The sequence below is a fragment of the Saccoglossus kowalevskii genome, chromosome 11, assembly GCF_978046115.1.
Source record: "Saccoglossus kowalevskii chromosome 11, keSacKowa6.1, whole genome shotgun sequence".
Lineage (NCBI taxonomy): Eukaryota > Metazoa > Hemichordata > Enteropneusta > Harrimaniidae > Saccoglossus > Saccoglossus kowalevskii.
The window spans coordinates 4,365,467-4,426,414 of record NC_140651.1 but is presented as its reverse complement, the minus strand read 5'-3'; the positions used below and the strand labels follow the sequence as shown (position 1 = coordinate 4,426,414).

At 33.3% G+C, this 60,948-nt stretch overlaps 1 protein-coding gene and 1 long non-coding RNA gene across 3 annotated transcripts; one reads left to right on the top strand and one right to left on the bottom strand.

Annotated features, from left to right (window-relative positions):
* Nucleotides 1–19,636: 19,636 nt before the first annotated feature.
* Nucleotides 19,637–21,352, top strand: LOC146735878 (uncharacterized). 2 transcript variants are annotated; one of them, XM_085505642.1, is made up of 3 exons: nucleotides 19,637–19,825; nucleotides 20,541–20,805; nucleotides 20,934–21,352. In XM_085505642.1, exons 2-3 carry the CDS (start codon nucleotides 20,706–20,708, stop codon nucleotides 21,260–21,262), a joined length of 429 nt encoding a protein of 142 aa, XP_085361768.1. In that variant the 5' UTR covers nucleotides 19,637–19,825; nucleotides 20,541–20,705; the 3' UTR covers nucleotides 21,263–21,352. The 2 variants fall into 2 exon arrangements, 1 of the variants encoding a protein (XP_085361768.1); XR_014930996.1 differs by having other exon boundaries at nucleotides 19,638–19,825; nucleotides 20,541–20,714.
* A 5,349-nt stretch (nucleotides 21,353–26,701) lies between these two features.
* LOC102802696 (uncharacterized) lies at nucleotides 26,702–38,778 on the bottom strand. Its single transcript, XR_438134.3, has 3 exons — nucleotides 38,648–38,778; nucleotides 27,558–27,625; nucleotides 26,702–26,954 (listed from the first exon to the last, which is right to left on the bottom strand). It is a non-coding gene; the product is annotated as an uncharacterized LOC102802696 (long non-coding RNA).
* Nucleotides 38,779–60,948: the final 22,170 nt, after the last annotated feature.

Sequence of the window (60,948 nt, the reverse complement as noted above, 5' to 3'; positions counted from 1 at the left end):
ATGTCGCCGGTCAAAGTAAATAAATGACGGTGTCCAATGTCGCAATTGAAAATAAATACATGGAAAGGTTAAATGTTATTTTTCAAAGTAAATAAATGACAGCCCTCAATATCGCTGAGTAAATAAGTGAAAGCGTTCAATTTCATTGTTCAAAATGAATAAGTCACAGTGTTCAATGCCATTGTGCAGAGTAAATGAATGACAGCGTGCAATGTCACAATTCAAAATGAATAAATAGCAGCGTTCAATGTCGTTGTGCAGAGTAAATAAATGACTGCGTTCAATGTCATTGCTCAGAGTAAATAAATGACTGTGTTCAATGTCGTTGTTCAGAGTAAATTAATGACTGCGTTCAATGTCACAATTCAAAATGAATAAATAGCAGCGTTCAATGTCGTTGTGCAGAGTAAATAAATGACAGCGTGCAATGTCACAATTCAAAATGAATAAATAGCAGCGTTCAATGTCGTTGTGCAGAGTAAATAAATGACTGCGTTTATTGTCATTGCTCAGAGTAAATAAATGACTGTGTTCAATGTCGTTGTTCAGAGTAAATTAATGACTGCGTTCAATGTCACAATTCAAAATGAATAAATAGCAGCGTTCAATGCCGTTGTGCAGAGTAAATAAATGACTGCGTTCAATGTCATTGCTCAGAGTAAATAAATGACTGTGTTCAATGTCGTTGTGCAGAGTAAATAAATGACTGCGTTCAATGTCATTGCTCAGAGTAAATAAATGACTGTGTTCAATGTCGTTGTTCAGAGTAAATTAATGACTGCGTTCAATGTCACAATTCAAAATGATAAATGACTGCGTTCAGTGTCGTTGTGCAGAGTAAATAAATGACTGCGTTTAATGCCACTGTTCAGAGTAAATAAATGACTGTGTTCAATGTCACAATTCAAAATGAATAAATGACTGCGTTCAATGTCGTTGTGCAGAGTAAATAAATGACTGCCTTAAATGTCACAATTCAAAATGAATAAATAGCAGCGTTCAATGTCGCTGTGCAGAGTAAATAAATGACTGCGTTCAATGTCGTTGTTCAGAGTAAATAAATGACTGCGCTCAATGTCGTTGTTCAGAGTAAAGGAATGACTGCGTTCAATGTCGTTGTTCAGCGTAAATAAATGACTGTGTTCAATGTCGTTGTTCAGAGTAAATAAATGACTGTGTTCAATGTCGTTGTTCAGAGTAAATAAATGACTGCGTTCAATGTCGTTGTTCAGCGTAAATAAATGACTGTGTTCAATGTCGTTGTTCAGAGTAAATAAATGACTGTGTTCAATGTCGTTGTTCAGAGTAAATAAATGACTGCGTTCAATGTCGTTGTTCAGAGTAAATGAATGACTGCGTTCATGTCGTTGTTCAGAGTAAATAAATGACTGCGTTCAATGTCGTTGTTCAGAGTAAATAAATGACTGCGTTCAATGTCGTTGTTCAGAGTAAATAAATGACTGCGTTCAATGTCGTTGTGCAGAGTAAATAAATGACTGCATTCAATGTCGTTGTTCAGAGTAAATAAATGACTGCGTTCAATGCAGTTGTTCAGAGTAAATAAATGACTGCGTTCATAATCATTGTTCAGAGTAAATAACAGACAGCGTTCCGTGCAAGACGCTTAATTAGGTATATAGGAAAGGGACAATATATGCTTATCCCATGCATTTAATTATTGTTATCTTGCACAGTTTTAATTGTTCAATTTAAATTTAATAGCAATTATAGTCATATATATATATTGCTTGGCCAATTGATTGAACAAGCGAATTAAATCGTTCTATTTTCCTATTCTCATCGTGCTATATTGGCTACCTTTCATTACTCATTTTGTATCAGAATATTACAAAGGGATAATTACAGTGTCCTGAGGAGACAAAGTTCTTTTTATCCAAGGTTCCAATTCCACTATCGATTGGTACATTGAAAGCGGAAGTGATCAATGTAGTCGCCATTTGTAATAACACCAGTCATAATTAAAGGTTTATTATGATAACGAACACGTGCAATATGAATTACCAATGACGTTCGTGATCTGACCAACACATTTTACCGTATCGGGCACGCACGTACGAAGTATTCTCGGGTTGGCACTGATATAATGGTTAACCTGGAAGCTGATACGTGCATCAAGCGACAAAGCATTGTTCAAAAATTATAATATTTTCCCGACAATTTGTTTTCTCTATGCTATGAAGTGCCAATGGATAACTGCCCGATTGTTATTGTACATGTGAGAAAGACAATCTGTAGCATCAATTGAACTGAAGATGAGGGTTGCCATTGAATGACAAACTTAGAAAAAAAAAGGAATTTTGAAGTTGCAGAACTGACATTGAATTTAACTGTAATTGTACTTGGCCTGAACTATTGATTGATCGACACACATGCCACTCACTGTGGTGAACTTGCAAGGGTCAATACACTGAATGGACAAAGTGTTGAGTGTCTAGTTCAAATAGTGATTTTACAAGTAAAATGGTCACATATGTTACTATAACTAGACCAACCATTTTCTTGTTAACAACTTTATACTTTTTAATAGGTGAGAATATATATCAACAGTGTTGGCAGTTGTTTGCTGTATGACAAGTCAATACTTCTTATCCACACGCTTTGCAACTGTACAAACATTTCAAAACCAATACATAAATAGGCAGGCAGTGCGTGCTCGCCCATGCTTATTAGCAGCTTTCAAGGAGGCCTATCCCCTACAAACTACAAATTGTCATTTTGATTTTTTTTTGTTCTCGCAACAAATTTCGAAGTGTCTGCCTACAATGGGGACGGATGTTGGTTTGTCACGTGTCACACACGACTGAAAGATGTTACAACTTAAACATTGTGATCGTTGTTGGCATCAATTCAAGGCCGGTAACCTTTGACCCCAAATGTTCTGAAATGGTTCCCGTGAATTATGTCGAAAGATAACAGTTCTGCACCTCACTGCATTTGTCAATGAAGGGGTTAAACACATGATTTAAGTGTATCAAGTTCACTTCCAACAATACGTAGGAACGTATGACGAAGAAATGTTCTAGCCAGGTTGTTTCCCCTCTGAAGTCGTTATGCTGTAATATTTATTCAACCCATAGTTTGCTGCTTAGCAATACCATATGATGACTATCAGCTTTGTTTGCGAACACTCAGGTGAGTAAACACACCTGCTAGAATCGCTAATTTACATATAACCATTGCCCTCTCATACGCCACCAAGTGTCAACACAAGGTGTGTGGGGGAAATAGTTACCGACAGAGTGCGATGTAGTACATAACTGCGCTATAATGCAATGCAGCTTGAAAAAGTATCTTTCACAAAACACGCCATATAATATCCGCTGTGTATAGAACAATTATTCATAAATATACTAAAATATTGTATTGTATATAAAACTGGATATTTACAACAAACTCTACAAAATATTTAAAAATCACAACAAATACAAAATGTACTATGTTACTATGTAGTTATACTATGTGACTATGTAATTATACTACGTGACTATGTAATTATACTATGTTACTATGTAGTTATACTATGTTACTATGTAATTATGCTATGTGACTATGTAGTTATACTATGTGACTATGTAATTATACTACGTGACTATGTAATTATACTATGTGACTATGTAATTATACTATGTTACTATGTAGTTATACTATGTTACTATGTAATTATGCTATGTGACTATGTAGTTATACTATGTGACTATGTAATTATACTACGTGACTATGTAATTATACTATGTGACTATGTAATTATACTATGTTACTATGCAGTTATACTATGTGACTATGTAATTATACTACGTGACTATGTAATTATACTATGTTACTATGTAGTTATACTATGTTACTATGTAATTATGCTATGTGACTATGTAGTTATACTATGTGACTATGTAATTATACTACGTGACTATGTAATTATACTATGTGACTATGTAATTATACTATGTTACTATGTAGTTATACTATGTTACTATGTAATTATGCTATGTGACTATGTAGTTATACTATGTGACTATGTAATTATACTATGTTACTATGCAGTTATACTATGTGACTATGTAGTTATACTATGTTACTATGTAATTATGCTATGTGACTATGTAGTTATACTATGTGACTATGTAATTATACTACGTGACTATGTAATTATACTATGTGACTATGTAATTATACTACGTGACTATGTAATTATACTATGTGACTATGTAATTATACTATGTTACTATGCAGTTATACTATGTGACTATGTAGTTATACTATGTGACTATGTAATTATACTATGTGACTATGTAATTATACTACGTGACTATGTAATTATACTATGTGACTATGTAATTATACTATGTGACTATGTAATTATACTATGTTACTATGTAGTTATACTATGTTACTATGTAATTATGCTATGTGACTATGTAGTTATACTATGTGACTATGTAATTATACTACGTGACTATGTAATTATACTATGTGACTATGTAATTATACTATGTTACTATGTAGTTATACTATGTGACTATGTAATTATACTATGTTACTATGCAGTTATACTATGTGACTATGTAATTATACTACGTGACTATGTAATTATACTATGTTACTATGTAGTTATACTATGTTACTATGTAATTATGCTATGTGACTATGTAGTTATACTATGTGACTATGTAATTATACTACGTGACTATGTAATTATACTATGTGACTATGTAATTATACTATGTTACTATGTAGTTATACTATGTTACTATGTAATTATGCTATGTGACTATGTAGTTATACTATGTGACTATGTAATTATACTATGTTACTATGCAGTTATACTATGTGACTATGTAGTTATACTATGTTACTATGTAATTATGCTATGTGACTATGTAGTTATACTATGTGACTATGTAATTATACTACGTGACTATGTAATTATACTATGTGACTATGTAATTATACTACGTGACTATGTAATTATACTATGTGACTATGTAATTATACTATGTTACTATGCAGTTATACTATGTGACTATGTAGTTATACTATGTGACTATGTAATTATACTATGTGACTATGTAATTATACTACGTGACTATGTAATTATACTATGTGACTATGTAATTATACTATGTGACTATGTAATTATACTATGTTACTATGTAGTTATACTATGTTACTATGTAATTATGCTATGTGACTATGTAGTTATACTATGTGACTATGTAATTATACTACGTGACTATGTAATTATACTATGTGACTATGTAATTATACTATGTTACTATGTAGTTATACTATGTTACTATGTAATTATGCTATGTGACTATGTAGTTATACTATGTGACTATGTAATTATACTATGTTACTATGCAGTTATACTATGTGACTATGTAGTTATACTATGTTACTATGTAATTATGCTATGTGACTATGTAGTTATACTATGTGACTATGTAATTATACTACGTGACTATGTAATTATACTATGTGACTATGTAATTATACTACGTGACTATGTAATTATACTATGTGACTATGTAATTATACTATGTTACTATGCAGTTATACTATGTGACTATGTAGTTATACTATGTGACTATGTAATTATACTATGTGACTATGTAATTATACTACGTGACTATGTAATTATACTATGTGACTATGTAATTATACTATGTTACTATGTAGTTATACTATGTTACTATGTAATTATACTATGTGACTATGTAATTATACTATGTTACTATGTAGTTATACTATGTTACTATGTAATTATGCTATGTTACTATGTAGTTATACTATGTTACTATGTAATTATACTATGTGACTATGTAATTATACTATGTTACTATGTAGTTATACTATGTTACTATGTAATTATGCTATGTGACTATGTAGTTATACTATGTGACTATGTAGTTATACTACGTGACTATGTAATTATACTATGTGACTATGTAATTATACTATGTTACTATGCAGTTATACTATGTGACTATGTAATTATACTACGTGACTATGTAATTATACTATGTGACTATGTAATTATACTACGTGACTATGTAATTATACTATGTGACTATGTAATTATACTATGTTACTATGCAGTTATACTATGTGACTATGTAATTATGCTATGTGACTATGTAGTTATACTATGTGACTATGTAATTATACTACGTGACTATGTAATTATACTATGTGACTATGTAATTATACTATATTACTATGCAGTTATACTATGTGACTATGTAATTATGCTATGTGACTATGTAGTTATACTATGTGACTATGTAACTATACTATGTGACTATGTAATTATACTATGTGACTATGTAATTATACTATGTTACTATGCAGTTATACTATGTTACTATGTAATTATGCTATGTGACTATGTAGTTATACTATGTGACTATGTAATTATACTACGTGACTATGTAATTATACTATGTGACTATGTAATTATACTACGTGACTATGTAATTATACTATGTGACTATGTAATTATACTATGTTACTATGCAGTTATACTATGTGACTATGTAGTTATACTATGTGACTATGTAATTATACTATGTGACTATGTAATTATACTACGTGACTATGTAATTATACTATGTGACTATGTAATTATACTATGTTACTATGTAGTTATACTATGTTACTATGTAATTATACTATGTGACTATGTAATTATACTAAGTTACTATGTAGTTATACTATGTTACTATGTAATTATGCTATGTTACTATGTAGTTATACTATGTTACTATGTAATTATACTATGTGACTATGTAATTATACTATGTTACTATGTAGTTATACTATGTTACTATGTAATTATGCTATGTGACTATGTAGTTATACTATGTTACTATGCAGTTATACTATGTGACTATGTAATTATACTACGTGACTATGTAATTATACTATGTGACTATGTAATTATACTACGTGACTATGTAATTATACTATGTGACTATGTAATTATACTACGTGACTATGTAATTATACTATGTGACTATGTAATTATACTACGTGACTATGTAATTATACTATGTGACTATATTAATTATACTATGTTACTATGCAGTTATACTATGTGACTATGTAATTATGCTATGTGACTATGTAGTTATACTATGTGACTATGTAATTATACTACGTGACTATGTAATTATACTATGTGACTATGTAATTATACTATGCTACTATGCAGTTATACTATGTGACTATGTAATTATGCTATGTGACTATGTAGTTATACTATGTGACTATGTAATTATACTATGTGACTATGTAATTATACTATGTGACTATGTAATTATACTATGTGACTATGTAATTATACTATGTGACTATGCAGTTATACTAAGTGACTATGTAATTATGCTATGTGACTATGTAGTTATACTATGTGACTATGTAATTATACTACGTGACTATGTAATTATACTATGTGACTATGTAATTATACTATGTTACTATGCAGTTATACTATGTGACTATGTAATTATGCTATGTGACTATGTAGTTATACTATGTGACTATGTAATTATACTATGTGACTATGTAATTATACTATGTGAATATGTAGTTATACTATGTGACTATGTAATTATACTATGTTACTATGCAGTTATACCATGTGACTATGTAATTATACTATGTGACTATATAGTTATACTATGTGCCTATTTGGTTATACTATATGACTATGTAATTATACTATGTGACTATGTAATTACACTATGTGACTATGTAGTTATACTATGTTACTATGTAATTATACTATGTGACTATGTAGTTATACTATGTTACTATGCAGTTATACTATGTGACTATGTAGTTATACTATGTTACTATGCAGTTATACTATGTGACTATGTAATTATACTATGTGACTATGTAATTATACTATGTGACTATGTAGTTATACTATGTGACTATGCAGTTATACTATGTGACTATGTAATTATACTATGTGACTATGTAATTATACTATGTGACTATGTAGTTATACTATGTGACTATGTAATTATACTATGTGACTATGTAGTTATACTATGTGACTATGCAGTTATACTATATGACTATGTAATTATACTATGTGACTATGTAGTTATACTATGTGACTATGCAGTTATACTATATGACTATGTAATTATACTATGTGACTATGTAATTACACTATGTGACTATGTAGTTATACTATGTGAATATGTAGTTATACTACGTTACTATGTAATTATACTATGTGACTATGTAATTATACTATGTGACTATGTAGTTATACTATGTGACTATGTAATTATACTATGTGACTATGTAGTTATACTATGTGACTATGCAGTTATACTATATGACTATGTAATTATACTATGTGACTATGTAGTTATACTATGTGACTATGCAGTTATACTATATGACTATGTAATTATACTATGTGACTATGTAATTACACTATGTGACTATGTAGTTATACTATGTGAATATGTAGTTATACTACGTTACTATGTAATTATACTATGTGACTATGTAGTTATACTATGTTACTATGCAGTTATACTATGTGACTATGCAGTTATAGTCTGAAGACGAAGTTATACTATGTGAATATGTAGTTATACTATGTGACTATGTAATTATACTATGTGACTATGTAGTTATACTATGTGACTATGTAATTATACTATGTGAATATGTAGTTATACTATGTGACTGTAGTTATACTATGTTACTATGCGGTTATACTATGTGACTATGTAATTATACTATGTGACTGTGCAGTTATACTATGTGACTATGTAATTATACTATGTGACTATGTAGTCATACTATGTGACTATGTAATTATACCATGTGACTATGTAGTTATACTATGTGACTATGTAATTATACTATGTGACTATGTAGTTATACTATGTGACTATGTAATTACACTATGTGCCTATGTAGTTATAATATGTGACTATGTAATTATACCATATGACTATGTAAATTTACTATGCGACTATGCAGTTATACTATGTGACTATGTAATTATACTATGTGACTATGCAGTTATACTATGTGACTATGTAATTATACTATGTGACTTTGCAGTTATACTATGTGACTATGTAATTATACTATGTGACTATGTAGTTATACTATGTGACTATGAAATTGTACTATGTGACTATGTAGTTATACTATGTGACTATATAGTTATACTATGTGCCTATTTAGTTATTCTATGTGACTATGTAATTATACTATGTGACTATGTAATTATACTATGTGACTATATAGTTATACTATGTGACTATGTAATTATACTATGTGACTATGTAATTATACTATGTGCCTATGTAATTATACTATGTGTCTATGTAATTATACTATGTTACTATGTAGTTATACTATGTGACTATGTAATTATGCTATGTGACTATGTAGTTATACTATGTGACTATGTAATTATACTATGTGACTATGTAATTATACTATGTGAATATGTAGTTATACTATGTGACTATGTAATTATACTGTTACTATGCAGTTATACTATGTGACTATGTAATTATACTATGTGACTATGTAGTTATACTATGTGACTATGCAGTTATACTATATGACTATGTAATTATACTATGTGACTATGTAGTTATACTATGTGCCTATTTGGTTATACTATATGACTATGTAATTATACTATGTGACTATGTAATTACACTCTGTGACTATGTAGTTATACTATGTTACTATGTAATTATACTATGTGACTATGTAATTATACTATGTGACTATGTAATTATACTATGTGACTATGTAGTTATACTATGTGACTATGTAATTATACTATGTGACTATGTAGTTATACTATGTGACTATGTAGTTATACTACGTTACTATGTAATTATACTATGAGACTATGTAGTTATACTATGTTACTATGCAGTTATACTATGTGACTATGCAGTTATAGTCTGAAGACGAAGTTATACTATGTGAATATGTAGTTATACTATGTGACTATGTAATTATACTATGTAACTATGTAGTTATACTATGTGACTATGTAATTATACTAAATGAATATGTAGTTATACTATGTGACTATGTAGTTATACTATGTTACTATGCGGTTATACTATGTGACTATGTAATTATACTATGTGACTATGCAGTTATACTATGTGACTATGTAATTATACTATGTGACTATGTAGTCATACTATGTGACTATGTAATTATACTATGTGACTATGTAGTTATACTATGTGACTATGTAATTATGCTATGTGACTATGTGGTTATACTATGTGACTATGTAATTACACTATGTGCCTATGTAGTTATAATATGTGACTATGTAATTATACCATATGACTATGTAAATTTACTATGCGACTATGCAGTTATACTATGCGACTATGTAATTATACTATGTGACTATGCAGTTATACTATGTGACTATGTAATTATACCATGTGACTTTGCAGTTATACTATGTGACTATGTAATTATACTATGTGACTATGTAGTTATACTATGTGACTATGAAATTGTACTATGTGACTATGTAGTTATACTATGTGACTATATAGTTATACTATGTGCCTGTTTAGTTATTCTATGTGACTATGTAATTATACTATGTGACTATGTAATTATACTATGTGACTATATAGTTATACTATGTGACTATGTAATTATACTATGTGACTATGTAATTATACTATGTGCCTATGTAGTTATACTATGTGACTATGTAATTATACTATATGACTATGTAATTTTACTATAAGCCTATGTAGTTATACTATGTGACAATGAAATTATACTATGTGACTATGTAGTTATACTATGTGACTATGTAATTATGCTATGTGACTATGTAGTTATACTATGTGACTATGTAATTATACTACGTGACTATGTAATTATACTATGTGACTATGTAATTATACTATGCTACTATGCAGTTATACTATGTGACTATGTAATTATGCTATGTGACTATGTAGTTATACTATGTAACTATGTAATTATACTATGTGACTATGTAATTATACTATGTGACTATGTAATTATACTATGTGACTATGCAGTTATACTAAGTGACTATGTAATTATGCTATGTGACTATGTAGTTATACTATGTGACTATGTAATTATACTACGTGACTATGTAATTATACTATGTGACTATGTAATTATACTATGTTACTATGCAGTTATACTATGTGACTATGTAATTATGCTATGTGACTATGTAGTTATACTATGTGACTATGTAATTATACTATGTGGCTATGTAATTATACTATGTGAATATGTAGTTATACTATGTGACTATGTAATTATACTATGTTACTATGCAGTTATACCATGTGACTATGTAATTATACTATGTGACTATATAGTTATACTATGTGACTATGTAATTACACTATGTGACTATGTAGTTATACTATGTGAATATGTAGTTATACTACGTTACTATGTAATTATACTATGTGACTATGTAGTTATACTATGTTACTATGCAGTTATACTATGTGACTATGCAGTTATAGTCTGAAGACGAAGTTATACTATGTGAATATGTAGTTTTACTATGTGACTATGTAATTATACTATGTGACTATGTAGTTATACTATGTGACTATGTAATTATACTATGTGAATATGTAGTTATACTATGTGACTGTAGTTATACTATGTTACTATGCGGTTATACTATGTGACTATGTAATTATACTATGTGACTGTGCAGTTATACTATGTGACTATGTAATTATACTATGTGACTATGTAGTCATACTATGTGACTATGTAATTATACCATGTGACTATGTAGTTATACTATGTGACTATGTAATTATACTATGTGACTATGTAGTTATACTATGTGACTATGTAATTACACTATGTGCCTATGTAGTTATAATATGTGACTATGTAATTATACCATATGACTATGTAAATTTACTATGCGACTATGCAGTTATACTATGTGACTATGTAATTATACTATGTGACTATGCAGTTATACTATGTGACTATGTAATTATACTATGTGACTTTGCAGTTATACTATGTGACTATGTAATTATACTATGTGACTATGTAGTTATACTATGTGACTATGAAATTGTACTATGTGACTATGTAGTTATACTATGTGACTATATAGTTATACTATGTGCCTATTTAGTTATTCTATGTGACTATGTAATTATACTATGTGACTATGTAATTATACTATGTGACTATATAGTTATACTATGTGACTATGTAATTATACTATGTGACTATGTAATTATACTATGTGCCTATGTAATTATACTATGTGACTATGTAATTATACTATGTTACTATGTAGTTATACTATGTGACTATGTAATTATGCTATGTGACTATGTAGTTATACTATGTGACTATGTAATTATACTATGTGACTATGTAATTATACTATGTGAATATGTAGTTATACTATGTGACTATGTAATTATACTGTTACTATGCAGTTATACTATGTGACTATGTAATTATACTATGTGACTATGTAGTTATACTATGTGACTATGCAGTTATACTATATGACTATGTAATTATACTATGTGACTATGTAGTTATACTATGTGCCTATTTGGTTATACTATATGACTATGTAATTATACTATGTGACTATGTAATTACACTCTGTGACTATGTAGTTATACTATGTTACTATGTAATTATACTATGTGACTATGTAATTATACTATGTGACTATGTAATTATACTATGTGACTATGTAGTTATACTATGTGACTATGTAATTATACTATGTGACTATGTAGTTATACTATGTGACTATGTAATTATACCATGTGACTATGTAGTTATACTATGTGACTATGCAGTTATACTATATGACTATGTAATTATACTATGTGACTATGTAGTTATACTATGTGACTATGCAGTTATACTATATGACTATGTAGTTATACTACGTTACTATGTAATTATACTATGAGACTATGTAGTTATACTATGTTACTATGCAGTTATACTATGTGACTATGCAGTTATAGTCTGAAGACGAAGTTATACTATGTGAATATGTAGTTATACTATGTGACTATGTAATTATACTATGTAACTATGTAGTTATACTATGTGACTATGTAATTATACTAAATGAATATGTAGTTATACTATGTGACTATGTAGTTATACTATGTTACTATGCGGTTATACTATGTGACTATGTAATTATACTATGTGACTATGCAGTTATACTATGTGACTATGTAATTATACTATGTGACTATGTAGTCATACTATGTGACTATGTAATTATACTATGTGACTATGTAGTTATACTATGTGACTATGTAATTATGCTATGTGACTATGTGGTTATACTATGTGACTATGTAATTACACTATGTGCCTATGTAGTTATAATATGTGACTATGTAATTATACCATATGACTATGTAAATTTACTATGCGACTATGCAGTTATACTATGCGACTATGTAATTATACTATGTGACTATGCAGTTATACTATGTGACTATGTAATTATACCATGTGACTTTGCAGTTATACTATGTGGCTATGTAATTATACTATGTGACTATGTAGTTATACTATGTGACTATGAAATTGTACTATGTGACTATGTAGTTATACTATGTGACTATATAGTTATACTATGTGCCTGTTTAGTTATTCTATGTGACTATGTAATTATACTATGTGACTATGTAATTATACTATGTGACTATATAGTTATACTATGTGACTATGTAATTATACTATGTGACTATGTAATTATACTATGTGCCTATGTAGTTATACTATGTGACTATGTAATTATACTATATGACTATGTAATTTTACTATGTGCCTATGTAGTTATACTATGTGACTATGAAATTATACTATGTGACTATGTAGTTATACTATGTGACTATTTAGTTATACTATGTGCCTATTTAGTTATTCTATGTGACTATGTAATTATACTATGTGACTATGTAATTATACTATGTGACTATATAGTTATACTATGTGACTATGTAATTATACTATGTGACTATGTAATTATACTATGTGCCTATGTAGTTATACTATGTGCCTATGTAGTTATACTATGTGACTATGTGATTATACTATGTGACTATGCAGTTATAGTCTGAAGATTAAGTTATACTATGTGAATATGTAGTTATACTATGTGACTATGTAATTATACTATGTGACTATGTAGTTATACTATGTGACTATGTAATTATACTATATGACTATGTAATTTTTACTATGTGCCTATGTAGTTATACTATGTGACTATGTAATTATACTATGTGACTATGCAGTTATAGTCTGAAGACGAAGTTATACTATGTGAATATGTAGTTATACTATGTGACTATGTAATTATACTATGTGACTATGTAGTTATACTATGTGACTATGTAATTATACTATTTGACTATGTAGTTATAGTCTGAAGATGAATTTATACTATGTGAATATGTAGTTATACTATGTGACTATGTAATTATACTATGTGACTATGTAGTTATACTATGTGACTATGTAATTATACTATGTGACTATGTAGTTATACTATGTGACTATGCAGTTATACTCTGAAGATGAAGTTATAGCATGTGATGATGATGTTATTTACTGTGTGACGATGTACAGTATAAGGAGGAGGAAGTTATACTATGTATCGCTGCAGTTATACTATGTTACTATACAGATGTACTCCGAAGTTATACTGTGTGAGTATGAAATCATTTTTTTGGAGAAGGATGTAACGCTGCATTTGTAGCATGTGAGGATACTATTATACCATATGTGAAAATGCTGTTATACTGTGCGAGGATGCAGTTATACTATTTAATAATGCAGTTATTAAATGACTATGTCAGTCATACTAAGAATCGACAATAGTTAAATAATACAAAACACCTCCTAGTTATACACTATAATATATCGCACTTTTCAATTGATCACTGGTATACAATACACCTCCCAATAGAACACTATAAGACAAAACACCTCTCAATTAAACACCATAATATAACACCCCTCCCAATTGGACACTATAGTATAACCCACCTACCAATTAAACATTATAGTATATTGCACTCCCCAATTGAACACTATAGTATAAAAACACTCCGCAATAAAATACTATAGTATATCGCATCTCCCAATTGAACACTATAGTTGCAATAATACAAAACACCACCTAATTAACACTACAGTATATTGCACTTCCCAATTGAACACTATAGTATATTGCACTTCCCAATTGAACACTATATTATATAACACCACCTGATTGAACACTTTAGGTTCAATAATACAAAACACCTCTCAATTAAACACTATAGTGTATCGCACTTCCCAATTGAACACGACAGTATAAAACACCTTCCAATTGAACACTATAGTATATCGCATCTTCCAATTGAACACTATAGGTGCAATATTAAAAAAACACCACTCAATTAACATTATAGTATATCGCACTTTCTAATAGAACACTGTTGTATAAAATACCCCCTAATTGAACACTATAATACAAAACACCTCCCTATTAAACACCATAGTATATCGCACCCCCCAATTGAACACTATATTACACAACACCTCCATATTAAACACCATAGTATATCGCACCCCCAATTGAACACTATATTACACAACACCTCCCTATTAAACACCATAGTATATCGCACCCCCCAATTGAACACTATAGTATAAAACACCTCCCTATTAAACACCATAGTATATCGCACCCCCAATTGAACACTATAGTATAAAACACCATAGTATATCGCACCCCCAATTGAATACTATAGTATAAAACACCTCCCTATTAAACACCATAGTATATCGCACCCCCCAATTGAACACTATAGTATAAAACACCTCCCTATTAAACACCATAGTATATCGCACCCCCAATTGAACACTATAGTATAAAACACCTCCCTATTAAACACCATAGTATATCGCACCCCCAATTGAACACTATAGTATAAAACACCTCCCTATTAAACACCATAGTATATCGCACCCCCAATTGAACACTATAGTATAAAACACCTCCCTATTAAACACCATAGTATATCGCACCCCCAAATTGAACACTATAGTATAAAACACTTCCCTATTAAACACCATAGTATATCGCACCCCCAATTGAACACTATAGTATAAAACACCTCCCTATTAAACACCATAGTATATCACACTTCCCAATTGAGCACTATAGTATAAAACACCTTCCAATTAAACAATATAGTATATCGCACTTTCCAATAAAATACTGTAGTATAAAATACCCCCTAATTGAACACTATAATATAAAACACCTCCCAGTTAAACACCAGTCGCACTTCTAAATTGAACACTGTATTACACAACACCTCCCTATTAAACGCCATAGTATATCGCACTACCCAATCGAACACTATGGCATAAAACACTTTCCAATTAAACAATATAGTATATCGCATCTCTCAATTGAACACAATAGTATATCACATCTCGAAAATGAACACTACAGTATATTGCACTTCCCAATTGAACACTATAGATTCAATAATACAAAACACCACCCAATTTAAACACCATAGTATATCGCACTTTCTAATAGAACACTATAGAACACAATAATTCCCAATTGAACACTATAGGCTATCGCACCTCCCAATTAAACACTATAGGGTATCGGGTTACTCCTAATTGGGAAATATAGTATATGAACGCAAACTAAAGTTAAGTGACCATAAGTTGATTAAAATAACAGTTTATATGACCCATTTTGTGTCCGTATCGGAATAGAAGTAATAAATATTGCATTAACATTATTGGTATGTTTTTTGGTTTATATTTTTCTACAAATATTCCAATTAATTTGATGAGTTGATTTGTCCCACCTAACTATACAACGTTAATTATACATGTATATATCCAAAACAAAATATGAAAATCTGCATTTGACGCTGAGAACTGTAATGCGTTTAATGTAAAGACACAGCAAAAATGGTTATTATGCAAATCACCTAAATCACGGATTGGTATCAACATTTATTCTGGTATGGTGTTCATAATATAGTAGCTATGCACCGCATTTTTGTCACTCAAGCCCGTGGCTCTAAAGATGTCGTTAAGACAAGATTTGACACATACACATACGTACGAACCGACGGCAGACAGGCGCAACAATACCTCCAGTCACGTTTGTCATTTCAGTGTCGGCGGCACAGGGGGGGGGGGACGTAAAAATTTTTTTGGTAGGGGCGTCGCCCCTACAATCAAGTTGAAACCCTTTATTTCAGCAACATTTCCCCCTCAAAATGCAGGGAATAGAGTTTCAGAGGGTCTAGACAGTTTATATTTCAAAATGTTTAAGGTGAGCATGCCCGGACCCCCTAGTCAGGTCGTGCCTTCGGCGCGAGGAATGGTGAGCAGATCGCACCCCTCCATGCAAAATTTCGTGCCGCCGCCTCTTTATTTGCGTACATGATCACATAAAAGATGATAATTATGATTGCAGAGGCCAATTGCGCCCGCAAACAAGTAAACCGTAATATCTTTGTCAAAAAAAACACGATAGTGCGCCCTCACAGTGCTATTCTTAAAACCTTGAATACAATGCCTTTGTTGCATTTGGTAGTGCCATGTGACTTTCTAGCTTCCAGGTAGACACATTTTGTGTTCTCCACTGAAATCACACACAGTGCACGATATTTTGCGCAGAACGACAAACGAAAATATAGCAAAAAGTAAGTAAAGCTATAATAGAAGTAATAATTAAAGCGGCGGAGTAGTCACCTGCGCATGTGTCAAAAGGCCATAGCGTGTCAATTCTTATAAATACGCGTCTACCCATGAGCCTTTGCGTTTTTAGCGTGTGTTGTTATCATCACTTGGGACTCAATTCCCGCGCGTGCGCAGGTGACAAGCCTCCCGCTTTAAGATTTGTAAAATCAGACATCTCAAATAGTGCCGTGAAAGCTTGGCAGTAGACGGATAACTGCGGATACTTCAGTGACGTCAATTCAAATAATAAGTATAGTGTGGCATGAAATGCACTCCAGCGTCTAAGTAAAGGTCTATTTGTTCACAAAGTTTATGTTTCGAGGTGTTCTAGTCTTTTTATCATCACTATAATCTATAAATAATACTGTGACATAAATTGTAAATGAAAAGTACAGAGACCTGTGTGAATGAAAAGCACACATGTTGGATACTTTGCAACAACCCATTGCACATGTTTATTGTTAAGACTGCTGATACAGTCACTGAATTGTGTTGCCAGCAGAATTTGAGATACAAATGTACATTCATCCTGTCTCTCCCTGTGACATAATGGTATATGTATCAGACAGTGGTGCTGTGATTGTGAAATACATGGAATGAGCTGAGCCCAGCGTTGTTGGCAATGGAAATAGACATGACATGATTGACCCGAGTCTTCTACTTTAAATTGGTAGAGCTTGGATAAAAGTGGTTATTCCACTACCAAAATTGACATCCTTTTTACAATGATTTGTCTGCTATTTCGAGATAACCAATCATTTCGTTGGATATATTTTATTGTTTGCATGGCCATAATTTAGTAGTAGTATTTAAGTTGAGACAAGTGTGAAAATCTTTAGTCAGGAAGTTGACCTGACTTGATCCTGCAACATTCTGTGATGCTGATTCTTGACTCCAGTGAGCTGTACCCAATACTGAGGTACATATACAGACGTGCTGTGCAGTAATCCCTGCTGATCAACTGGAAGCACTGACACTCACTGCCCGAATGGCTCCCGTTCAGGTTGTACTGGTGCTACTAGTAGCAGCAGATAGCAGTGCAGTTACCGATACTCCCGGGACACAGAGCACGAGTTTAAATTGTGGTGCAGCTGCTTTGACAGCGTGCCAGATACGAAGGAACGCAACATTGTACATTGCTGTTCACCGGAGAGTGAAGTGTTCCCAGCAGCATCGATCAAGCCCCTAATTTTATTTGTTTACTGTGTATCCTGCTCCTTGCTGCTTCCAGTGACCAGTACCCCTATTATTTATTTTATTAAAATGAAGGAAACCTTATATATTGTGTTGTTTTAATTTATTGTATTCGTAACTGGTATATTTCCATCCCTGCACTGCCTCAGTTGTGGTGATATACATTCACCAAACGATCCCCACCCCGTGGAAGCTGGCGAACCCCCGGGGGTCCATCGTCCGCCTGCACGGTGATGCTCCGTTCGGACATTCCTCCCTCTACAACACCGTGCGGTAATTCTATTCATAACCGTGTATGTCACGTGGTTGCGCGATAGAAAGTTTACCGACCAATATAAAGCTTTGTTACAATGACTACCAGTAAGCCCTTGAAGCTTTGCGTACCCGATGTCTTTGGCTTCATTTCTGCCAATATATGTTGCAGTGACATCATGGGCTTTGAGATATAACACCTAGTCTTCTATAATACTCAGCAGTGGCGACAACACTATTACCACGCTCGATGGTCGAAAGACCGGTAAACCATAATAACATAAGGATCACAGTCCCTCTATCACCGGTCTCGAAACGCCTATTGTTATAGGGGGGGATTAGCAATAAACATCCAGTGAGTGCGTGTAGCGGTTGTTGGCGTCGCATAGTCACGTGACAGTATAGCGTCGCTTTCCATTTTGGACAACGTATGATCGAGGGCTCCGTATTTTATTCCTTGCTCTTAGCTGTAAAATTTCATATATTTAACAACTTTTTGTTATTACCGAAGCGAAATACCATTAGTTAACAGGTGAGTTATTATCCATTCTTTCATTTCGAATATTTCGTAGTTTTTTCGATCTTGAAAATTTGACCTCGATTTTCTGACCTCCATTTTGTCAAAAAGTTCATCGCTCAAAACATGTCGGTAGTTTTTCGGTTCCCTTTTCTCGCTTGATATGCTAGCAGAATTTTCAACTCGCATCGTTTTGGCGGGTGGAAGTGTATTTGCTTCGAGTGGGAGTGTTTATATCGTATTATTTTTTGTCGAATTCTTGAAAACTGTGATCTTGGTTATTCACATACGACCAAACATCCTGAGAATAGTCGATTGTTGCGATAATGGGTAGTGTTTTTTAAATCATATATTCTTACGTTATGATCACTAAATTCACTATTTTATGTGCTGTTGAAGGTGCCATTGACGGTAAAAGATGTTCTGTGCTGCCAACAATTTTTTTGTGTCCCGAAAAATAGATTTTCTGTGTGTGTTTTTCGAAACTCGTGGTTCAACTCGACGCCATTTTAGATACCGAACTGTGCGTAAATACATCAACGAGAGTTTCTCGTTTCGGTTCCTTTTTTGAGAATAATACAAATCCGGTGTAGATAATAATACCCAATACTGGTTGTTATGAAGATTAACAAATGAGTTGTGGGGTTAAGGTATATTTGGGTATCTGCTGTTTCGTTATATTCGGTGAAATATCTTTGTTTACATTTTTATTTTATTTTTATATTGTCAGACGAGAACGTGCAGCTGTTGAAGCCATACAAGCTCTTAACAACCATGCCTCGTAAGAAGAACAGTTTTCGGAGGCCCAAGAGTTACTACAAGCAATTTGAAAAAAAAGTCCAGTGAATGTGATGACTTTTCACAATCGCATGTTACCATTGCTAATGATGCTACAATGCAACAGGTAAGAATTAAATGTGGAAGTTATTATATTCTCAAAGTGCTGAAAATGCTATGTCTTAGTAAACAAACGGTTGATGAATTGAAAATGACTGGTGAGTTGAGTCGCACTTATTTTTATTTTATGTGAAATTGTTATTCACTGTAAAGTTTTCCAGAAATTGGTAATATGCTAGTAATTTAAAATTTATCTTACGAGTTATTTTTGTTTTGTTTTTCCCAGTGCATTCTTTTGTAGAAGTATCTAAATACCTACTAAACCATGGAGTGGATTTTATATTGAGTGAGAGGTTCTGTCGAGACCCACTACAAGCCCACTTCAGTAAGCATCGGCACAGAGGAGGAGGAGCAAATAACCACCCAACAGTTATGGCTTTTGGGTATCAAGAGAATGTCATCAGACTTCAAAAATCTTATCACATGCAGTGCATCACAGGCAATACAGGGAGACACAAGAGAAGGCCCTTACAGCATATAGTAGATGATACTCCTCCTCTTCTCTTCCCAAACAGAAGTATTAGTATTTCTGTTTTTGAAAACAATGTAAAATAGTAAAAAAAACAAGATATACTAATATATTGCTGTTTTTTGTATTTATTGTTAGATGTAAATAAGTTATAAATAAATACAAATTTTAATTAATTTTGCTTTTGTGCTTTCATTGCCATTTTCTTTAAGTTGTAGGGAATGTAATCAGCAAAATATCTGAGTGCCTGCTCTTCCTCAATACTTAGTTCACTTGTGCTTGCTGCTTTAACTGTTTCAGACTGGTAGTCCATGATGTCCCTTCGGGTTCTTGCCAACACTGCAAAGTTAAAAATGCATGTTCTGAACAGTTCATCTATATCTCTGTCACTGGGCCGAAAATCCATAAATACATTAATTATGTCATCTGTGGTTTTTCTGTCTACCCACATATTAAAAAAAGCATGCCAAACCATCTTGTGGTGTAAGGCCTTTGCAACAACAATTTGTTATACACTGCTGGGTCTGGTAAAACCTGAAACGGAAAAACTTAATTATTGCACATGGTAATTGCATTTTTTAAATTACTATATTTTTATTTTAGGATATTAAAATGCTCTTTCTTCATGGATACTAGATGGCTAGTAATAATTCATATTCAGTACATTTGAGTTGAAAAAAAATATTTATTAAGCTTATCTAAAAAAATAATCAGGCCCACAAAAAAATTCTTTGAGCCTATCTTAAAAAAAATTATAACGTGGCTCTATGGAGATTAAACCTGTAATAAAAAAAATGTCTACCTGATCTGCTGTGTTCTTCACTGGACCTTCTTTTCACAGATTGAATATTGCCAGTTTGCTAGTGTTCAGGAACTGAAAACAATGTAATATAACCATGAAGTATACAGATTACCATAGATAGAAACTAAAACTTATAAATAAATATATTCATAATAAATCATTCATATTTTCATATTCGTCAAGACATCGTGAGGATTTTCGGTCAACAATACTCATTCACACTTTCACAAGAGGCGACAAGTTGGTAGTGATGTGGACTTCATGTTATCGTGTCTGCTCAGTTTGATTCATACACGGCGAGTCTGCCGACCCAAATAAAAAGCAATAGGCTCTTTTTCGTATAATTATTGTACTCAAATTTATTGCGATATTGTCACAGGAGCGCCGTGAAACGGAAGTACATGCAATCTCAGACAACTAATAATCGTTGGAGATGCAACCAGCTGCCTGATGTAACTGTGCTAAAAATATGAAAAAAAATTCGAACAACATTTAGACCAAACATTTACTAATTCCCCTCGATCATACAGCAATAGTAACGGACATACCTTTGACGTTTGTATCATGAACATTTTTCATGTGCCCCTTGAAGCCACTTAAACTTTTGTACTGCTTGTCGCAAGTCGGGCAGACGTAGACGAAATTTCTCCGTTTAGCAGATTCGCGTACATGTACTTTCATATCGTCTGGAACATCGGCAGCATTAGAGGGGAAAAAGTCTTCCTGTCCCATCACAAAATCCCATTCGATATCTTCGTCCTCGAAGCCAACAAAATCATTTCCGTACTTCCACGACATGCTGCTCAAAAATCGACTTCCAATGTTTTGATTCTGGTTCTGAAAACTTCTGCGCAACCGCACAATTTTTTTTCGCAAAGCATGTCGGGTAAATCATTAATGGTAATGATATGCGGGTCAACTTGAAGATGACCCCTGACAAGTTGCGTCAACTGCGGATTACGTATAGGTGTCAATGGTTTATTTACCCGCTACGCGCAATAGGACAATAGGACAGCGGCCGTTTCGAGACCGGTGATAGAGGGACTGTGTAAGGATTTACTATTTCCAGTGCGACAAAAAACGAACACATCAGACTCGGCACTAAGTATAGTTTGAATAGCTTTGGTCTGAATATCTGTGAGTTGCATGATGTATGGACGTCGTCGCTGTATTGCCTCGACATCCAAGCCAAAAAAGCTTCCACTGTGCGCAGCGACATTCATTCTCAGGTCAGGCATTTTCACCGCCTGGCAGAAAACGGTATTTTGGGACGGTTGTTGACACCCCCTGAACAGTGTAACAAGATTATCCCTACATATGCAACATATTTAAATTTGGTTGTTTAGGATTTCTTCAAATTTATGTTTGTGCTGTTTCCTCGATTTTAGCTATTTTCACCGGCTCGCACAGAGCCCATAGAAATACACGGTAGAGTGGTGCGCGTCTCGTGACTTTGCTCCGCCTTGAAGATTTTGAGAGCTTTCCAAGCGCGTTGTAGAAAGGAGCAATATGATTGGCTGTTGGTAAACTGATTCTAAACTGTGAGGGCATTGTCACATACACATAGTTCTAATGAAATACTTCAAGGTGATAGTGGAGTGCTTCGCCGGAACATTCACCTTGAAAATTCAAGATGCGGGGGTCCGACTTGTGGAAATACCTAGAACCCATGTTTGTGAAAGGGGTTTTCAAAATGACCCTAAACACGTTTTAAAAGGTCAAAATTTCGTACCCTTTTCACTGTTAGAAAACTAAAATACATACCCTAAATGCGTTGAGTGTTTTAAAATCTATTTACCTTGAACTCGCGCCTGATCTCGCGATATTTGAGCCCTTCAGTGTAAGCACGGGTTGGTCATATGCCGTGATCGCCCGTGATCGAGGGTCGTTAACCAGGGGGCCGGACGTTTTCCTCGTTGTTGCGATCATTTAAAAAATAACCACCCTTTATTGGAAAAGACACCCTTTTTGTCCATTTTGACTGAAAAGATAACCCTAAACGCGTAATGCGCGTTAACGTGCTTTTCTTTAAAAACACCCTTTTAACGCGTTTTCTTTCACAGACATGCGTACCAGATCACTCTTTATGTCGGACCCCCGGGCCATAATTACACCAAGAACATAGAACACTTTCCCGGGGTATTTGAAACCGAAATTGTCATCTAACTGTAAGGCCGTCGCTGAATTTGTGTCAAACGAATGTGCGCGTGTGGCCTGAATATACAAACTTTTAATGCGCTACTTGCGGGTGCCTGGTGAAAACTCTGAAAGCAAAACCCCTCTACTTTGACCCATTGTCATATAAAATTGTGAATCCAGTTGATATATAGGGATTCTCTGAACTTAGGTTCACATGATATTCGAAAGAGTATTATGTGGAATAATGTTGAGATCCCGGTAATAGTCTGATAATTGCTAAAAATAGTAGTCAAAAGCAGTTATAAACTGTCTACGTTATATTCTGCAAAGATTGTTTTGTAGTTGAGCACTTGTAAAATAGGACGACTGGCTATTAAAAATGAAAAAAAAATAATAAAAAAATACTTAAAAAATGCTAAATTTTAATTAAAATATAAAATAAAACAATGAATTGCAGCAGCCAATCATGAGTAACATTCTTACCAAGTTACATAAAAATCGTTTTAATGCTTGAGATATAACTACTAGAGTCTCTCAAAGTCTACCAGAGTCTCCCAAAGTCTACTAGAGTCTATCAAAGTATACTTACTAGATTATCTCAATGTCTACTAGAGTCTACCAGGGTCTACCAGGATCTACCAGGGTCTACCAGAGTCTGCCAATGTCTACCAGTCTTGTCTCTCAAAATCTACTGAAGTCTATAAAAGTATACAAGATTCCCTCGAAGAATACCAGAGTCTATCAAAGTCTACTAGAGTCTGTCAAAGTCTACCAAAGTTTCTCAAAGTATACTAGAGTCTATCAAAGTCTACCAGAGTCTTGTCTCTCAAAGTCTACCAGAGTCACTCAAAGTCTACCTGAGCCTTGTCTCCCAAAGTCTACCAGAGTCTCGTCTCTTAAAGTCTACCATAGTCTGTCAAAGTCTACTAGAGTTTCTCAAAATCTACTAGAGTCTGTCAAACTCTACCAAAGTTTCTTAAAGTCTACTAAAGTCTCTCAAAGTCTACCAGTGTCTATCAAAGTCTACTAGAGTCTTGTATCTCAAAGTTTACTAAGGTCTCTAAAAGTGTACCAGAGGCTATTAAAGTCTTCTAGAGTCTCTCAAAGTCTTCTAGTGTCTATTAAATTTTACCAGAGTCCATCAAAGTCTACCAGAGTCTTGTCTACCTGAGTTTCTCGAACGTTTCCGTTTAATATACCCATTTTACGAAGATTAGCAAAATAAATGCATGTTTTTTTAAAGCATATGGCATTATAGAGGGGGCAAAGGTTATTTTCGTTCAACGTAATTGCAATATATTTTCGTTCGTACAACGTAAATTGAAAAAATAAATTCCGTAATTCTGTAATCACAGGCTAGACGTACAACGCAACATAATCAATCAAATATTTTGTTCGTACACTGTAAAAATGTGTCATTTTTCTTGGTACGTACAGACATTTACATCCAAATAAAAAAAGTCGTAAAGAATAATCCAGGGAAATTACATTTTCGAAACTGCAAAACGACTAGATGACACAATTCACTGCAAAATTAAATTTTCACTGTAAACTGTAAAAACGGCTTTTTTTCTTGTAAATTGTAAAAAGCCGTTTTTATTTCCCGTAAAACTGTAACAGCTACCCCCTTGTCCCCTCCATTATAAATAAATAGTGTGTATATTGATATGCATAATATACAACCTGGCAGTGACTTATCAACACACAACAATGATTTCCCTCATGTATTTTATTCCCAATAAGTTGTTAATTACAGATTGTATATAGATAGATAAGTAATACACCACAGAAAATATCACCAAGTATAGACAGCGTCCGCGTAAAGCTAACATGATTATTTAGTACGCAATATGTCTCGCGCAAGAGGTCAATGTACTTATAATGACGTCATGCGCAAGAGTAATGCAAAATATAATGTTATTATTACATTCAAAAAATTAAATGATACAATATTACGATTGTTGTTTACATGCAAGTTAAGACAGAGGCATTCCTTTGCTCGTGATTTTACTGAACTTATAGTGCGCCCACAAATAAGAAGGTATGCATGAACTTATGATGCCATTATAAAGTTGTTACTCTCCACTGTAACTTGTAAAACATTGTAATTAACCCACTTACATGAGTACATTCTTAGTCGCCTTTAAAGCAGGATTTTTACATGGATGTTAAGTTGTTGTCCAAACCTAGCATATATAGATCAATTGTTCTCTAGACTATGTCAGTGTTATAGTATGTGGCTTATATATGACATACAGAGGTTACCTCATAAATGGGATTTGATAGTATTACTTCTATATAACTATATATTTTCAATAACAATAACTAGCATAGTTATAACTAAGCCCAACAATCTATTTGATCCTTGACCTCATTCTAATATCAGGCATTACACTCATCACGTGTCAACTGAATGTAAATGTAATGAATGTAAATGGCGTATTGTCAATTCTTATCTGTATTAGCTAAGTGCAATTGTGGGTGATTTATTTCCCAGGGAGAAGGGGCTCAGAGGTCATAGGTAGGATCTAGTTAAGGAAGTAGAATATAGAATATAGAATAGAAGTAGTCCGACAACGCGCAATCTGGTCATGTGACAATTTTTCCTTTTATTGCTTATTAGTACAATCGTCCATGAAATCTACCCATGTGGTAGTTTCATCGGGTACGTCGTCATCACAATTTTCACACGTGGTGAGGCATCCCTGTGCATTGAATCCACTCAATTGATAGCCTGCAAGTCTGTTACAAACAAGTGTGCACAAATTAGTCGGATTGGTGCCGGCCACCAATGTGACTGTCATTAGAACTAGAAGAATATTGATCTTCATGTTTATCTAGAAATGAAATATATAATATTTAATACAGGATTATATATGGAGTGTATATACTGTGTTATACATTTTTATCAAAAATCGAGATCAGAAATTGTTTGCAAGTAGTAGATTATTGCAAGAAGGTGATGGTTCAGGTTATAAGCTAAATTATTCTCATCACATTGTAATATGTATATCCTTGCGCTCACCATATCATAGTATTACATACGGTAGCAATGACGTGAAGAATATTTCCTATTATTTGTTTTTGTGCTTTTTCTAACTAGCTGTATGATTTACTTAATTGAAATAGAATAAAAAAGTTAAATTACCGATGAATTTAGAACTACGTTTCTGTGGGGTATAGTTTCTTTTACAGAATCAGATAAGTCTCTTACTTCGAGTTGAAAAGCACGACTACTTTATTCCGTGGTCTAAACACTACTGACTCATGTCAGCCTTGACTTACACATGTGAAAAGTTTACATTCTAGCGGGAAATCTCAAGTTACAATAACATGATAGGCTATAAACTACAGTGACAAAATGCAAGATAAAGAATATCATACGATATCCCCAAATATGCTAATAACAGAAATCTGTTCCCAACATATATATCACTCACCTTTCGACAGTGTCTTGCGTTTATGTATCAATGACTCGTCTGAATGTATGTTTGTTACACAATGCAATCTGTAAAAAAGAATGTATATATCACAACAATCAGCTTATAAACCATAGACTAAGGCAAGAAAATGGCGAATTGCTTGCTCAACTGCGAAAGTGGATTCATGAAACTGAATAACCGATTTCTGAACAGGGGTATACGAAACTCACAAATTCCTGACGTCATATTTACAATGTGTTGTATATAGGAGATTTCAAGATAAGCTGCATTGAAGAGGATGACACGTGACCTTTGTGCAAAATATGCGCTCCAGATGGCGATCGAATATTACATGGATCACCACTCAACAAATGCCATGTGATATAACTGATTGTCATAAGCGTTGTACATTAATGTACACATCGTTTGGCTTTCACGTCACCCACAGGAACATCAAGACGATTTAGCAGTATTGACTTCCGTTAAACCAATGACAACAATTGTAGAAATTAATGGGTGTACGACTATTGCCAATGTATCACGTGGTCAGATAGCACGAAGTAACCTCTACACAGCAAAAGACGGGTGTCAGTATCTGCATTAGGGCAGATTTTGACTAGGTTTTCAGATTCCAGCTTACTAATCTCCAACTGTGTATTATTGTAATGTTTAATTCGCATGTAAATTAAAAGAACACACACAAATCCCTTAGGCAAGCAAGTCTTACCGGTTCTCATTACATGAGGCTACGAATCTTACCGCGATAAAAACAAACAGAGACTATTGTTTTCTTTTTTGAGTCGTCAAAACACGTAAGTAAAGAAAAACACTGTAGACATAGTTGAGTAGGGATGGTAACATGCTCATGCCCCCCCCCCGTGTGTGTTGGTTCTGAAGCAGTGTGAACATTTTGATTGCAGAGAAGATGAACAAGAATATGTTTTGACAGTGATTATTACGAGACGCTGTTTGTTAGTTGGGTACGATGTTCTTATCTTGTGAAACAGCTGTAAAAATTCAAACTATGTAGCGAGAGTGCATCGACATTATGTCACGGAGGATGCATATGTTCCTCTGTTGACGAGATTTACCTTTGAGTAAACAATGTTACAAAACAAATTTTGTTAAATCTAAGCTATCAATATGCAACCCATGTTTATATATGTTATAATGGCTTCGTAGGACTATGGTGCCTTAAAGCAAACATCACCGTAATCACGCCTCAGTCGCTATATTAAAGCAAAGATTTGTTCTTAGCAAAAGTAATGAAGATGTCCCCCGAGCCCTGAAACTCAGATTACAGTCACATTCCCTGCTTTATTGCTCATCCGCTTTCGTGTTTATTTGCCGACTTTCTGGTGGTCTCGCTTCCTCTGATCAATCAGATGTTGAAAATGACAATGTATAACATTTTTTCTATTTAAGACCTTTAATTCGTGACAGTTATCTTATTATATGCGGTCAGATCAAAGACACAACAGATAAAAGCTACGTTAGTATTCAGTTGCTATCATTCAATTGATGAATTTAAATATCTCGATGTGGCATATATTTTGTCACCGTCTATCAACATATCCATTTGAAAACAATAAGAAAGTCGATATTTAACCGGTGTTTTTGAACAAACAATGTCGGGATATAGGAAGATGAATTCAATAATCCCTGTACCGCCTGTTACCAAAATCCATTCAGGAAATCTACTCCGCATTCAAAATATTTGTCAAAAGACCGCGAGTATAAAAACGGGAAAATAAAAGATTGTGACCCAAAACGACAGGGGGGGGGGCAATCTGTGCATTTTTTTCACATACATTTCTAGGATTGGGTTGCTGTATTTTATTTTTCCTTTTTTATCATTTTTGTTAAAAAAATCATGAATTCCCGTGTATACCACAACAAGCTCTATTTCACTTAAAGACTCATATTTGGAACAGGACAGTCGAATCTCACAAGCATTGACAATGAAATGAGCGATACACAATTGTCACTGTTATACGTGTTTTTGTGTTATGTTTGCTGAAGTTATTTGAATTGATTTCATACCACAATTGGAACCTGTGATTTAATTGGTAAAATGTACCATCTACAACGATCTGTAACATATTGACATTATTATACAATGTTGTCAGAGAACGAACCGTAGTGTCAGGCAATTGTTTTCAAAGATGCGTTGATATTTATTTACACTTTTCTAATAACTAAGAAAATATATGTATACAAAAATAAATCAAGAGTTAGTTTATAATGATTATTATTTTTAAACAATAATTAAAACTTGTAATTGATTTTAATATTTGGAGTCCGTTGCATGATAACTGGTAACTTTGAATACATTTGTTTTAAAGGGCGGTGATCGTCGAGCCACGCATGCACGAAATATTGACACATACGAACAAAGACGGCAACTGAGTGATGCGCAGACCAACGAATACAAACAAGAGACGTCACCAAGATTAAACTAGGCAATTTCTTGGATGATCCACGAATATTCCAAAAAGTTGAATAGCACATCCAGATCAAACCTCGCGGTCTTGCCATTTGGAGAACGAACTGGATTCTGGGAAACTTAATGGTTATTAACACACGTGTACGTTGCGTGACAGCCACTGCCCTTCATGGATATGTTATCGTTTGTCACTTAGAAAGGAATATGTTTATCAGTATTTTTTGACAAATGAGTATGATCTGTAATTCTATATGTGAACTCTACCCCAGGTTGGTCAACACACTGCATGACGTACATGATATTAATAATAATAATAAATATTGGTATATATCATGTTTTTTAAATCACTTGATGCAGTTTGTGTTTCCTATCTTAGCTCATATCTTCTGGTGATAATCGTCCCGCGTTTACAAATATATGGAATCGGATGCTTAGTTGACAATCATATGAGCTAAACGATTGAAATCTGTTTTTTTTTGGGGGGGGATATTTATTTATTTATTTATTTGAAGATGCATATTAGCCACTCATACTATCATTGTTGGACAGGCACGGCTCCACTTAGAAATGAAGGAATGCATAATTAGAGCATACGTATGTATTTAGAGGAATACGCCAGTTGTTACGCGGAAACTACTCTTTAAGATAATAACAACGAGTTATTTTATGTGCACTGAGCATAGAAAAACTATACTTAGTCGGCAGTGTTTACCTTACAGTCAAATAGACGCACACAACGAAATACGTATCAACTCTCGTCTTTAGTCGGTCAGTCGAGTACTTTATAAGACACAGCGCCCTGGGGAAAAGTCTCCAAGACTACCGCAAGGCTGATTAAAGACTGCCTCTCTCGTGGTGTTCTCGCCAAGACCAACTAAAACTCCTTTATTCATTGTCAAAACCTTAACCAATTACAAAGCAGTATAAAGACTCTAGGGCGTGGCCTTCAATTATACAGCCAATCACACCAAGTACTGGACACGTCATATCTTTTAATTAATCGTTCACTACATTAATAACTACGAATACTAACTGTCAGAAATAGTAGTCCGAATAGCGACGGTTGTATCGTAATTAGTTCTAAATCACTGAGCCAAGTTCCGTACAGAACCTCGCATGAGCCTAAACGATGACAGATATAAAACACCCATTCACCTGTAACTAGGTATATAAGTCGGACAACAGATACGCGAAAACTAATTCATGACACGACAACCATGTCAAACATAAGTATTATATTATAGAAGTAACATACGTAAAATTTCCAATAACCTATCACTTGCGTATTTTTTCTTACGTCCAGTATTTAGCAATGACACTGCTTAAGTATATTGTATCTAACATTCATATATATATATATATATATATATATATATATATACCAGAATTCAGTTCTAGCTGGCATGACGCATATGTTACATTTTACCAGACAAAAAACATCATGTTACTGGTAGGACATTATTTTCGAATCATTATTATTCAGTGTGTGACCCGGAATCACCCTAATCATAGAATTGAATTCTGGGACACGTATGCAACTCATACATAACACAGAATAAAGAGTTGTATTTTGAATATCAAATTACTAGCTTTTGAATTAAAGTTGTCAATTAATCAGAATAATTTTTTTATTAAAAATGTCCATAAAAATGATACAAATATATAAATCTGTTGTTATATTTTGTGAAAAAGACATAAATATTTCAACCATGATGAATTTCTATTTGTTGTGTTTATCATGCTAGTATTTCCAAAATACATCTGTTACATCAAAAGCTGCATTCTCGAATGATGTAGTAAAATATGACAGATCTCAGCTGTCAAAATATATGTTAATTGACACAGGACCGTAACTCAGTCGATCTATTGCTATACACTATGTACTGGGCATGCTGTGCTGATATTACTGTTAATAACAGTTTATTCACAATGTTATGATGGACGTTTTAGTGCACACAGCTGAATCAGTATTGTCGTGTATACAGCGTTGAATGTTTTGTGTGATCAGATATTTACGTGGAATGGCATGGTGGTCGTGTTTTTACGTATGTAATACTGGGAGGAAATTATTTATATTATTATAAATTATTCAGACATCAGTGACAAAAATGGAAATTAACATTTGAAATTAACACTCACACGTCTTTGAAGTTCACCGACAAAGTTGCCAATTTGAAAGAAAAGAGCGTATCGTCTAGTTTTGAAAACCAAATACCACACATCGTCATCACATGTATTTTAGTTACAGAAATGAAGATGATTTAACTACACGGAATTGGCAATATTATAAAAGTTGACGAAACTGAAAAAAAATGCTGAAAATGTCCGTCATTGTTAAACCAGTTAGGTTTTGCTAAAATTCCACCCAAATTCCAAACAAATCTAAGGCTTATTTATTATGGCATTCTATTACGTTAAGTTCGAAACACAGGAAACAAAGTTGTTTCAAAATACAAGCGACTACACTCGTGGGGAGGGGCTACATGACACTGTGTCTAGTGGCTTTGGTGTTAATGTATTTAGGTAACATGATCTTGGCAAGAAGTAAAGGTGATTCATTACATGGCGTTTTGTTCTGTCAAAATTAGTCACTGTGTGGCGGTAAAGAAACGACTGTTACCTATGTAGATGTCAGACTCAATAATGTACGCTAGATATGCAAATAAGCACTCGAGTGAAATTTGAGATAAATATGGTTGGTGTATGTTCAAATAAACAGACGAATAGAGGCATTGTCATCGAAAACCATATATCAATGTACAGATCTCGTTAAGAAAATATGGTTATATGTATTTATAGAGGGTACCCTGTATAGCCATAGGTGTATCTTCAACGGGGCGTCGAATCTATGCCGCAGTTATTTCTACTCATAGCGACAGAGATATGGCACGGAGCTGTTAAGTGGGCAGTATATACTACTTGCATTGTTACAGGTTGGCCACAATTACAAGCGACATTATCTATATTACGAATGACATTATTTTAATGTAAATTGTATTGTATAATAGTAATATATATATATATAATAATTTAAATGCTATTATGAGCTATTAGATAAAATCAATAAAACAATTTCTGCATTTTGACATATATTTAAAAGCGAACAAGGTTTTACTATGCTCGAACATATTCGAAAATGTTGGACCTTCCTGTAACTTTTTGTTTTCCCATCTCCAGAACTTCAAATTAAGTCGATTTGTCGAATGTTATTTGTTTAATTTTTTCATTGATTGAATAATGGATGCATACTCAATAACTAACATGCCATTTATTGTTCATAAGGGAATATTAACTCGACGATAATAGCGATCGTTGTACCTATTCAAATTTATCAAATTGAAAAGGAAATAATTTTTACTGCACATGCTATGTTATTGCTTCATACGCTCAACATAACTCCGACCTTACCTACTTACCACAATAAAATTATATTCCTATCTTGCCATTTATTAATTCTCTGTTTATAATGACGGATAATTCACATCACTTATGATGCTGTTGTGGGCAATATACTACTATACATTAGCTCAAATTGGGCCAGAAGGAAACATGTGAATCTCATTGTTAACAAAGTTTAAGGTGACACGATTTAGAACTTATAAATACAGAAAAAAAATCACCGGTTCTTAGTGAAAAAAACCTAACATTGTTTTCATAATTATGCACAGAAATTGTAAGATGACGTCAAATTAATCTGATATTACACACATGGATAAACTTGATTTGAACTTGCCCTTGATAGTTTTAATCATCTTTCTGCAGTATTATACGTAACATATTTTTGTTAGATGAATTTTGAGAGATGTAAACGAGGATTGATACATCACACGATGTATCAAGTGAAATGTTATATCATGCCAACATGTTATATTTTATATCAGCACATTTTATTATTAAATGAAATGTAATATCATCCCAAAATGTTATATTTTATATCAGCACATTTTATTATTAAATGAAATGTAATATCATTCCAACATGTTATATTTTATATCAGCACATTTTATTATTAAATGAAATGTAATATCATTCCAACATGTTATATTTTATATCAGCACATTGTATTATTAAATGAAATGTTATATCATGCCAACATGTTATATTTTATATCAGCACATTTTATGTATCAAGTGAAATATTATACCATCCCAAAATGTTATATTTTATATCAGCACATTTTATGTATCAAGTGAAACATTATACCATCCCAAAATGTTATATTTTATATCAGCACATTTTATGTATCAAGTGAAACATTATACCATCCCAAAATGTTATATTTTATATCAGCACATTTTATGTATCAAGTGAAACATTATACCATCCCAAAATGTTATATTTTATATCAGCACATTTTATCATTAAATGAAATGTTATATCATCCCAACATGTTATATTTTATATTAGCACATTGTATTATTAAATGAAATGTTATATCATCCCAACATGTTATATTTTATATCAGCACATTTTATTATTAAATGAAATGTTATATCATTCCAACATGTTATATTTTATATCAGCACATTTTATTATTAAATGAAATGTTATATCATTCCAACATGTTATATTTTATATCAGCACATTTTATTATTAAATGAAATGTTATATCATTCCAACATGTTATATTTTATATCAGCACATTTTATCATTAAATGAAATGTTATATCATCCCAACATGTTATATTTTATATTAGCACATTGTATTATTAAATGAAATGTTATATCATGCCAACATGTTATATTTTATATCAGCACATTTTATTATTAAATGAAATGTTATATCATTCCAACATGTTATATTTTATATCAGCACATTTTATTATTAAATGAAATGTTATATCATTCCAACATGTTATATTTTATATCAGCACATTTTATTATTAAATGAAATGTTATATCATTCCAACATGTTATATTTTATATCAGCACATTTTATCATTAAATGAAATGTTATATCATCCCAACATGTTATATTTTATATCAGCACATTTTATTATTAAATGAAATGTTATATCATTCCAACATGTTATATTTTATATCAGCACATTTTATTATTAAATGAAATGTTATATCATTCCAACATGTTATATTTTATATCAGCACATTTTATTATTAAATGAAATGTTATATCATGCCAACATGTTATATTTTATATTATCACATTTTATTATTAAATGAAATGTAATATCATCCCAACATGTTATATTTTATATCAGCACATTTTATTATTAAATGAAATGTTATATCATTCCAACAGTTATATTTTATATCAGCACATTTTATTATTAAATGAAATGTTATATCATGCCAACATGTTATATTTTATATCAGCACATTTTATTATTAAATGAAATGTTATATCATTCCAACAGTTATATTTTATATCAGCACATTTTATTATTAAATGAAATGTTATATCATGCCAACATGTTATATTTTATATCAGCACATTTTATTATTAAATGAAATGTTATATCATGCCAACATGTTATATTTTATATCAGCACATTTTATTATTAAATGAAATGTTATATCATTCCAACAGTTATATTTTATATCAGCACATTTTATTATTAAATGAAATGTTATATCATGCCAACATGTTATATTTTATATCAGCACATTTTATCATTAAATGAAATGTTATATCATGCCAACATGTTATATTTCATATTAGCACATTGTATTATTAAATGAAATGTAATATCATCCCAACATGTTATATTTTATATCAGCACATTTTATCATTAAATGAAATGTTATATCATGCCAACATGTTATATTTTATATTAGCACATTGTATTATTAAATGAAATGTAATATCATCCCAACATGTTATATTTTATATCAGCACATTTTATTATTAAATGAAATGTTATATCATTCCAACATGTTATATTTTATATCAGCACATTTTATCATTAAATGAAATGTTATATCATGCCAACATGTTATATTTTATATCAGCACATTTTATTATTAAATGAAATGTTATATCATTCCAACAGTTATATTTTATATCAGCACATTTTATTATTAAATGAAATGTTATATCATGCCAACATGTTATATTTTATATCAGCACATTTTATCATTAAATGAAATGTTATATCATGCCAACATGTTATATTTTATATTAGCACATTGTATTATTAAATGAAATGTAATATCATCCCAACATGTTATATTTTATATCAGCACATTTTATCATTAAATGAAATGTTATATCATGCCAACATGTTATATTTTATATTAGCACATTGTATTATTAAATGAAATGTAATATCATGCCAACATGTTATATTTTATATCAGCACATTTTATTATTAAATGAAATGTTATATCATTCCAACATGTTATATTTTATATCAGCACATTTTATCATTAAATGAAATGTTATATCATGCCAACATGTTATATTTTATATCAGCACATTGTATTATTAAATGAAATGTTATATCATTCCAACATGTTATATTTTATATCAGCACATTTTATCATTAAATGAAATGTTATATCATGCCAACATGTTATATTTTATATCAGCACATTTTATTATTAAATGAAATGTTATATCATGCCAACATGTTATATTTTATATTAGCACATTGTATTATTAAATGAAATGTAATATCATCCCAACATGTTATATTTTATATCAGCACATTTTATTATTAAATGAAATGTTATATCATTCCAACATGTTATATTTTATATCAGCACATTTTATCATTAAATGAAATGTTATATCATGCCAACATGTTATATTTTATATCAGCACATTTTATTATTAAATGAAATGTTATATCATTCCAATAGTTATATTTTGTATCAGCACATTTTATTATTAAATGAAATGTTATATCATGCCAACATGTTATATTTTATATTATCACATTTTATGCATCAAGTGAAATGTTATATCATGCCAACATGTTATATTTTATATTATCACATTTTATTATTAAGTGAAATGTTATACCATCCCAAAATGTTATATTTTATATCAGAACATTTTATGTATCAAGTGAAATATTATACCATCCCAAAATGTTATATTTTATATCAGCACATTTTATGGATCAAGTGAAATGTTATATCCACGACAAGTTTCATTTATTATTTTTATTTAACAAATTATCGACAACTAAGCCGTTTTATGACTGAAATCTAAGCCTAGCAATAATTTATTCAGACAAACCATCCCGAACATGTGTGCATTACTTATACCACGTAATGTTCATCGCCAGTGTTTAGTTTCAGTGTGTTTTTATCATTATTTACAATTGTTACCTGATGAATTGATTACTGAATAATTTACTGATTTAGTTTGATGTCAGTATATACATATATAAAATGATAACACAAATCTCTCCGTAAATACCCGATAGGTATATCGAACGTCTCCGATGTATTAAATATATATAACAAGGGATAAGCAACAAAAATATACCTACTTAATGAGTAATTATCAAACATTTTATTTTTAGTATATTTATTAGTAAGAGTAAAAGGCTCATCACAATAACTGCTAAACAAACCAAACGCAAATCGTCTATAACACCCAATCAGAGGACGAAAATAAAAGGGAACATCGTCATATTAGTGTTCATCACATGTATGCCTGCTACAAATGGGTGGCTACAATCTAAGCTTCACAGTCGACAAACTGAGCATCAGAAAAAAAATCATGCGTCATTTGAAATATAAGCTATAGTCGACATCGATAGAAAAACTTTAAACTACAAAAAAACTCTTAGATTACAACGCCAAAATAGGTGTGACGCACCATGCAGCGTTTGCTGTATTTCGATTCGCCGATTTGAGTTTGACACCGTGACGCTTCAACAGATTAACCAATATTCTGGTTATGTGTGTGTATAAATGTATACATGTTTGTTTTTAAATATACATTGACAGAATTTGAATATTGTAATTCGTATATATACGACGACAAATACAACGCAAGCAAGTGGATCGCCTAAACATACTTCTTATTTTAAATTAAGAGCTCGTCCAGTGTTTTTTGATATTTAACTGCGAACTATCCAATATTAAATTCTCCTAAACAGATTGCGTATGAACACAAATCTAATATAATCCTAATTACACTCTTTGGAGTTCAGAATTTAATCTCGTGATTGATAAATTGTACAATATTACCATATTTGGCGAATCAAGTGAAACACTATGGCCGCTTAGCCAGGTGACATACACCGCAATTACTAAACACGCATGCATCACATGTGGGCTTACAGAATCGTGTCACAGCTTCATGAGATAAAATATGAAAACTGAATACTTTTTAAATCAACAAGAGCGGGCATTTTACATTGTGGATATATTTTTGAATGGATCAATGAATCGATTAAACCATATAGTTAGATTGGGAGAATGATAATATCAGTGCTTTCGTGACTTCCAAATTACATAAGTCAAACATAATTAAAATTTGAACGATTTGGGTTTGATCATCGACGTGGATCCGCCCGAAATGTTGCCGCGCGTCGCCAATAGTTAACCCACCTCTACACCATAATGGTCACTGACATGCTCACACGATATAGCGCGACCACGACTATCTTGATTAACACTCCCAATGTAACGCCGTGAATATCCGAGCCTCCACGTACCACATAAGTTAGGAGATATAACTTACCGGAAATATTTGTGCTCTGTTCCTTCTCGTTGTCGAACCGATGAGTGCAGCAATACTGGTATGGAAACGTCAGTTGATGACACGAATGTTTTGAATACCAATTGATTTAATTTGCATAATATCAACGTCATCACGGCTGTGGGCCACATGAAGAGAATTCAGTGATGCATATTTATAACGCGCACGTACGGTTTCGTGTCAGCTGTACGAGACTTATTTGCACCACGCAAATCTATTCATGAAGCAACAGGTAAAGAACAATAATGGAAACAAATCACGAATCTAATTAGAGGTTATAAACGGCAAGCGTCGATATTCGGTAGCAAATATAAGACCAAATAAATTTACATATTTGGCGGGAAATATACAAAGATCTCGTAAGAGATGTTTTATTCTCGCTACTAAATATCCAACTTTATTTTTGCATACTCGCTCTTGCCTTAAGTGTAGCGCTATCACATGGGACGCTAAAGAGCTACGGGCTATGACAATCACCAAATAGTGTTATCATTATAGAAACATAATATTCAAATTGGAGATATATTACTTTAATTTGAAATATATTAAGATATATAAAGATGTTGTTGTTCACATTAAAAATCATCAATGTCATTACTCCACAGCATATGACGATCTGGTGGAATGTCCCGGATCGATATCTTCGCTCAGCCGGAAGGTTAGGATTACCCCCCCCTCTACAGTCGAAAGCATTATTGTGAAAACAATTACTGCTTGATATTCTGGAAATATATTTTAAACATATGGTTTTACTAATTTTAAACGTTTTATAACAGCATTTTAACAGTTTATGTAAAATGCGCTGGTATGTACGTATACATCGTTTTGTAAAGAAGTATTTAAAAATATTATTATTAGGATTCCTCAGATTATGACAGGACTATTGACAGTCGAAGAGATTTATTTAACCACTAACACAATCATGGCAAATGCAAATTTATTTATATTCGGAATTCGAGTGGGAAACGTATCTATAACACAATTTTCTTTGTTCAATTACGACGCGCTATGATTGGTTATACTATATATCCGGTCTTTTGTGATTGGTCACATAAGGGAGACATATGATTGGGTAAGAGGATGTGGGCCGAACCCGGAATTGTTGTATGATGTTCCTCGGGCCTTCAAAATAAACATAAATCATAAATAAAAATCTAATAAATTGTACAATTAAATGATAATAATAAACATTGAAAACAATTGTAGCGATGTGGGATTTATATGCGATATATCAATAGAAAATAAAAAGCTATGAACATTACAAAAATGTAGAAAACGAATGTCATAAAGTAATTGGAAAAGTTTACCAACATAATGGGCACACTGTGTACGTTGTGTAGAGCGCAATCCACAAAGATTAAGCATATAGAAGCGAGACACAAGAGGTTTGTTTTGCCGAGAGTACACGAAATCTAGCAAGTAAACAATGCAAAGTTCGTAATTGCGATTCTTTGCGATTCACATCTACCAAAACAGACTACAGGCACTATGAGTGACAACGACAACCGCACACACGAAGGTTTTCTCGCAAATGTCACAATATCCTGGCAACATTTTTGCAATAGTAATCATTATTATACATAGAACACAATTGAATTTATTCGTTCGTAAAAAGCCATACATATGTGTTCGAAGGTTCACGAACGCTTTCTTATTTGACGTAACATTATGTAAATCATAAAACACACCTGGCAGATTCCATTGTCCTTCCAGAGTTGTACTGTCAATACTGAACATGGCACATTTTCAGTCCAATAATCAGCATCAAGTGTCATTATAAGGCCCACCGCATTAAACTACTGTAACAGTGTATTATTTGATTTAGAGCCGTTTCCACGTTCAATAGTGTACTCGCTCACAGCTCACACACTATCTGCATGGAGTCGACACATTGTCCAATATGGCGCTTTAGATTGTACATTATTGTTATAATGAAATGAAAAAATATTCACTAAAACATGAAAATATTTGCTAGAACGCATATGTAACGTTCGATCAAATATATATGAATCATAGCAGACCAGCGTCCGGACCAACATGAAAACATTATATTATAGTATATAGTATCCCCCTGACCAATAATATCAGTTCATTACCTCAAATATGCACAAAGGTAGTATGACTATAGTACGATCGACCCGTAGAAAAGACATATGTGTTACTGTATTGCCTATGTGCATACATTGCGGTATTCTTGTAGTAACCTGATAGTATTGGTCAAGGGAACACATCATACAACGCGCAATGTTGTCTTTAAACATGCGTTCTCATGCTGGTCCGGACCCTGATCCGCTGAGACGCATCTATATCTGACTGAACGTTGGGTAAATGGGACACAAACTAGTTTAACATATTTAGTATTGAGTTACAGACAACACTCTATAAGCGTTGTTTTTTATACTGACCTTCATTCAATAATCGTAATGGTCCTCCCGTGTTTCTTGCACGCTACATTGCTTAATGTGCTGAATATGCCCACAATCCTGTAATCCCGAATAAATCATGGTTGCAAAAAAGCTAATAGTACAAACATCGTTAAGTTTCGTCACTGTACGTGCAAAAAATACGCCAATATTATAAAATTCTATTCACGTTAGCATAATAACACTGTATATGCCAGTAATCCCACACATATTAAGGTAAGTACTAAATGCGTGATTCTTCCGAATATGTAATAAAGTTTTTGCATTTGGGACTGCGGGATTACACCACGTAACAATAGTTCTAATTGTGGGTATTAATGTATTCCACTGATCACGGAATAAGAGATGGATAATTACAGTACATTGTACAATACACGCTATGATTGGTTATACTATATATCCGGTCTTTTGTGATTGGTCACATAAGGAAGACATATGATTGGGTAAGAGGATGTGGGCCGAACCCGGAATTGTTGTATGATGTTCCTCGGGCCTTCAAAATAAACATAAATCATAAATAAAATCTAATAAATTGTACAATTAAATGATAATAATAAACATTGAAAACAATTGTAGCGATGTGGGATTTATATGCGATATATCAATAGAAAATAAAAAGCTATGAACATTACAAAAATGTAGAAAACGAATGTCATAAAGTAATTGGAAAAGTTTACCAACATAATGGGCACACTGTGTACGTTGTGTAGAGCGCAATCCACAAAGATTAAGCATATAGAAGCGAGACACAAGAGGTTTGTTTTGCCGAGAGTACACGAAATCTAGCAAGTAAACAATGCAAAGTTCGTAATTGCGATTCTTTGCGATTCACATCTACCAAAACAGACTACAGGCACTATGAGTGACAACGACAACCGCACACACGAAGGTTTTCTCGCAAATGTCACAATATTCTGGCAACATTTTTGCAATAGTAATCATTATTATACATAGAACACAATTGAATTTATTCGTTCGTAAAAAGCCATACATATGTGTTCGAAGGTTCACGAACGCTTTCTTATTTGACGTAACATTATGTAAATCATAAAACACACCTGGCAGATTCCAATTGTCCTTCCAGAGTTGTACTGTCAATACTGAACATGGCACATTTTCAGTCCAATAATCAGCATCAAGTGTCATTATAAGGCCCACCGCATTAAACTACTGTAACAGTGTATTATTTGATTTAGAGCCGTTTCCACGTTCAATAGTGTACTCGCTCACAGCTCACACACTATCTGCATGGAGTCGACACATTGTCCAATATGGCGCTTTAGATTGTACATTATTATTATAATGAAATGAAAAAATATTCACTAAAACATGAAAATATTTGCTAGAACGCATATGTAACGTTCGATCAAATATATATGAATCATAGCAGACCAGCGTCCGGACCAACATGAAAACATTATATTATAGTATATAGTATCCCCCTGACCAATAATATCAGTTCATTACCTCAAATATGCACAAAGGTAGTATGACTATAGTACGATCGACCCGTAGAAAAGACATATGTGTTACTGTATTGCCTATGTGCATACATTGCGGTATTCTTGTAGTAACCTGATAGTATTGGTCAAGGGAACACATCATACAACGCGCAATGTTGTCTTTAAACATGCGTTCTCATGCTGGTCCGGACCCTGATCCGCTGAGACGCATCTATATCTGACTGAACGTTGGGTAAATGGGACACAAACTAGTTTAACATATTTAGTATTGAGTTACAGACAACACTCTATAAGCGTTGTTTTTTATACTGACCTTCATTCAATAATCGTAATGGTCCTCCCGTGTTTCTTGCACGCTACATTGCTTAATGTGCTGAATATGCCCACAATCCTGTAATCCCGAATAAATCATGGTTGCAAAAAAGCTAATAGTACAAACATCGTTAAGTTTCGTCACTGTACGTGCAAAAAATACGCCAATATTATAAAATTCTATTCACGTTAGCATAATAACACTGTATATGCCAGTAATCCCACACATATTAAGGTAAGTACTAAATGCGTGATTCTTCCGAATATGTAATAAAGTTTTTGCATTTGGGACTGCGGGATTACACCACGTAACAATAGTTCTAATTGTGGGTATTAATGTATTCCACTGATCACGGAATAAGAGATGGATAATTACAGTACATTGTACAATACACGCTATGATTGGTTATACTATATATCCGGTCTTTTGTGATTGGTCACATAAGGAAGACATATGATTGGGTAAGAGGATGTGGGCCGAACCCGGAATTGTTGTATGATGTTCCTCGGGCCTTCAAAATAAACATAAATCATAAATAAAATCTAATAAATTGTACAATTAAATGATAATAATAAACATTGAAAACAATTGTAGCGATGTGGGATTTATATGCGATATATCAATAGAAAATAAAAAGCTATGAACATTACAAAAATGTAGAAAACGAATGTCATAAAGTAATTGGAAAAGTTTACCAACATAATGGGCACACTGTGTACGTTGTGTAGAGCGCAATCCACAAAGATTAAGCATATAGAAGCGAGACACAAGAGGTTTGTTTTGCCGAGAGTACACGAAATCTAGCAAGTAAACAATGCAAAGTTCGTAATTGCGATTCTTTGCGATTCACATCTACCAAAACAGACTACAGGCACTATGAGTGACAACGACAACCGCACACACGAAGGTTTTCTCGCAAATGTCACAATATTCTGGCAACATTTTTGCAATAGTAATCATTATTATACATAGAACACAATTGAATTTATTCGTTCGTAAAAAGCCATACATATGTGTTCGAAGGTTCACGAACGCTTTCTTATTTGACGTAACATTATGTAAATCATAAAACACACCTGGCAGATTCCAATTGTCCTTCCAGAGTTGTACTGTCAATACTGAACATGGCACATTTTCAGTCCAATAATCAGCATCAAGTGTCATTATAAGGCCCACCGCATTAAACTACTGTAACAGTGTATTATTTGATTTAGAGCCGTTTCCACGTTCAATAGTGTACTCGCTCACAGCTCACACACTATCTGCATGGAGTCGACACATTGTCCAATATGGCGCTTTAGATTGTACATTATTATTATAATGAAATGAAAAAATATTCACTAAAACATGAAAATATTTGCTAGAACGCATATGTAACGTTCGATCAAATATATATGAATCATAGCAGACCAGCGTCCGGACCAACATGAAAACATTATATTATAGTATATAGTATCCCCCTGACCAATAATATCAGTTCATTACCTCAAATATGCACAAAGGTAGTATGACTATAGTACGATCGACCCGTAGAAAAGACATATGTGTTACTGTATTGCCTATGTGCATACATTGCGGTATTCTTGTAGTAACCTGATAGTATTGGTCAAGGGAACACATCATACAACGCGCAATGTTGTCTTTAAACATGCGTTCTCATGCTGGTCCGGACCCTGATCCGCTGAGACGCATCTATATCTGACTGAACGTTGGGTAAATGGGACACAAACTAGTTTAACATATTTAGTATTGAGTTACAGACAACACTCTATAAGCGTTGTTTTTTATACTGACCTTCATTCAATAATCGTAATGGTCCTCCCGTGTTTCTTGCATGCTACATTGCTTAATGTGCTGAATATGCCCACAATCCTGTAATCCCGAATAAATCATGGTTGCAAAAAAGCTAATAGTACAAACATCGTTAAGTTTCGTCACTGTACGTGCAAAAAATACGCCAATATTATAAAATTCTATTCACGTTAGCATAATAACACTGTATATGCCAGTAATCCCACACATATTAAGGTAAGTACTAAATGCGTGATTCTTCCGAATATGTAATAAAGTTTTTGCATTTGGGACTGCGGGATTACACCACGTAATAATAGTTCTAATTGTGGGTATTAATGTATTCCACTGATCACGGAATAAGAGATGGATAATTACAGTACATTGTACAATACACTGCAGATGTATTCATCAATATTCAGAATTAATTTAACGTATCTTAGGAAATACGTTTGAATTATTTCATCACATTCTAAATATATTTATAAAAGATTTTAGTTCGTTTATTTTCATCTGGACTCGTTACACTACTAATGCTATCCCTATGCATCAAAGTGTTTATTATGTAATTGTATTTAATTGTAATTTGAGAAGTCAAATAAATTGTATACTAGAGGTAACATAGCAAATATTTGCATAAGATTTGCCGTATTAAATTTCAAATGAGTTTAGTTTCCTCTGTTCATGTTTCTATAAATCACATTTCAATTAATCATTTTGGCAACGAAAATCGCACAATGTGACGACAAAGCAATATGTGATTTTCAAACCCGACATTTATAACGTTTAATTGGATACACAAATTTACAAATGAGTGTAGGTCATCCTAGTTATGCTTAAACTATAGAGACATTTTAAATAGATCAAAAAAATGGAAGACAATATTTTTAGGCAATATGACCAGAACATAGAAGTAATTGTGACACGGTTGTGACATGCACGTCAAATCACAGAAACCGTTATGGGAACACGAGCTGCTTTTTATCACCATTTTATGATATTTTTGTAACCATGTAAAACTGAGCCCAAGTCACATGTGTGACACATGACGTGGTATTTAGTGAAGATAATATCATACAAATTGCTGGTAATGCAAGTGTGGCCTCTTTGCAAGTACATGCTTTGATTTGTAATACCTTTCATGTTTGAGCACTATTACAGTACTAAACAATACCAACAACATGATGCAGCCCATAAAGGTTTTACAAGGAAATTCAGAGTTGAAATGCGAAAATGGTAAATAAATACAAATATAATGATGCCATAGTGACGATGTTCCCGCAATGGTCTGATTGTGCATGACGACTGTCACAACAGATCACGCTGTATAAGGCGATTTCAATAATTTCGCTCATTTAACTCCATCCTTAGCACATAGTGTTTAGCACATCATCGACTCACAGGACACATGGCTAAACAATTACCCTATATGTATTTTATGACTTTTGATACATAAATATTGGCAATGCAAATGTCCAACTATCAGCAGTCTAATAATTTTCATCAAAACGTACAGTTAGATGTATGATTCTTTCACTAGAATCAGAAATCAAATATTATATTATTTTTGTACTAAGAGTAGGTAATGGATTCCATAACGAGATTTATGTTATGGATCCTTTTAATTGTCATTATGTTCTTATAGTCACATGAAGGCAACCACTCTAATCAACTATGTAGTATGACCTAGATGGAATACTAAGCTTGTGAGGGTGAATGAAAGCACAACGACCGCAAACATGTCCAACTACACAACTGCACATATGTAGAATTGAGTTGTTATAACGATGATGTAACTTCCATGTCATATATATACAACCTACATCACAGTGGTGATGTGTCAATACTATGCATATAGAGGTATTTGTTTCCTATGACGACGGGGTGAATTTATTTCAGCATGTAGCCTTTTACGAATTCGAGATTTTATTAAAAATGTATTATATATTATATTATCTTGACATGGCCAAAAACGTGAAAGTTAGTATTACATTTGTAATATTTGTAAAAATGTTTATGAATTTTGTTTCTATAGACACGTTACATACGAGGAAATGTGTCAGAGATAATGGTATTTCCTACAATAATTGCAACTGTTATAGAATTACCAATCCCGCCAACACAAACACAAACACTGACTTGACCGCACCCCAACACAACTGAAACAACTGACACATGTAAATGGGCATCACGTCATAGTTTAGCGGATTCAACAAATATTATTATGTTAAAACACAAGATACTTCATAACATCATCAATAATAAAAAGGTCATAAATTGCAGCATTGATCGAAACAATTATATGAAAAGTACATTTTTTTTTAAATCGAATAAATTCATCCCATACAAATTCAAGTTCCCGAGTTATAATGCCAGCTACTGTCCAATTATATGATTAATGTATGTGACCTAAATTTGCCGAGCCAAGCCGCGTCATGCCACGTTCATAAACATACACATATGGCTCATTTATTAAAATGTACGTAATACGAATAGTTACAATGTTTCCGTAATGCTTGTTTGCCAACTAATACCCTCGTCACAATTACAGTTAATTATCATCATGAGTGCAATTTAATACCATCATACTCGAAATGATATTTAGTTCAGTTATTTTTTCGTCATAGAATAAAACCCCTTTGGTCAGTATAGGAGTGTCACCATATTTGATCGTTGCGTGCTTGTATTTCAGTTGATGCGTACATTCGTCACGGGGAGAGTTCAGATTTATCAAATGTCAAAGCAAGCTGACACACGTAGCAACGATGCTGAACAACTCACTAGCTCTCAAATTATATTTCCTAAATAATAATGGGTTGACCTTGCTAGTCGCCAGCTGACGTAGGTGGCTAATTTGTATATGTCAATTGAGTACAGACAGTTCATCCCAATAGGTTACCTTCTTTTAAGTTTTTCAGCATAATGACATCTGAGATTTCCATTTACAATTTGTGTATTCTCGTTAGTTTGTATATACGTGTATTAGTTATTTTGTTAAACCTTCAGAACACGGCCATATTACCTTTCACATTGTTGTCCTAGTGGTCACAGATGGAGACAATTTAATGCCGTCATGAAACCAGCGGGTCATTATTATTTATTTACCGTAAATAAATAATTAAAACAGTAATAAAAACATTATGTAATAAGAAATATTTCATTACATTTCTATATTCAAATAAATCACTTGATGAAGAACGCCGCATACATAATTTCTTCAAGTATAAATTAATTTCATTATGGGAACTTTAAGCATATTAATAGTGCTTGCACTTAAATCCCCCTATGATCACGAGATTAAACTCAAAGATTTTCGTAGTGTTATAACCATTTCTATTATTACACTTTAATGAACGATTAGTATCGTCATAATACATATGTCTTTTATTGTTGAAAAGATTAAACTTTTTTCATATTATTTTTTTACCAGACAAGATTGTTACTAATTTTATTTTATTTTATATTAATATCACACATAGATTTGACGACAAAGCATCTAAACAGAATCTGTATTGTGTTAATGTCAGATATTACAGGTGCCGCGAGAGTGAATGTTGTATGCGTGTAGTGTGCAATACATCGGTCTAATTATAGTAATGACACAGATACGTATAGACGATGTAGCTAACAGTTCCTTGACCCTTGCATGGCGGCAGCAATTATGGAGGAACAACAAATCACTGGTTGGAAGTTACTTAGCTGGGATTTCTAAAATAGGAAGAAGAGTAGGTAGGAATAGCTCTTCAGAACATGAACGAGTTTAGGGTAGCAGAAGCTCTTTCAATAAATACTGTAAATAATGTATAGTGAACCGTCAAGTTTTATACCATAGTCACATGAATGCTATTTGTTGTGAAGCTGTGTTATGTGACAATATCGATCAGTTGTCGAGATGTCTGATACGGCTAAATAACAATGAAGTGGAATTGTGTGTGTTTATTGCAGGCAGCGTGACTACCAGATATTCGCCGAGTTGTACCGAATTTAGCAATGTTGGGTAGGCATGACAAATATTGCAGTTTGTGATTTCGAGAATTGAAACATTTTATTTACTTTTGAAATGGTTTCCATAATTTAACACACTGTCCCGGTCAGCATTCCAACCTACACATGCGTGAGTGTGTATGAGTATAATAGAAATATGTCATCACTTGTTGTTCTGATTTGTTACTAACTAAATTGTAGTTCGGGCGCTTCAACTGTAATTTTTCACTTTAATAATAATATGGCAGTTTGTGTCATGTCAATTTGGCTACTTTTTGCGACACATGTGACGTTGTTTTTTTTTAGAAATGTTACCACAGCAACCTTAGCAGACAACTAAACACTTGACAGTTCTGTCATGAATTAGTTTTCGCGTATCCGACTTAATTAGTTGATTATTAGCTAAATTGCTGTGTTATGTCTGTCATCGTTTAGGCAGGCGAGGTCCTGGACGGAACTCGACTCAGTGATTTGGAACTAATTACGAGATAACCGTCGCTATTCAGACTACTATTTCTGACAGTTGGTATCCGTAGTTATTAATGTAGTGAACGATTAATCAAAAGATATGACGTATTCAGTACTTAGTGTAATTGGCTTTATGATTGAAGGGTACGCCTTAGCGTCTTTTTACTGTTTTGTAATTGGTTAGAGTTTTGAAAATGAATAAAGAGAGTTTTAGTTGGTCTTGGCGAGTACAGCACGATAGAGGCAGTCTTAGTCCAGTCCTGGAGGGTCTTGGGGCGAGCCTTGAGGCAGTCCAGTCTTGGGCTAGTCTTGGGTCAGCCTTGCGATAGTCTTGGGGATTTTTCTCCAGGGAGCTGTGTCTTATAGAGTGCTCGACTGATCGACTAAGACGAAAGTTGAAACGTATTTCGTTGTGTGTGTCTTATTTGACTGTAAAGCTTAAGGTAGCGGGACTATTATTTTCATACTTGTTTCCATCTTCTAATTGTGACTAAATGACTACAAATAGACCCGGAAAAGTATATATTTTTAGAATCGCCAGACTTCAAGGTTTTCACAAGTGTATTTTGCATGCCCGTATCTGCAATCTACGACGCGTTACTCAATCAAAGGTGAAAAATTACTTTTTCTGTAAAAAAAATAATTACGCATTTATGCTGGCGATAAGAAGTATTTTTTTTCACTTTTCCTAGTTGTCCAATAGTCTGGTAAATTGAATGTGTCTGGTTAGTTTTATTCAAGCAACGCGTTTTAAAAAATAGTGTCCTGAATTTCAATTACTGTTTTAGTCGCATTGCCCCCAACTCAAACCACAACTCGTTGGTAAATAATCGATGAAATAGTTTGTCTGGACACATTCAAGTTCCTCTCATTGTCACCTTAAAGCTGTGAAAATTTGGTGTTAATCCGACGACAATAAGTATACGTTATTTTTTGTTAAAGACCTTGTATTTTGAAAAACATAAACTCCTAGAAAACGTCCATGAAGTAACAGCAAAGATTTTCAAGCTTGTTTATCGGCACAATCAATTTGTTTTCCCATCAAGGTCTGTTTTACCATGTGTAAGGACATCCAAATGTGTAAGGCTATTGGAAACCAAAAAAATAAAGGAATGGGATAGCTATAATTGGATAAATTCGGCATATGAAAACACCAAAATTAATGATTTTTTTCAGTGGCTGTGTGACCTTGTGTCTGACACATTCATATGCAAATGACTAATCTGTGAAGCAAACAGGGGCGGAGACAAACCACTCAAATGTTTGGAAACACCATTGTGTGTCAGATAGCTACTGATAACACATCCTAACATTGCTTTGTCTTGAGTTTATCTTTGAAACTTATAGGCACACAGATTAAACCTGTGTTGTTGATTTTGGAAAACACTACTGAGGCTGCCTTGCTTCCCTTCAGAAAATCTATATTTTAACCAACTTACATGACATTCAATGTTATATTGACTTTATCATATGAAAGTTTATGGTGCATTTCATCAATTAATAAATAAATGTGAAAATCGTAATTTTCAACACAAATAATAGTCTCGCTACCTTAAGTGACTTTCCCGATCCCGTACCTCAAGGGGACGCGATAGAGAGACGAGACGGGATTCCCCCCTGACACGTGTGGAGAACCTCAGAGGAGAACAATTCCCCCCGGGATACGTGAGTGGAGATCCCGGGCAGGTGTTTAACACACATTGACATCCTGTGAAGAGAAGTGAAATGGCGAAGAGGTGTCTTTCTTGTGAACCGAACTAACAGCTCCATGGCAGAGACGACTCAGAAACCGCGCTTGACGACTAACACCGTTAACAGTATGGCACCGATGTACAAAGCTGAAGAGATGAAGACTTCGGAACCCCTTACGAAGGACGAGTATCGGATAGGACAGTATAATCAAGAATTGAGCGACATTAAAGACAAGAAGATGATAAAGAACGACCCGGACTAACGCGATGACAAGAGGAGACGCTATATAGACTTTGATAAGAACTTTAGCTGTTTGCTTAGAGAACCGCTCGTTGGACACTGTAACTGACACTGTGTAACTCAAGACGTTGAACTCTTGTCAGAATCACAACACTATTGCTCAGTAATGTAATGTATTGCTTGCTTTTCCTATCATTTTTTCTTACCGTTTTTTGTGATATTGAATTGTATGTATGTAAGCGCCCAGATCTTTTTTTTGAACTGATATTTAGTGACGTGCGAGGTCCTTTATAACGATTTAAGCGCGCCTCAGTGGACAAGTATTTGCAACACAGTGTTTTGAGTTTTGTGAAGTTTTATGGTGTTTTTATGAGTTTATGAGTAAGGGATATGATGGGAGGAATGATGCCCCCACGTGTTTTTAAGAGTTTTGAGATTTGTCGATGTACAGAGATATTGACGTTTTAAGAGTTGTTGTTGTTTATGTGTTGTTTCCGGAATACTTCTGACGCTTTTTGAGTTGATAGCACCTTTGTAACGTTTTTTAATGTTTTTTTTGGGATGAGAGTTTGGTGCGCTTATATACGTATTGTTTGATAACGCAAGCTTTTGTTCATGATTGACAGGTTTATATGTGACTTAGTAGTTTCTATCGTTTTGCTTTTCCCCGTCTTTTTTGCCAGAGGAGTAATGTGTTTATATAGCGACTTTGTCTTTGCATTCCGTTTCCACGCCGTATGACTTGTGTTTAGATTAACGACTTGTGAGTTCAGTTGAAGTTTATAAGCGTATATGACAGGAGTTTGATTAATAGCTTTTTATTCATTGTTTATTAGTTACCGCTTTGCAATGCTTTAACCGAGAGACGCAAACCTGGTAATCACGTGATCATGCTGTCGACGGCCGCGATTAGCTGATCACATGGTTACACCACCACGCCTTAGTTTTTTTGACCTTTTGATATAGAGTTTGTAACCTTAGTAACGAGAGACAGTGCAGCGAAGGATTACCCTCGGCGGACCGTTTGAGAAAAGCGAGTCGATTAGTAGCCTTTCCCTTGTTTTTTTTGTAACTTTATAACCATTGTATTTAGACTTATAATCAGTTTATTAATTAGTGTGTTCTCTTTTTGATTTATATCCTTTTATTAGTATTGTATTTAACCCGTATGACGATGAGTAGATGACGGTATCTTTGATTTATGAACGTGCAATGCCGGGAGGCATAATCTCAGTTTGGGTGAAGGGATGTGTCATGAATTAGTTTTCGCGTATCTGTTGACCGACTTAATTAGTTGATTCCTCAGCTTCTGAGAGCGAGGTTATTTGTAGATATGTTGGCGATCGCCGCTGTGTTTGCGGAAGTACTATGGGAGATTGCATAATGGGAGTGAAAAGTCTTTTGATCAGTAAGATAATTTTAGAAAAGTAAAAACTTGAGTGACTGTGAAATAAAGGTTGGTTTTAAATATAAAATATCATGGATGAAATAATGAAAGGAAATTGAACGGGTATGAAAGTAAATGTGGCAAGAATGCAAGGTCAGGTTCCAGGGGTCAAAATACGTCACAATACATCCATCATCATCCATCGGCTGTCAACAACTATGGATGCGGTAAAAGTCTTGATTTGTGGTTTGTGTGAATGGCCGGGAAAAATCATGCCAATTCTGTGCTTCAGTAACAGTATTTGCTGCTTTTTTGTGCAATGGAAATTAATTTCAAGAAATGCTGTCAAATGATATTTCCTTCTAGTAAACAAAACAACCCTGGGACGTTTATCTTGAGAAATTGAGAAGACGAAAATCTCTTGGGACAGTCGTTCTTGTGAAACAATGGACATACTTCTCCAGGGTATCAAGGGTAGTTTTGATTATTAAAAAAGGGAAACTGCTGCTTTATGGAAAAGCAAAAAAATGTCAATGTCATTCACCACAGTAATTCTAAATCGATGTTGGTTTTAATTGATGTTGCCTGGTGTAGAAGTAATAACATTACGATGTTTTTTAGTTTAATAGTAAATTAATAATATTAAGAAATTAATAGTAAATGGTAGACTCCCTTTTGAATAACATCAACCAGTATAACCTGGTTGACAACAATGGAATTCTAACAACAAGGCAATTAGGACAAATTAATAAAAATATACAAACATCATTTATATCAACTTGGAAAAGTGAATTACAAAACGACAATCAATCAAACCAAAATGAAATATAAATAAATTAAGAACATACAGAGAATTAAAAAACAATTTTGCTTTTGAAACCTACCTTGTTACCCTGCAAAATATTGAGACTGACAGACACAACGGAATACCCTTTGCTAATAGATTATGTAACCTTTGTGATCAGAATCAAGTAGAAGATGAATATCATGCAAAAGTTGTACCCCGATAGAAATGTCTTATTTGAAATGGCAAAAACCAAAATTTGTCACCAAAGACACAATTCATAGCCTTGCTAATCAACAGTGGTCTAACACTCCCTGTAGCAAGGTGTCTAAAGAAGTGTTTTGAAATAAGACAGCAACCCCAGTGACAATTTTCGTTCACAGTTAAGTTTTGCATTTTTTCTATCTTTTTATTTTATATTATTTATTTAATTTTTTTAACCTGTTATCCTTCTTAAACATTTGTAGCCATTGCCAATCCCTTCGGGGAATGTGTAAGTGTTAATAAAATTAATATTATTTAGTTAATGACCCCGCACATTATTGATTGGCCTTGGCTAGTTGAAGCAATTTTTAAATGGGTGACTCGATAGAAGTATTCGCCGTGACTCAATACTTTTCATTCGGGTTAATACAACGCTTACATGTTACTGTCAGGAAGGTTTAATGTCTTGTTTGTATTTGCACAATGTGAAAGTAGGGTTTATTGTCAAAATGTACTAGTACATGGGTGGTTGTATGCATATTGAACTATACAAAATTTGAATTATGTCACCAAACTGTACGTTTTGATGACTCGTATTCAATTGTAAGATTATATTTCTGATATACTCGAAGTGAATCTCAGCACTGTGCTTTTTATAAATGTTGTGGTTCGGTTAATAATTTCCTGGAAACTGTGCAGAAAATCACAGACTTTCATTATCTTTTGTTCATAGTCTTTCTAAATTTCAGTTTTTATTGTTCATAATTATTGACAGCAATAACACTTGTTTTCTGTTGTGAAACCATTTCCAGTTATTATGATTGTGTACATGACAGCTTTCCCCCACACAATAAGACATGTATGGATATGTGCAAGTATGTTTGTTGGGTTAATATGCCACTTTTTTATATCCCACAATAACCGGTAATTCTAACTAACTACTATTTCGCAAATTTGCGTAGCCTTACTTCTTCTCCCATATTGTCCTTAATAGTGAAGGTTAATGCGGATATATTGTAAATTACACAGAGGTAACACTACAATACATTTCCCTTTACATTCCCTTGTATTACATAACAGTCTTTGAGCTGAGGCAGTTATGGTTCTACAACCATCACCAGTTCTCTTGTTATTAGCTGAATTGCTGTGTTATGTCTGTCATCGTTTAGGCAGGCGAGGTCCTGGACGGAACTCGACTCAGTGATTTGGAACTAATTACGAGATAACCGTCGCTATTCAGACTACTATTTCTGACAGTTGGTATCCGTAGTTATTAATGTAGTGAACGATTAATCAAAATATATGACGTATTCAGTACTTAGTGTGATTGGCTTTATGATTGAAGGGTACGCCCTAGCGTCTTTTTACTGTTTTGTAATTGGTTAGAGTTTTGAAAATGAATAAAGAGAGTTTTAGTTGGTCTTGGCGAGTACAGCACGATAGAGGCAGTCTTAGTCCAGTCCTGGAGGGTCTTGGGGCGAGCATTGAGGCAGTCCAGTCTTGGGCTAGTCTTGGGTCAGCCTTGTGATAGTCTTGGGGATTTTTCTCCAGGACGCTGTGTCTTATAGAGTGCTCGACTGATCGACTAAGACGAAAGTTGAAACGTATTTCGTTGTGTGTGTCTTATTTGACTGTAAAGCTTAAGTGACTTTCCCGATCCCGTACCTCAAGGGGACGCGATAGAGAGACGAGACGGGATTCCCCCTGACACGTGTGGAGAACCCCAGAGGAGAAGAATTTCCCCCTGATAGTTCCTGGAATTTGAGACTGGTTTGTTGGGATATTTCTCACTATTTTCCGCGATTTCAGGTTTGTATATTTTTGGGTATTACCTTGCCCGTACCATCAAAGATGGAAGGGAAAGGTATATTAATTAAGGGAAAAAATTTATCCGGCGTTGTCGTCGTTGTTGTTGTCGTCGTTAATAATTGTTATTGTGTGCATAATAACTTTACTAATTCTATTCCAAACTTTATCAAACTTGGTCACCTTATTCATCAGTATAAAGTCTTCCCTGAGTTTGAACAACAGATGTCCTGTATGAAAATATCATGCAAAAATTGAGAAAATCTGATAAAATATTTTGACTGTTTCTACTTGACTGATCACTGGTGATACACATCAAAGGTCACTGATCTCAGTGGAAATATGCATTGTTGTATGTGTTCAATGAAGCAAATGATTTATCTTGTAATAATATCCTTGGTAATGTATCTCAGAATCCCATGCTGGGTTTCAAAACCAACTCATGGAGAGATTGCACAGTCTGATTACATTAATCATTAAAAGCAAAACATTTCATCCACATTTTAAAAAGAAAATTATTCTAAAATATATGTATTCTGTATTTGACAAACAGTTCATTCGACAAATGAAAACTCACAGGAATATGTTTCAGCTATTAGAACAGAATGATAGAGTTTTTATAATACTAGTTTAAAAACGCACTTCAAAGATTGCAGTGTTTGAAGATGTAGATTCTCAGGAGGCAACAGTACTGTTGACTTCTCCCTCCACTGGACACCAACTAACTATTTAAGTTGATTTGCATACAAAGCAGAGCTTGCAACATGATAGCTATTCATAAAGTTTTTTTTTTTTACTTTTCATATAATACAGTAGTCACACAATGAGGCAGTTCATATTTGTCTCAGTGAATCATTAATTTTTGACAGACACCTGTACAAAATACTTGGACTAAAGCCAGCTAAAATTTTCTGTTATCTTGCATGTTTTATGAATCTATTCACATCTAAATGCAGCATTTTTTTCAATAATAATAATAATAACTTTATTTAATTAAGCGCAACAATTCCAACATATGAAGATCAAAGGCGCTGATACAATAAACAATCAGTCAAATATTAAAAGCACATTTAAATAAGTGCGTTTTCAGTCTGGATTTAAAAATGTTTACTGAAGGACTAGAACGAACAGACAGAGGTAATTCATTAAAAAGTTTAGGACCTAAATTTTCAAAAGCACGGTCTTTGTATAACACCTTGGACTTTTTACTACACACCTGACGAGTTTTAATAAGAAACTTCGATTCAGATCTTAAACTACGACTAGGTACATAAAATTCGATTAATTCACATAGATAATTTGGGGCAAAACCATACAAAGATTTATACACTAGTAAAAGTAATTTGAAATTGATTCTTTGTACAACTGGTAACCAATGAAGTTTAATAAAAATGTCTGTAATGTGGTCATATTTTCGGGCACGAGTGACAAGGCGGGCTGCTGCATTTTGTACACGAATAAGAGGTTTTATCTTAGTTACAGGGAGACCAGACAATAATGAATTACAGCTGTCTAAGCGAGAAGATATGAATGCATGTACCAACTTTTCAGTATCAGATTGGGATAATGATTTACGAATACGATTAATATTTCTTAGATGGGAATATCCAGATCTACAAATAGTAGAAATGTGTGTTTCCATAGATAGCTGCGAATCAAACAAGACACCTAAGTTTCTAGCACTTGACGAAGCACTAACCAATTCTTCACCAATTGCGATACTAGACAAAGGACACGAGTCTTGTGAGAATCTCCGAGACGACATGCACACAAATTCAGTTTTCGACACATTCAAAAGTAGGAAATTATAAGACATCCAATCGCTAACGTCTTGAATACATGTCTGAAGTATCACCCGGGCGCGATGAGACATTTGTTTTTATACTAAAATATCTGAATTACTTTGAAGAAAGCTGGAAATTATGTCCCTTAAAATAATTAAACAAATAAGGCACCAATGTTTTTGTAAGATATTTACATCTTTTAAGGACATTCGGTAGACTGATTCCCCACTGTTGGTTCAACCCCAAAACTTGTTTGTATTCAAAATTAATTATGACAATGCATATTTATATTGAAACAAACTATGATAAAGGGAATTATATTATATTTATAATACTAGTTTAAAACACACTTCAAAGATTGCAGTGTTTGAAGATGTAGATTCTCAGGAGGCAACAGTACTGTTGACTTCTCCCTCCACTGGACACCAACTAACTATTTAAGTTGATTTGCATACAAAGCAGAGCTTGCAACATGATAGCTATTCATAAAGGTTTTTTTTTTTTTTTACTTTTCATATAATACAGTAGTCACACAATGAGGCAGTTCATATTTGTCTCAGTGAATCATTAATTTTTGACACCTGTACAAAATACTTGTACTAAACTAAAGCCAGCTAAAATTTTCTGTTATCTTGCATGTTTTATGAATCTATTCACATCTAAATGCAGCACTTTTTTTTGCAATGAGACATTTGTTTTTATACTAAAGTATCTGAATTACTTTGAATAAAGCTGGAAATTATGTCCCTTAAAATAAGGCACCAATGTTTTTGTAAGATATTTACATCTTTTAAGGACATTCGGTAGACTGATTCCCCACTGTTGGTTCAACCCCAAAACTTGTTTGTATTCAAAATTAATTATGACAATGCATATTTATATTGAAACAAACTATGATAAAGGGAATTATATTATATAACAAAGGGCAAGGTCACCAGAGTTCAACTATGTTTATTCAATGTTATTTGTTTGTTGTTATTTACTGTATATATTGTTGTACATTTATATAGTGATATACACATTTTTCAGTTGTAAGTAGCAGTGTAATTTATGCCAGTGTATCAGCGCTTTAAACGTGCTATAAGTTCCTAGTGAGACTTAAGCATATTTTTTTATTATAAATTTTGTGGACAGGAGTAGGGTACTATTTGCATAGTGGTTGTTAACTGAGATGAATTGAAAGTTCATCTGACATTCGGCACCAACAGTGGAAAATTGTGAACAAGAGAGCAATACAGTGGATGAGATTCATTCAATTAATGGTTTTAAAGTGAGAGGGGAGATTGACCAATTTACGTGTCTGTTTTGCTGCAAACAGGTCAATTTCATTATGCCATTGTGTAAGTGACGAATTACTAGACACTGTTTCAACTCTGAGTTCATACAACATAATGCCTCATCTATGCATGCATTAAATGTAAGATTTTGTTCACATTCAACTGACGAATTAGCCCACAATGTGTCACCACAGTCACTCTACTAGTAGAGTGACTGTGGTGTCACCAATGAGCTTCTAATTCTGTAGTATCTATTAATTATCTGTAAACACTATACATATTATATCGAAAAATGACAAAAATACTGTTCTATGAATTTGCATGCGTGATTGTACTCGAATATTTAATTATGCTATACAAACCGAACGTTTAGAATGCACAGTTAAGTCTACTTGCATTATTACAATACAAAATATATTAGTGAAACAGCGTTTTGTGGTATGTGCCAATATTTTAAAAGTGTTTATTGCATGTTTTAAGCTTAGATTTCCGCACAAACAGAATGTCCGCGTCAATCAGAATGTGTAATTATGAACATATATGCACCATGATGTCCAGTCTGTGTGTAATGACGAACATACACATGCAGTATTGCTCTGTCCGTGTGTATGATTTACATAAGTACTCAATAGTTTAATAACGATAATGTTTATTCATAGGCGCTGAAAACCTTCGACACTGTGTAATGATGAATATATATGTGCATTATATTGCCCATTCCGTGTGAATGATGTAAGCGCCATATTGCTCAGTCGGGGTATTATGATGGACGTGTATGTGCGTCATATTGAATAGCCCATGTGTAATGATGTGTATATATGTGCCATATTGCTCTGTCCGTGTGTTATGATGGGTATTGTCGCATACGACTTGTTTACCACTTCCGTGTCACTGAAAATGTTCTATGTCTGGGTGGAATATTCTAGATTTTGTTTAGAAACTGGTTGAATAGGTAATAGAACACTGTAGGAAACAATAGAAGGAAATGGAACATTCTAGAAATCGGTAGTAAGTTCCAGACTCATTATGTATGCTGATGTAATGGTCTATTTATAGACAGTGTGGGTATATATAGGGGAGTTGTTAAGCACTGAGTTCAGATCGGAGATCTCGTTGAATTGTATTGAAGTTTAAGTATCTAGTTATCGGAGTAGTGGAGTTTTACCGCGTTTTTGTACTTGATGTTTGCAGAGTATAATAATACCAGTACCAGTTGAAACCTTATCTGTTGGCTCCGTGTTCATATTTTATCATCGCCGCCAGGGAAGTCTTTCTGTTACTATTGCCATTTTAGTATTTGAACCATAACACCTGTACTATACCAATTACGGTAATATTACGTTGCGTGTGACAGGTATATATGTGCCATATTGCCCATTCCGTGTGAATGATGTGTGCGTCATATTGCATAGCCCATATGTAATGATGAACATATATGTGCCATATTGCTCTGTCCGTGTGTCCTGATGGGAATATATGCGCCATGTAACATAATAACGATAATGTTTATTCATAGGCACTGAAGACCACCGAAAATGTGTGCAATGGCGAATACAATATTTGGATCGAAGGTCAAAGGTTACATAACAAAAAAGTTAAGAAGTGAGGGAAGGCTATGGTGGAAAGGCTATGATTTATCCATCGACATTTACTTTTGCAGAGGGAGAAGTAAGGCAATATTGTATATTTACCTTGAACAATTTCTGACGGTTTGTGAATTTTTGCGAGTCATAATATTGATGAATCTATATTGTGATACAGACGACATGGTGTGCGTAACTGGGATAACACGCTGATTCATGTTATTGTAGCGAAGACAAAAAAAATGAAATTCGTCTTCCACACCAATGTGGACAGGCTGGACATAATTCTATTTGTTCTTGGAATATTCAGAAGGACCTCTGCTCTATCAGGTTCAGTAATATTGTTAACGTTATACTCATTATGGATATCGGTATCCAAACAACGTTGACGTCAACACAACCCTGGCTACCCCCAAACCGTAACATAATAATAGTAATTTCAATGACATCACTATTTGCACAAGAAAATTGTAACAGCAAAAGGCACGGCGATTTGATTTCAGTAGCCTGTTCTGGTAAGTCTTGTTGCCATAACGACCAGATGACACAACGTGAAATGATATGCCCCAAATAAACATGACAACTTTAATTTGGTTCACATCGTAAAACCAGTGTTTGTAATTTCTAAGCATCTTCTTGTTTCTAGAAAGAATAATATTGGTTTTATCTAAGTTTATTCTCAAATGGTATAAGTCATCAGTCATTATTTTACTTATCAAGTAGTCTTTGCAAACTAACTGCATTATATGACACTAAAGCCACGTCATCGGTATTACAGCCTGGAGTTCAACTGGATAATTAAAAATACAGTCAAGCCATCGAATGCCAAGACAAGACAATGCTTTCTTGAAATAGGAAATACGAATTACTGAAAAAATCATTTTGGTCGTCAGGTTATAAAGTAACGGAATATTCATCATCATCGCGCCACAAAGCGCCGAGATCAGTATTGTTTGCCGCATTAAGTGCGGGATAAAAGTATTCAGCCAGTGAATTCGAAATACGTCACCTTCCGATGAATACAACACTGTTTTTAATTAAGCAATAAATTTTACGTCATTCCATTTGACATCAACCCCCTTAC

Coding starts and splice junctions, on each gene's coding strand:
- LOC146735878 (XM_085505642.1), top strand. CDS start 20,706: ATGCAACAGGTAAGAATTAAATGTGGAAGTTATTATATTCTCAAAGTG. Junction 20,806..20,933: donor TGATGAATTGAAAATGACTG/GTGAGTTGAGTC, acceptor TGTTTTTCCCAG/TGCATTCTTTTGTAGAAGTA.